General features: G+C 45.8%; 4 protein-coding genes across 6 annotated transcripts in view; 2 read left to right on the plus strand and 2 right to left on the minus strand.

Annotated features, from left to right (window-relative positions):
* The first annotated feature begins 37,652 nt into the window (after positions 1 to 37,652).
* LOC119301980 lies at positions 37,653 to 42,169 on the plus strand. The gene is made up of 3 exons (XM_037578994.1): positions 37,653 to 38,096; positions 38,174 to 38,694; positions 38,883 to 42,169. The coding sequence occupies exon 3, from the start codon at positions 38,951 to 38,953 to the stop codon at positions 41,927 to 41,929; it is 2,979 nt and encodes a 992-aa protein (XP_037434891.1). The 5' UTR covers positions 37,653 to 38,096; positions 38,174 to 38,694; positions 38,883 to 38,950; the 3' UTR covers positions 41,930 to 42,169.
* A 546-nt stretch (positions 42,170 to 42,715) lies between these two features.
* Positions 42,716 to 43,315, plus strand: LOC119296738. Its single transcript, XM_037574828.1, has one exon. It carries the CDS (start codon positions 42,716 to 42,718, stop codon positions 43,313 to 43,315), a length of 600 nt encoding a protein of 199 aa, XP_037430725.1.
* Positions 43,316 to 49,780: 6,465 nt separating this feature from the next.
* LOC119301981 (probable WRKY transcription factor 2) lies at positions 49,781 to 54,255 on the minus strand. Of its 2 annotated transcripts, XM_037578995.1 has the most exons (6): positions 53,737 to 54,255; positions 52,529 to 53,015; positions 51,742 to 51,882; positions 50,906 to 51,633; positions 50,629 to 50,826; positions 49,781 to 50,514 (listed from the first exon to the last, which is right to left on the minus strand). In XM_037578995.1, the coding sequence occupies exons 2-6, from the start codon at positions 52,991 to 52,993 to the stop codon at positions 50,013 to 50,015; spliced, it is 2,034 nt and encodes a 677-aa protein (XP_037434892.1). In that variant the 5' UTR covers positions 52,994 to 53,015; positions 53,737 to 54,255; the 3' UTR covers positions 49,781 to 50,012. The 2 variants fall into 2 exon arrangements, with proteins under 2 accessions (XP_037434892.1, XP_037434893.1); XM_037578996.1 differs by lacking the exon at positions 53,737 to 54,255 and having other exon boundaries at positions 52,529 to 53,728.
* A 14,381-nt stretch (positions 54,256 to 68,636) lies between these two features.
* LOC119301982 overlaps positions 68,637 to 72,089 on the minus strand; it is a 5,291-nt gene continuing 1,838 nt past the window's right edge. Inside the window, exon 5 of one of the 2 annotated variants that reach the window (XM_037578999.1) lies at positions 68,637 to 68,734. The gene's annotated coding sequence lies outside the window, so the exon portion shown is untranslated. Of the gene's footprint in view, positions 68,735 to 71,663; positions 71,895 to 72,089 lie in introns of those variants that run through there. The other variant, XM_037578998.1, reaches the window with a different exon arrangement.

A 72,089-nucleotide genomic window follows, 5' to 3' on the forward strand; every position in this document is an offset into this window, starting at 1 on the left:
TTAAAACTTCTAAAAATCATATAAAATCAACCATAGTTCAGAATGAAATAAATTATATATGAAAATTATCAAGAAAATTCAAGGAATCTGTTTATGGCATTTGCATGCATGTTTGAACTGTTGGGGAACGTAGCAGAAATTCAAAATTTTCCTACGTGTCACCAAGATCTATCTATGGAGAGACCAGCAACGAGTAGAAAGAGAGTGCATCTACATACCCTTGTAGATCGCTAAGCGGAAGCGTTCAAGTGAACGGGGTTGATGAAGTCGTACTCGTCGTGATTCAAATCACCGATGATCAAGTGCCGAACGCACGGCACCTCCGCGTTCAACACACGTACAGCCCGGTGACGTATCCCACGCCTTGATCCAGCAAGGAGAGAGGGAGAGGTTGAGGAAGACTCCATCCAGCAGCAGCACAACGGCGTGGTGGTGGTGGAGGAGCGTGGCATTCCTGCAGGGCTTCGCCAAGCACCACGGGAGAAGAGGAGTACTTGGGAGAGGGGGAGGGCTGCGCCAGAACTTCGTCTATAGCTCCCATGTGCCTCCCCACTATATATAGGGGTGGAGGGGCTGGTTTCTTGCCCTCCAAGTCCATTGGGGCATTGGCCAAGGTGGGAGGAAAGAAATCTCATTATTTCCTTCCCCACCGATTGTTATCCCCCCTTTTTAGGGATCTTGATCTTATCCCTTCGGGATATGATCTTATTCCTTCTAAGGGGGGATCTTGGTGCGCCTTGACCAGGGGTGTGGGGCCTTGCCCCCACTACCCACGTCCATGTGGGTCCCCCCATGCAGGTGGGCCCCACTCCAGAACCTTCTAGAACCTTCCCGGTACAATACCGAAAAATCCCGAACATTTTCCGGTGGCCAAAATAGGACTTCCCATATATAAATCTTTACCTCCAGACCATTCCGGAACTCCTCGTGACGTCCGGGATCTCATCCGGGACTCCGAACAACATTCGGTAACCACATACAAACTTCCTTTATAACCCTAGCGTCATCGAACCTTAAGTGTGTAGACCCTACGGGTTCGGGAGACATGTAGACATGACCGAGACGTTCTCCGGTCAATAACCAATAGCGGGATCTGGATACCCATGATGGCTCCCACATGTTCCACGATGATCTCATCGGATGAACCACGATGTCAAGGACTTAATCAATCCCGTATTCAATTCCCTTTGTCTATCGGTATGTTACTTGCCCGAGATTCGATCGTCGGTATCCAATACCTTGTTCAATCTTGTCACCGGCAAGTCACTTTACTCGTTCCGTAACACATCATCCCGTGATCAACTCCTTGGTCACATTGCGCATATGATGATGTCCTACCGAGTGGGCCCAGAGATACCTCTCCGTTTACACGGTGTGACAAATCCCAGTCTCGATCCGCATAAAACAATAGATACTTTCGGAGATACCTGTAGTGCACCTTTATAGTCACCCAGTTACGTTGTGACGTTTGATACACCCAAAGCACTCCTACGGTATCCAGGAGTTACACGCTCTCATGGTCTAAGGAAGAGATACTTGACATTGGCAAAGCTCTAGCAAATGAACTACACGATCTTTTGTGCTAGTCTTAGGATTGGGTCTTGTCCATCACATCATTCTCCTAATGATGTGATCCCGTTATCAACGACATCCAATGTCCATAGCCAGGAAACCATGACTATCTGTTGATCACAATGAGCTAGTCAACTAGAGGCTCACTAGGGACATATTGTGGTCTATGTATTCACACGTGTATTACGATTTCCGGATAATACAGTTATAGCATGAATAAAAGACAATTATCATGAACAAGGAAATATAATAATAATACTTTTATTATTGCCTCTAGGGAATATTTCCAACAGTCTCCCACTTGCACTAGAGTCAATAATCTAGTTCACATCGCCATGTGATTAACACTCACAGGTCACATCGCCATGTGACTAATACCCAAGAGTTTACTAGAGTCAGTAGTCTAGTTCACATCACTATGTGATTAATACTCAATGAGTTTTAGGTTTGATCATGTTGCTTGTGAGAGAGGTTTTAGTCAACGGGTCCGAACCTTTCAGATCTGTGTGTGTTTTACAAATCTCTATGTCATCTCCTAGATGTAGCTACCACGCTCTATTTGGAGCTATTCCAAACAACTGTTCTACTTGGAGCTATTCTAAATTATTGCTCCATTATATGTATCCGGTCTCTCTACTCAGAGCTATCCGAATAGGTGTCAAGCTTGCATCGTCGTAACCTTTATGACGAACTCTTTTACCACCTCCATAATCGAGAAAATTCCTTAGTCCACTAGTTACTAAGGATAACTTTGACCGCTGTCCTGTGAGTCATTCTTGGATCACTCTTGTACCCCTTGACCGACTCATGGCAAGGCACACTTCAGGTGCGGTACACAGCATAGCATACTGAAGAGCCTACGTCTTAAGCATAGGGGACGACCTTCGTCCTTTCTCTCTATTCTGCCATGGTCGAGCTTTAAGTCTTAACTTCATACCTTACAACTCAGGCAAGAACTCCTTCTTTGACTGGTCCATCTTGAACACCTTCAAGATCATGTCAAGGTATGTGCTCATTTGAAAGTATTATTAAGCATTTTGATCTATCCTTATAGATCTTGATGCTCAATGTTCAAGTAGCTTAATCCAGGCTTTCCATTGAAAAACACTTTCAAAATAACCCTATATGCTTTCCAGAAATTCTACGTCATTTCTGATCAACAATATGTCAACAACATATACTCATCAGAAATTCTATAGTGCTCCCACTCACTTCTTTGGAAATACAAGTTTCTCATAAACTTTGTACAAACACAAATTTTTTTGATCATCATCAAAGCATACATTCCAACTCCGAGATGCTCACTCCAGTCCTTAGAAGGATTGCTGGAGCTTTGCATACTTATTAGCATCTTTCGGGATTGACAAAACCTTCCGGTTGTATCACATACAACCTTTCCTCATTAAAATCGTCGAGGAAACAATGTTTTGACATCCTATCTACAAGATTTCATAAATAATGCAGTAATCGCTAATATAATTCCAACAGACTCTTAGCATCGCTACGAGTGAGAAAATCTCATCGTAGTCAACTCCTTGAACTTGTCGGAAAACATCTTAACGACAAGTCGAGCTTTCTTAATGGTGACATTTACCATCATTGTCCGTCTTCCTTTTGAAATCCATCTGTACTCATTAGCCTTACGACCATCGAGCCGTTCTGCCAAAGTCTACACTTTGTTTTCATACATGGATCCTCTCTCGGATTTTATGGCCTCAAGCCATTTATCGGAATCCGGGCCCACCATCGCTTCTCCATAGCTCGTAGGTTCATTGTTGTCTAGCAACATGACCTTCAAGACAGGATTACGTACCACTCTGAAGTAGTACGCATCCTTGTCATCCTACGAGGTTTGGGAGTGACTTGATCCGAAGTTTCATGATCAATATCATAAGCTTCCACTTCAATTGGTGTAGGTGCCACAGGAACAACTCCCTGTGCCCTGTCACACACTAGTTGAAGAGACGGTTCAATAACCTCATCAAGTCTCCACCATCCTCCCACTCAATTCTTTCGAGAGAAACTTTTCCTCGAGAAAGGACCCGATTCTAGAAACAATCCATATTGCTTTCGGATCTGAATTAGGAGGTACACCCAACTGTTTTGGGTTTCCTATGAAGATGCATTTTATCCGCTTTGGGTTCGAGCTTATCAACCTGAAACTTTTTCATATAAGCGTCGCAACCCCAAACTTTTAAGAAACGACAACTTAGGTTTCTCTAAACCATAATTCATACGGTGTCATCACATCAGAATTACGTGGTGCCCTGTTTAAAGTGAATGTGGTTGTCTCTAATGCCTAACCCATGAACGATAGTGGTAATTCGATAAGAGACATCATGGCACGCACCATATCCAATAGGGTGCAACTATGATGTTCGGACCCGTTGTTCATTCTGATACAATCCCACTCTCTCGCTACTGCTCTCTTCTACTGCATTAGGACAACAATGATTCAACTGTTACATGCTGCAGTAGTTGAACCCCTTACCTCTGCATGACCTGTCATTGCCACAGTAAATAGATGAAACCCACTAGCATGAGTAGGAGTTGTTTTCAGCCCTGATGTGCCTACTCATTCATGCTTGTTTGTCATGCATGCTGTTGCTTAGAGTTGTGTCAGGTCTGATTCATCGGGGATGAATTGGAAAGTTGTGACCATGTCCTACTGTGTGTGAGCTAAGTGTGTTGAACACGATTTGGTAAAGGTATCGATGAGAGGCCATGTAGGAGTACATGGTGGGTTGTTTCATTGGAACCGTCCTTAAGCACCGAGATCTGTATGTGTGATTCAAGAACCAGCTACTACCATGCATTGGGCCTGAAACCAATGGACCCTCTCGGCTTCTTAACCACCCTAGTCCTCTGTCCAAGAGTTGCAATTAGTTTCTAGTGTTTATAGGATATGTGTTGGCAGCCGTGCGTAGCGCCGACCCCAGGGGTGGGCTATGATGCGGTAGATACACCAAGGCCGGGTATGCCGGGCACCCGTTTGGTGTCTCGGAACCCTGTACACATCGTTCGGGGCCCTATGTGGAAACCTCGGCCGGATTCCCTGTGGATGGAACCTGGATAGGCGATAAACCTGGACTAGAGACTTGAGTGTTTAGGTAGGCCATGGCCGACACCCTCGTTGGGCTTCCGCTTGAAGGTTGTCGAGTACATGTCGTGTAAACGACGATAAGTGGTGAGAGCGTGTATGAAGAAGTACACCCCTGCAGGGTTAACATCATCTATTCGAATAGCCGCGTCCGTGGTAAAGGACTACTTGGTTGCCTATACAGTTCATAGACACGTGAAAGTGGATACTCTAAAATGCGCAAGATAAGCGTGAGTGCTATGGATGGCGTTCTCGTAGGGAGACGGGAGCGGATCCATAGTGGTGTATTGATATGGTGAATATGTGGACTCGTGTGCGCCACCTCAAAAGAGTTACTTGCAGACGTAGTTTAAGATAGCCACCGAGTCAAAGCTGGCTTGCTGCAGTTAAACTCCACCACCCCCTTTGTTGATACCGATGCATATGTAGTTAGTTCTGATGTAAGTCTTGCTGGGTACATTTGTACTCACATTTGCCTATTTTATGTTTTGCAGAGAGACGTCAGCCTCGCTAATAGTTTCGTGTGGACTTCGACGTTTAGCTTGATACCTCAGCTACGATCTTGTGCCCTCGGCAGGGTCTTGTAGATAGTCAGACTTCTCAGCCTTTTTCATTTGTAGATGTCTGTACTCAAACATGTTAAGATTCCGCATGTGCTTTGATTTGTATGTTATGATTGTTGGGTCATGAGAACCATGTTTGTAATATCTCGCTCCTTGGAGCCTAATGAATAAATACTCTGAGTCGTAGAGTTTTGTTGTGATGCCATGTTGTATTTGCACATATCGAGCATATTGTGTGTATGTTATTGAAATGCTTGGTATGTGTGGGATCCGACAACCTAGTTGTTTATCCTTGGTAGCCTCTCTTATGGGGAAATGTAGTCTTGTGCTTCCATGAGCCATAGTAGTCCGCTACAGCCTGCTAGCCCAGCACTACTGCTCCGGAACACTTGACTGGCCAGCATGTGATTCACCTCGTTCCTATGTCTGTCCCTTCGAGGAAATGTCACGCGGTGACATCCGGAGTCCTGCCTAGCCTGCTACAGCCTGGTTCACCGGAGTCCTGTTAGCCCAGTGCTACAGCCCGAATTCGCACGCTACTCACCGACATGCTCGATGTTGATTCATGTATGCATATCCCCATAAGTTAGTGCCACTTTGGGTTCACAACTAGTCATGTCGGCCCGGGTTCTCTGTCATATGGATGCTAGCGACACTATCATATACATGAGCCAAAAGGCGCAAACGGTCCCGGGCCATGGTAAGGCGACACCCGTGGGAATACCGTGCGTGAGGCCGCAAAGCGATATGAGGTGTTACCGGCTAGATTGATGTGAGTTGGAATCAGGGTCCTGACAGCATTGGTATCAGAGCCTGACTGCCTGTAGGATTACCAAGCCAAACTAGCCGAAGCCATGTCTAGAAATGCTTTACTTATGTAAGGGAATTGATTGTGGTAGGGAATGTAAGGCTCTTTTTACTCCTTATACCTTATGCCTTCTGATCTGAGTCACCCTCCTCTCTTCTACGGGGATTAAGAACTAGGCTTCTCATCTTTCTATCAGGATCATGTGTTACTAATCCGTAGATTCGTAGGATTGATGGATTCATGTCTCAGTTCAGTTTCCAGTAATTCTGTGTGTTCATAGTTGGTCTCGGAACCTTGATATTGTGATGTTGAGTGGTTATGCCACCATTTTTTGCAGGATGTCTCAAATGTTTTTGAGCATTTACAGCCGTTATGCTGTCCGAGTCATCCCAGGTTTCTAAATAGTCTGATGCATTTGCAAATCCCTTCTTTCCATTCCCGATGTCCCTTTGGGCCAGTTCAACCACACTAGTCGATGAGTTGAGGTACTCTATTGCCTCGACATATATGTTGGAGCTATTATTATGACCCTAGGTGTCTTAGGGAGTCACCTAGTAATCTAGCAATGCTTTGTATTCCAAGTGTGATGATTCTGGCCATTAATCCTGAAGCATCCCGTGATGCCATTAGTTAGTAGGCATTATATTCCTGGGTTTTTGAACCCGAGATTCACCCTACTTACTTCATGTTGATAGTGTTTGCTCGTTCCTTTAGGTTATTAGTAACCTTTGCATTAGTCCTCGAGGTCCATGGTATTTCCTTCTTCCAAATACTATGAACCACTTATGGCAGAAGTTTGTTGGATCAAAAGATCACAATCAGAGTACTCTTGAGGAGTTCTCCATTCATAATTGTGATTCTGCCAGTTCTACCTTTCTGCATGGGTTATCTGGAAGAAACCTGTTGAACTTGGTTCGACATATTAATCTATGCATCTATAACTCAGAAAGATAGATGTCCCCTTGAGTTGTCCCTCTTCATTTGTATTCCAACCATCGTCTATCAATTGATAGTCAGGAGTAATTGTGCATCCGTGTTACCGGTGCTTATTATTCTTGTGGTTCGTCAAGCCATTCTATTCCAGAATGACTAGGAGAAACAAACTCCAGTACCTCATCCATATCCAGGATTGGGTCAAAGCAGTTGTAATCCGCAAATCAAATGCCAATCCAGCTTTTGATTCTGTTCTACCTTGGAGTATTACCATCTTTATATCAAGAATGTCATGGAAATTGCACACCATCCTATGAACTCTTGATATAGTGATACTTCTTGCCATCATTATTCATTCCTTGGTCCCCATGTTATTGTAACCGGAACACCGACAAGTGAACCGTGATGCGTGAAATGTATACTCCTAGCAACTCCGTTGCTTGGTAGTTAATGGACAATAATCTCATTCTTAGCGTGTTGGTTACTGAATCATCATCCTAAGATTGGTCGTGCTACCTAGCCTTATTTCCAGTGCACTTTTCGATCAATGAGTTAGGATTGTGTCAATCCCTCGCTCTTTTGATCATATCATCTTGCCTCGAAAGCAAGATTGTTCTCGAGCTTAGTAACATATCGGTGGTTCGTGATGTTCCGAATATCTTCTCGGAAGTATTACCAGGTTGCCACCTGACCGCTATGTTGAGTTCGTGATCATGTTGGTTTTCCTCCAAACCACCCATTCTCCAAGAATCTGTGTGGGATACCCCTGAGCTAGTTGGTTAAGCTAAACAACAACTTGGAGAGTTGGAAGATAAAAGCTTGTCTGACTTAGTTCGTGTTAAGGGATAACTTTTATGTGTGTGTGTGTGTGTGTTGAAGAAAGATAAAATCTTCATTGATTGGTCCTCGTGATAAGTTATTGGATCTATTATCTTATCCAAACTTTGATTTGAGTGTGGGCTATCCTCAAATCAAATCAGAACCAATGATGTTCGTAATGTTGTCTTACTCGTGGTTGATCCCTCGGGCATACACCATTACATCCTTTGGTCTGACCAATGCTATCACCGTGTTCACTTAATTATGGAATTCCATCTATATGGAAGCCTCGATGGTTTGTTGTTGAGCACCATTGACAACAATTTCATCTTGTCCATGATTCATGTTGAACATGTAAATTAGTGCTGGAAACTTTATAAGCAATGCTTTGTGTTCCATTCATGAAGCTTATGCTTGGATGGAAGAAGTGACTTCCTCGAATTCATGCGCATTCTATGCAAGTTGCCGCCGTGAATACGAGAAAGATTGTTTTTGCTTCCTCTGGAATCATCCCAAGTTAGTCACGCATGTGCGAAGTACTCTATGGTTTGATAGGTTGGCCGCCTCCATTCTATATGTGTTTCCTAGCACACCAAGCCACTGAATGACTTGTTCAAGGAGAAGAAGTTCCTTCTTAAGAGCATGCCTTATGCAAGGACTTCGATATCCTCGACGATGGTTCCCCACCTGAACTCGGTGGTGTTTTATTATAAGACTACTACGTGGTCATGCTTGTCTGGGATAGCGTGTTCACACGTGTGTAGCAGAACCAGCTCATGTTTTGGAGCTTACTACCATAGTCTGTTTCCCGAGAATCTCGCAACATCATTGAATTGTGTTGCGAACTTTCCTTCCAGACATGATGAGTCTGGAATATTCTGACACCAACCAGATCTGAATCTCAGGCAGATATGATGGCTGGAACATTCCCGACATTTGCATTTTGTTCCCAGCTCGCACCACCTTGTGCCAATTTCCCATGGGCTGCCCTTATCAGCAATTGTTGTTCAGGATCATCTTCAAAAGTGGTCCTACCATGGGTCCCATCCATTTCCGATGATAAGCAAAAATCATCCATTGCGTTATCTTCAACAAGGTAGTCCACATCATCCATTCTAGTCAGGGTATGTCATTCTTTCGAACTCCTTCAAACGATTGCTCGAGATTTTCCCTAGGCTGGTATAGAGAATTTTATTGATCTCTAGATCAAAAGTAATTCTTTTTGCCACTTAAGGGATAATTATACGAGTCATCCTTCTCTAGGGTGTCTCGTTATGGTATCATGGAAACTCAAATCCTTGCTACGTTGACAACCGTTCACCACCCTCTTAGGTTTGGAATTTTTGTCTACCTAGTGAACCCTCATCATCTGTTCCACTCCACCCCTCTAGATGTGTACTTCGTGTCTCAGCTCGAGAGATGTTTCAATGTCTCACTCTGTGAGTTGATCCTGAGTTGTTCGATCTTCGATAAGATCGATCCTTCTAGAGTTTTCTCTTTCCTCTCATTGTCATGTTAGTTGGAGTTCTCGGGGCAAGGCATCGAGACAATGATGGTGATCGAATCAACGTTCTTATGAAGTGCCACCTGGATCATGAAGATCGTGTTAGTTTGCGTTCCCCCTTCTTTTTTCCCCACGCTTGAATCTCGGGACGAGATTCTTGTTTAGTGGGGGTGAGTTGTCACAGCCCTAGAATTGTTTGCAGATAGTTGCATCAGTGAGCATCATGCATCCTGTTATTTTCAACTTCATAAATGTTTGATAATTTTGGTAAGGCTTTGAGACCAAAACAAAAATAGTGAACATTTTTGAAGGAATTATTTTGGGACTTTGAAATTAAATCAATAAGTATTTGAGTTTTGGATTATATTCTTTTTATAGAATATAATTCAAAAGGCCCTGGAATTATTTATGTGCCTCTGGAAAAGTCCATAATGGCAACATAAAAATATTCAGAAGGTTTTGCCCTATTTTGAATTTATTTTGAATTTTGAATCAGTGGCAAAATGAATAAATAAAAACAAAACAAAACAGAAATAAAACAGAGCAACGGCCTACCTAGAGCCCACTCACCTATGGCCTGGCACTGTTCCTGGCGGCCCAGCCCACTAGGCGACATGCCAGTCATCCCCTTCCTCCCGCCAGTGTGCATTGTGCGTGGCGCACGCACAAGAGGCAAAGGCCACCTCCTGCTTGCCACCTCCCAAGAGTCCTCGTGCCCATCCGGGTCGCCTGGGAGATTCCCCGCAGCCCCCTCTACCTTTCCCCTCACCCTGGAACTCTTTCCCTCTCCTCTAGCCCCCTCCCCAAGCTCGCCCGCAAGCGCTCCGTCGCCGCCGTTCACTGCCACCGCGTCCACCGAGCTCCCCTCGTCCTCTACTTTGTCCAACGGGCTTGCCTCAACGTTGTGGATCACCGAGACGAAGCACGCGCTTGCGGGATGCTTGAAACGTCGCCATCGAGCTCATCATCGTCCTCTGCCCCGATGATCACCGCCCTTCGATTCGCCGCCTCCGACGCTTCCCCGACCCCGCTAGGCTTCTCTGCGAGTCCTCTGTGAGCTGCTCTTCCGTTCGCCCCTTTCCCCGTCGCCTTGCACGTCCCCTAGCGCTAGCGCCGCTGTGCCCGAAGCTCAGCACCACCCAGCCATGTCGCCGCCGTGGCCACCGTCACCTAGAGCCGCAATCGAGCGCACCACCGTGCTCAGCATGTCTTCGTGCAACCGTAGCCACCCCCAGCTCCTCCTCCCGAGCACCCTAGCGAGGAACTCGAGCACGACTGAACCCCAGCCGTCGCAAACCTCATCGTCGGCGTTGATTCCGATGACCATCTGGTCCAGCTCCACCACCCACAGACGCGGCTCAGCCCCGGCTCTCCATAGAACCCAACCACGCCCCAAACCGTGGCCTATAGCGCAATTCTGACACGGACGCCGCCGTGATCTGAGGTCGCCAGCGGTTAAATGCCGGCAGCTGACGTGGCGCCATTAGCTTAGGCGCTAAACTCGTTTAGTTAGTGCCTGTGCCGATGACATGTGGGGTCCCCGAGCCCAATTAGTTTAGTCTAACTTCCTGTTTAGATTAGTGCTAATGTGCATGGACCCCACGTGTCAGCTTTGACTTTGGTCAAGTCAACGTTGACCGGTCCCACTTGTCATCCACCCAAACCAGCCCGAGACACTGACGTATGGGTCCCACAGGTCAGGTTTGACCTGCCCGGCCCAGTTGACCTGCTGACATCACACCTATGTCATGCTGATGCAGTAAGTGATTTTCTGGATTTTTAAATAATTCAGAAAATCCCAGAAAATAGTTAAAACTTCTAAAAATCATATAAAATCGACCGTAGCTCAGAATGAAATAAATTATATATGAAAAATTATCAGGAAAATTCAAGGAATCTGTTTATGGCATTTGAATGCATGTTTCAATAACCTAAGGTTGCTGTATATGGCAATTTGCATAATTGGCATTTAAATAAGCACATATGGAGTTTGAATTTGAACCTTGGTTCAAACCAACTTCATTTAATCTGGTTTCTAGTTGCATTAGCTGAAACCATAGCATATTGCCATGTCACGATCATGCATCATATTGTGGCATTGCATTGATTGTGTTTCCTCTGTGTTGCCGGTATTTGTCCCTCCTTAGTAGACGTGTTTCGACGACGAGTTCGATGACACCGATGAAGAGTTATACTATCTTCAGAAGTGCCAGGAAAGCAAAACCCCCTTGTTCATTCCAATACAATCCCACTCTCTCGCTACTGCTCTCTTTTACTACATTAGGACTACAACGACTCAACTGTTACATGCTGCGGTAGTTGAACCCCTTACCTCTGCATGACCTGTCATTGCCACAGTAAATAGATGAAACCCACTAGCATGAGTAGGAGTTGTATTGAGCCCTGATGTGCCTACTCATTCATGCCTGTTTGACATGCATGCTATTGCTTAGAGTTGTGTCAGGTCTGATTCATCGGGGATGAATTGGAAAGTTGTGAACATGTCCTACTGTGTGTGAGCTAAGTGTGTTGAACACGATTTGGTAAAGGTATCGATGAGAGGCCATGTAGGAGTACATGGTGGGTTGTTTCATTGGAACCGTCCTTAAGCACCGAGATCTGTATGTGTGATTCAAGAACCAGCTACTACCATGCATTGGGCCCGAAACCAATGGACCCTCTCGGCTTCTTAACCACCCTAGTCCTCTATCCAGGAGTTGCAATTAGTTTCTGGTGTTTATAGGATATGTGTTGGCGGTCGTGCGTAGCGCTGACCCCAGGGGTGGGCTATGATGCGGTAGATACACCATGGCCGGGTATGTCGGGCGCCCGTTTGGTGTCTCGGAACCCTGTACACATCGTTCGGGGCCGTATGTGGAAACCTCAACCGGACTCCCTGCGGATGGAACCTGGATAGGCGATAAACCTGGACTAGAGACTTGAGTGTTTAGGTAGGCCGTGGCCGAAACCCTCGTTGGGCTTCCGCTTGAAGGTTGCCGAGTACATGTCGTGTAAACGACGATAAGTGGTGAGAGCGTGTATGAAGAAGTACACCCCTGCATGGTTAACATCATCTATTCGAATAGCCGCGTCCGCAGTAAAGGACTACTTGGTTGCCTATACAGTTCATAGACAAGTGAAAGTGGATACTCTAAAATGCGCAAGATAAGCGTGAGTGCTATGGATGGCGTTCTCGTAGGGAGACGGGAGCGGATCCATAGTGGTGTATTGATATGGTGAATATGTGGACTCGTGTGCACCACCTCAAAAGAGTTACTTGCAGATGTAGTTTAAGATAGCCACCGAATCAAAGCTGGCTTGCTGCAGTTAAACTCCACCACCCCCTTTGTTGATACCGATGCATATGTAGTTAGTTTTGATGTAAGTCTTGTTGGGTACATTTGTACTCACGTTTGCCTATTTTATGTTTTGCAGAGAGACGTCAGCCTCGCTAGTAGTTCCATGTGGACTTCGATGTTTAGCTTGATACCTCAGCTACGATCTTGTGCCCTCGGCAGGGTCTTGTAGATAGTCAGACTTCTCAGCCTTTTTCATTTGTAGATGTCTGTACTCAGACATGTTAAGCTTCCGCATGTGCTTTGATTTGTATGTTATGATTGTTGGGTCATGAGACCCATGTTTGTAATATCTCACTCCTCGGAGCCTAATGAATAAATACTCTGAGTCGTAGAGTTTTGTTGTGATGCCATGTTGTATTTGCACATATCGAGCATATTGTGTGTATGTTATTGAAATGCTTGGTATGTGTGGGATCCGACAACCTAGTTGTTTATCCTTGGTAGCCTCTCTTAAGGGGAAATGTAGTCTTGTGCTTCCATGAGCCATAGTAGTCTGCTACAGCCCGGTTCACCGGAGTCTTGCTAGCCCAGCACTACTGCTCCGGAACACTTGACTGGCCGGCATGTGATTCACCTCGTTCCTATGTCTGTTCCTTCAGGGAAATGTCACGCGGTGACATCCAGAGTCCTGCCTAGCCTGCTACAGCCCGGTTCACCGGAGTCCTGTTAGCCCAGTGCTATAGCCCGGATTCACACGCTGCTGACCAACATGCTCGATGTTGATTCATGTATGCATGTCCCCGTGAGTTAGTGCCACTTTGAGTTCACAACTAGTCATGTCGGCCCGGGTTCTCTGTCATATGGATGCTAGCGACACTATCATATATGTGAGCCAAAAGGCGCAAACGGTCCTGGGCCATGGTAAGGCGACACCCGTGGGAATATCGTGCGTGGGGCCGCAAAGCGATATGAGGTGTTACCGGCTAGATCGATGTGACTTGGAATCAGGGTCCTGACACATATGCAGATATGGCCTCGGAACACTGAGACCGAAATGTCGAGCGTGAATCATATAGTAGATATGATCAACATAGTGATGTTCACCATTGAAAACTACTCCATTTCACGTGATGATCGGTTATGGTTTAGTTGATATGGATCACGTCATCACTTAGATGATTAGAGGAATGTCTATCTAAGTGGGAGTTCTTAAGTAATATGATTAATTGAACTTAAATTTATCATGAACTTAGTACCTAATAGTATTTTGTTGGTCTATGTTATTGTAGATAGATGGCCTGTGCTGTTGTTCCGTTGAATTTTAATGAGTTCCTTGAGAAAGCAAAGTTTAAATATGATGGTAGCAATTACACGGACTGGGTCCATAACTTGAGGATTATCCTCATTGCTGCATAGAAGAATTACGTCCTAGAAGCACCGCTGGGTGCCAAACCTGCTGCAGGAGCAACGCCAGATGTTATAAATGTCTGGCAGAGCAAAGCTGATGACTACTCAATAGTTCAGTGTGCCATGCTTTACGACTTAGAACTGGGACTTCAACAACGTTTTAAACGTCATGGAGCATATGAGATGTTCCAGGAGTTGAACTTAATATTTCAAGCAAATGCCCGGATTGAGAGATATGAAGTCTCCAATAAGTTCTACAGCTACAAGATGGAGGAGAATAGTTATGTCAGTGAACATATACTCAGAATGTCTGGGTACCATAATCACTTGACTCAGCTAGGAGTTAATCTTCCGGTTGATAGTGTCATTGACAGAGTTCTTCAATCACTGCCACCAAGCTACAAGAGCTTCGTGATAAACTATAATATGCAAGGGATGGGTAAGACGATTCCCGAGCTCTTTGCAATGCTAAAGGCTGTGGAGGTAGAAATCAAGAAGGAGCATCAAGTGTTGATGGTCAACAAGACCACCAGTTTCAAGAAAAAGGGTAAAGGGAAGAAGAAAGGGAACTTCAAGAAGAATGGCAAACAAGTTGTTGCTCAAGGGAAGAAACCCAACTCTGGACCTAAGCCTGAGACTGAGTGCTTCTACTATAAAGGGACTGGTCACTGGAAGCGGAACTGCCCCAAGTATTTGGCGGATAAGAAGGATGGCAAGGTGAACAAAGATATATGTGATATACATGTTATTGATGTGTACCTTACTAGAGCTCGCAGTAGCACCTGGGTATTCGATACTGGTTCTGTTGCTAATATTTGCAACTCGAAACAGGGACTACGGATTAAGCAAAGACTGGCTAAGGACGAGGTGACGATGCACGTGGGAAATGGTTCCAAAGTCGATGTGATCGCCGTCGGCATGCTACCTCTACATCTACCTTCCGGATTAGTTTTAGACCTAAATAATTGTTATTTGGTGCCATCGTTAAGTATGAACATTATATCTGGATCTTGTTTGATGCGAGACGGTTATTCATTTAATCTGAGAATGATGGTTGTTCTATTTATATGAGTAATATCTTTTATGGTCATGCACCCTTGAAGAGTGATCTGTTTGTGTTGAATCTCGATAGTAGTGATACACATATTCACAATGTTGAAGCCAAAAGATGCAGAGTCGATAATGATAGTGCAACTTATTTGTGGCACTGCCGTTTGGGTCATATTGGTGTAAAGCACATGAAGAAACTCCATACTGATGGACTTCTGGAATCACTTGATTATGAATCACTTGGTACTTGCGAACCATGCCTCATGGGCAAGATGACTAAAACGCCGTTCTCCGGAACAATGGAGCGAGCAATAGATTTATTGGAAATCATACATACTGACGTATGTGGTCCAATGAATATTGAAGCTCGCGGCGGGTATCATTATTTTCTCACCTTCACAAATGATTTGAGCAAATATGGGTATATCTACTTAATGAAACATAAGTCTGAAACATTTGAAAAGTTCAAAGAATTTCAGAGTGAAGTGGAAAATCATCGTAACAATCAAATAAAGTTTCTACGATCTGATCGTGGAGGAGAATATTTGAGTTACGAGTTTGCTCTACATTTGAAACAATGCGGAATAGTTTCGCAACTCACGCCACCCGTAACACCATAGCGTAATGGTGTGTCCGAACGTCGTAATCGTACTTTACTAGATATGGTGCGATCTATGATGTCTCTTACTGATTTACCGCTATCGTTTTGGGGTTATGCTTTAGAGACAGTTGTATTCACGTTAAATAGGGCACCATCGAAATCTGTTGAGATGACGCCTTATGAACTGTGGTTTGGCAAGAAACCAAAGTTGTCGTTTCTTAAAGTTTGGGGCTGCGATGCTTAAGTGAAAAAGCTTCAACCTGATAAGCTCGAACCCAGATCGGAGAAATATGTCTTCATAGGATACCCAAAGGAGACTGTTGTGTACACCTTCTATCACAGATCCGAAGGCAAGACATTTGTTGCTAAGAATGGATCCTTTCTAGAGAAGGAGTTTCTCTCGAAGGAAGTGAGTGGGAGGAAAGTAACAGTTGATGAGGTAACTGTACCTGCTCCCTTATTGGAGAGTAGTTCATCACAGAAACCGGTTCCTGTGACACCTACACCAATTAGTGAGGAAGATAATGATGATGAACATGAAACTTCAGATCAAGTTACTATTGAACCTCGTAGGTCAACCAGAGTAAGATCCGCACCAGAGTGGTACGGTAATCCTGTTCTGGAGGTCATGTTACTTGACCATGACGAACCTACGAACTATGAGGAAGCGATGGTGAGCCTAGATTACGGCAAATGGCTTGAAGCCATGAAATCTGAGATGGGATCCATGTATGAGAACAAAGTGTGGACTTTGGTTGACTTGCCCGATGATCGGCAAGCCATCGAGAATAAATGGATCTTCAAGAAGAAGACTGACGCTGACGGTAATGTTACTGTCTACAAAGCTCGACTTGTCGCAAAAGGTTTTCGACAAGTTCAAGGAGTTGACTATGATGAGACCTTCTCACTCGTAGCGATGCTTAAGCCCGTGCGAATCATGTTAGCAATTGCCACATTTCATGATTATGAAATTTGGCAAATGGATGTAAAGATTGCATTCCTGAATGGATTTCTGGAAGAAGAGTTGTATATGATGCAACCAGAAGGTTTTATCGATCCAAAGGGTACTAACAAACTGTGCAAGCTCCAGCGATCCATTTATGGACGGGTGCAAGCCTCTCGGAGTTGGAATAAACGTTTTGATAGTGTGATCAAAGCATATGGTTTTATACAGACTTTTGGAGAAGCCTGTATTTACAAGAAAGTGAGTGGGGGCTCTGTAGCATTTCTAATATTATATGTGGTTGACATATTATTGATTGGAAATGATATAGAATTTTTGGATAGCATAAAAGGATACTTGAATAAGAGTTTTTCAATGAAAGACCTCGGTGAAGCTGCTTATATATGAGCCATCAAGATTTATAGAGATAGATCAAGACACTTAATTGGACTTTCACAAAGCACATACCTTGATAAAGTTTTGAAGAAGTTCAAAATGGATCAAGCTAAGAAAGGGTTCTTGCCTGTGTTACAAGGTGTGAAGTTGAGTAAGACTCAATGCCCGACCACTGCAGAAGATAGAGAGAATATGAAAAGTGTTCCCTATGCTTCGGCCATAGGCTCTATCATGCATTCAATGCTGTGTACTAGACCTGATGTGTGCCTTGCTATTAGTTTAGCAGGGAGGTACCAAAGTAATCCAGGAGTGGATCACTGGACAGCGGTTAAGAACATCCTGAAATATCTGAAAAGGACTAAGGATATGTTTCTCGTTTATGGAGGTGACAAAGAGCTCATCGTAAATGGTTATATCGATGCAAGCTTTGACACTCATCCGGACGATTCTAAATCGCAAACTAGATACGTGTTTATATTGAACGATGGAGTTGTAAGTTGGAGTAGTTCTAAACAAAGCATCATGGCGGGATCTACGTGTGAAGCGGAGTACATAGTTGATTCGGAAGCAGCAAATGAAGGAGTCTGTATGAAGGAGTTCATATCCGATCTAAGTGTCATACCTAGTGCATCGGGTCCAATGAAAATCATTTGTGACAATACTGGTGCAATTGCCTTGTCAAAGGAATCCAGATTTCACAAGAGAACCAAGTACATCAAGAGACGCTTCAATTCCATCCGGGATCAAGTCCATGTGGGAGACATAGAGATATACAAGATACATACGAATCTGAATGTTGCAGACCCGCTGACTAAGCCTCTTCCACGAGCAAAACATGATCAGCACCAAGACTCCATGGGTGTTAGAATCATTACTGTGTAATCTAGATTATTGACTCTAGTGCAAGTGAGAGACTGAAGGAAATATGCCCTAGAGGCAATAATAAAGTTATTATTTATTTCCTTATTTCATGATAAATGTTTATTATTCATGCTAGAATTGTATTAACTGGAAACATAATACATGTGTGAATACATAGACAAACATAGTGTCACTAGTATGCTCTACTTGACTAGCTCATTGATCAAAGATGGTTAAGTTTCCTAGCCATAGACATGAGTTGCTATTTGATCAACGGGATCACACATTAGTAGAATGATGTGATTGACTTGACCCATTTTGTTAGCTTAGCACTTGATCGTTTAAGTTTACTGCTATTGCTTTCTTCATGACTTATACATGTTCCTATGACTATGAGATTATGCAACTCCCAAATACCGGAGGAACACTTTGTGTGCTACCAAACGTCACAACATAACTGGGTATTTATAAAGGTGCTCTACAGGTGTCTCCAATGGTGTTCGTGGAATTGGCATAGATCAAGAATAGGATTTGTCACTCCGATTGTCGGAGAGGTATCTCTGGGCCCTCTCGGTAATGCACATCACTATAAGCCTTGCAAGCAATGTGACTAATGAGTTAGTTGCGGGATGTTGCATTACGGAATGATTAAAGAGACTTGCCGGTAACGAGATTGAGCTAGGTATTAGGATTACGACGATCGAATCTCGGGCAAGTAACATACCGATGACAAAGGGAACAACGTATATTGTTATGCGATTTGACCGATAAAGATCTTCATAGAATATATAGGAACCAATATGAGCATCCAGTTTCTGCTATTGTTTATGGACCAGAGACATGTCTCGGTCATGTCTACATAGTTCTCGAACCCGTAGGGTCCGCACTCTTAAAGTTCTGTGACGATCGGTATTATGAGTTTATATGTTTTGATGTACTGAAGGTAGTTCGGAGTCCCGGATATGATCACGGACATGACGAGGAGTCTCGAAATGGTTGAGACATAAAGATTGATATATTGGAAGCCTACATTTGGACATCGAGACAGTTTCGGGTGAAATCGGGATTTTACCGGAGTGCCGGAGGGGTTACCGGAACCCCTCGGGGGTTAATGGGACTTATTGGGCCCTAGTGGAGAGAGAGGGGCCAGCCAGGGCAAGCCGCACCCCCCTCCCCCTCTGGTCCGAATTGGACTAGGAGAGGGGGAGCGCCCCCCTTTCCTTCTCCTTCTCCCCCTTCCTTTCCCCCTCCTAGTAGGAGTAGGAAAGAGGGGAATCCTACTCCTACTAGGAGGAGGATTCCTCCTCCTGGAGCGCCCTCTAGGGCCGGCCGGCCTCCCCCCTTGCTCCTTTATATATGGGGGTAGGGGGCACCTCTAGACACACAAGTTGATCATTGATCTCTTCCAGCCGTGTGCGGTGCCCCCCTCCACCATAATCCACCTCGGTCATACTGTAGCGGTGCTTAGGCGAAGCCTTGCAACAGTAGCTTCATCAACATCGTCACCACGCCGTCGTGCTGACGAAACTCTTCCCCGAGCTCTACTGGATCGTGAGTTCGCGGGACGTCACCGAGCTGAACGTGTGCTGAACGCGGAGGTGCCGTACGTTCGGTACTGAGGATCGGTCGATCGTGAAGACGTACGACTACATCAATCACGTTGTCATAAAGCTTCTGCTTAACGATCTACGAGGGTACGTGGATGACACTCTCCCCCTCGTTGCTATGCATCACCATGATGTTGAGTGTGCGTAGGAAATTTTCTGAAATTACTACGTTCCCCAACAACAACCACCCCATGCAAGACACGTCTACACAATAGGTTTCGCGCGACTATTCCTCTTTTTCTTTCATCTCCGGCCGTCGCGGCTCTGCTCCTCCACAGTCTCCCCATGCTGCTCGCAACCGCCAGAAGCTCTCTCACTAGTGGCGAAGTGCTCGCGTGCGACAACACTCAACGCCGCCTCTCCTTCGTGGCCGGCAAGCCCCTCTCCTATTCCTCCTCCTTCAATTTGCATCCCCGCTAGCTCCCCGCGGCCATGGCCGCCTGCAACCCTCGGGATCTCAGTGATGGCCTCGGCCCAACTACGGCTTCAAATCCCCGTCTATGAAGCTACAGGAGTCGTCTGTCAGGGCACTGCAACCGGAGCTGCAAGCCTGCACCCACGGGCACGCACTGGACGGCGAGGGTGGGCAGCGCTGCTCCTAGCAAAAAACTAACGCCACAGTTTTTGCTAAATGCTTCAGCCGACATAACATTGTGCTACAACCGGCATCGCATTGTGCTACAACACACAACCGACGTCGCGGTTTTGCTACAACTAGCATCGCTTTTTGCTACAACCAGCATCATGTTCTGCTACACCCATCACGGCTAAGCTGCGACCCGTGACGGCGGCGATGACTTTTTTGCTGCAACCATCATAGGTTTTTGCTACATCTGGCAACAACTTTTGCTACATCCATTCATTTTTAGACGAAAATGTTGCTTGCTGCTACGGCGAGCTACAACCAACGACAACAATGACGACTTTTTTGCTACAACCATTGTCTCCGTTTGCTATGACCGAGCAATAGAAAGCTACAACGAGCGACCATGGGAGCAGCCCGATGGATGGGAGCTACATGCTAGCGGCGACGGCTGGCGTTGAGCTGCAACCGGCTGCAACAAGAGCTGCAACCAGCGGCTGGCGTTGCCGGAGCCGCGACCATCACCAGCGAGGGAGCTGCAACCCACGGGTGAAAGTTTGCTGCATGAGTGGATTCGGCGAGAAACATGAGAGAACACGGCGCCGACCGGTGTTTAGTGCGGCATCATGTAGCATAGGGCGGTAGAGGGAGGAAGTCCAGGTGAGGGGTGGTGGCCGGCGGCCAGGAGGACACCCAGGCGATGGGAGGTAGTGCCCGCGCTGCGAACGGAGGGGAAGAAGGAGCTGGGGGAAGTCAACACGTGTAGATCGGCCGACTGGGGCGCGACCGACCAAACTGTCGGGTCGGCGCGCCGGCGCCTAACACTCGCCTTCATGATTTGGAGCTAGTCCCGTATAGTAAGGGTCGCATGTTCAGTGAACGTCAGATTTTTAGGCATGCCAAATCTAACGTTTTTTGCAAAATAAATTATATTTGCCGAGGGTGCAAGTTTAGAGGCAAGCATGACTAATTCATCTCAGTTCATTATTTTTTCCAAAAATTGCCTTCCTTGCCAACTAAATTCACGTACCAACATAAATTGTCATGAAAAATGTACAATTGTCATGCCTAAGAAAAATCTAATGTCAGATTTTTAGGATTTTGGTTTAAGAAAAAAAAGAGAAAGGCATATCATATCTGATATCCATAGGTCTTGTTTGGTAGAAGGGGATTTCCATCCCCAGAAATATTAGTGATTGAAGGGGATTTGGTCTCCTTTTCATCCAATCCCCTTGAATCCTTAACTCATACATAAACACTTACTAGAAGTGTTGGGCGAGCTTTGCTGCACAGTTGTTATTGTTGGGTTTCTTAAAAAAATACTCACCCCCTTTAAAATATAAGGTGTATTACCTTTTTGAAAAGTCAAACCTTTTAAGTTTGTTTAAATTTGTAGAGAAATATATCAAAATCTATAATATCAAATCGGTATGATTGGATTCATCACAAAATGAATTTCCATATTTTTTTGGTTAATATTGTGGATGCCGATATTTTTTGTTCTTAACTTGATCAAAATTAGAGAAATTTGACTTTCAAAAAAAACTAATTCCTCTTATATTTTGGAACTGATGGAATATTTTAGTTTGACGGGTGGAGAAGATGATGGAGTGTGTTTATTTTTATTTATAATATAGTGATTTTGATGGACCTTTCATGATGTGATTTTGTGTTATATGCTAACCAACATATATTTATGTGGGGAAATTCCTGCGTTGGTGGTTGCATGTACTATATTGGTGCTAGAATATCACATGGTGGTGCTTATTTCTTCTACGTGGTGGGAGGGCGCGCGGGGTTGATATCTTTTAATAGGCTGGTTGCTGCTGATTGATTCAAAAAAATCGTTGGCCTGGTCAAAATCGTAAACCAGATTCAAAATTGAATATCTCAATTGAATGAAAGAGTATCAAAATTAGGGAACATAGGGGGTTGAAAAAAAATGGAAAAGCTACTTGAGAAATTATTGAGCCAGTCAAAATCAGGTAACCCAACTCTAAATTGAAGACCTTAATTAATTGTAAGGCCTTACAAATTAGGAAGCAAAGTGTATAGTATAAAAGAATTGAATGAGAGAGTTTTGTGAAATTGTTGACCCAATCAAAATCATGTGACCCAATTCCAATTGGAGACCACCATTGAACATGGGCTCTTAAAAATTAGGAGGCATAATCTTATAGAGGATTTGGTAGGTAGTGTTTGCCATAATATTGAGATAAGATGGTGCAAAATAGGAGCTAAAATCCAATCATCACAACTTCAACGACTCATAGAATAACTACACTTTATTAACAGAGAAAGGCACCATACATATATCAGCTTGTAGACGGAATACACAGTGAGAGTATATAACCCTGATGGGGAGAAAGAATAAGAGCTTGAATTGTAGGGCATGACCTATCCCTATAAGCTGGGCAAAGATACCTGAAAGAAGGTTCAACTAGAAGGATTGCGACCTGAAGAGTACAACACAACTCGAGGAGTATGACACAAATGAACACCGCTTTACGACTTGAATGTATCCTGCAAGGTAATGGATGAGCGTAATTTTTACGCTCATCACACGATTGTTTAAACCAGTTTATCTTAACAAATCTAAGAAAACCACTCTGATATTGTCATTAATGATTAATGAATGCGAGAGATCAAAAAATCCTCTTTTTATTTGGTTTCCACATGAAAAGAGGTCATACATGTATAAAAATCATCATTTGCAATAAAATAAACAAAATGGAGAAAGAAGGAACTAAATTAGAGGCGCAACAAGTCAATCAAAAGAGAAGATGACGTCCAGTACGAGCGCACGCGCTCGTACTAGTCTAAATTGTGATCAAACAATGTAGACATGTTGTGATGAACTTCAACGTGATTATGCAGTACCTACTGAAGAGCACATTTGTGACATGGAAGTAACTATATCATATATATATGGTCATCGTTTTTCTCCTTGAGAAGATCCAAATCAAGCAAAGATATTTGAAACCACTTGTGTATTTGTAGGCATATTTGTAATCAACATATTTATTGTATCTTGATTCTTCACTATCGGTTCTCTTGAATCCATCAGAATGGTCTTCTTGGTGCGGACTTTGTCCTTTACCAACTAAAAACCTAACCAAAAAGACGGACCAGCTCATACACAGAACGTTACATCACTGACAAATTTCTAAGATCAACATATACAAATTCAAAAGAGTTAGAGCATATCCAGCTAATCCTAACTGAGAAGAGTTAGAACATATCCAAACTTTCTAGAGAGACGTATGTATTTCTAGGAAGCTTAGGCCGGGTTACAATTTTGTATGTAATGTCTCGGAAAAATCAAATGAAACAGCAGCAAGGAGTTAGCAACCTCACCCTTTGGTTCAAGTGTTGTACATTGTTGATGCCTGGGGAGAAACATGCTGCCCAGAAATGAAACATATGTAAGTATTGCCGCCTCGCCTCAAGCGATTGTTCAGATGGGCCAGCCTAACAACGCATGTGCCAACGGTTTTAAGAACATTTTATACCACACTTGGCGTTGGTTTAGGCATCTTGCTGTCCGGTTTTGGAAGGGTTTCGTGCGTTTTCTCTTTCTGTGGTTTTCTTTGTCCGTTCATTTTTTTTTGTTCTACATTTTTTTGCTTTTCAATTTTCAAATTCATGGAAATTTTTAATACATGCTGGACATTTTTTGTATATAGATTCTATATTTTTATACACAGATTGATCAATTCTTTTAATACATATTGATATTTTTATACACACGTTGGGCATTTTCTGATAGAACGGACATTTTGATATTTTTATGTTTTTTAAAGATTGTATAAACATATTTAAAATGACATGAACATATTTTTAAACATGCAAAAAAATAAATGTCATGTTTATTTTCAATGGTATGAACATTTATTATGAATTACATGAATAAATTTTCTAAAGATTTTGTGAACATATTTAAAATGTCGTGAGCATATTTTTAAACATGCAAGATTTTTCAAATGTCATATATTTTTAAATGGTATGAAATTATTTTACAACTGATGCAAACAAAATTTTAAATGTGAATGAACATTTTCAAGAAAATGTCATGAAACATAATTTCGAATGTGTGATATTTTCAAATGATATGATTTTTTTATGATATGAACATTTTTCAAGATTTGTGCCAAAAAGAAATAAATTTCATGAACATTTTTTAGTGTGCAGTGGAAGTTCTTTTAAAATCATGTAAAGTAATTTTTGTGATGTATATATAAAATATTTTAAAATATATCCAAGAGTAATCTTGCATATATTTTTCGCATAAACTACAAATCCTGATATACTCTTAATTTTCAAATTCAATTATAATCCAAACCCTAAAACTAATTCACAAATTTCCCTTTATTTCTCCCAATATATACTCTAGAACCCTAGCCCTATAATCAAAATTGAGGGTCAGAAGAAGGGAAGAACTTACTATGTGCAGCCAAAGGACGAGGCCCACTTGTGGCTCCTCGTCAGAGAGGCCTTGACCACCCGGATGAAAGAAGACACCACTGCATATTCTAGTGACTGCGGCCACCTCTAGGTCTTCGTCGGCTGGCTAGGGTTAGAGTGCCCGCACACCTCTTCTCACTCAGGGTCTGTCACACGAACATTGCCCGCCTGTGATATCGTTGGGAGTAAGAGATATGAGAGAAAGAAGGGGAACAAGAGAGGTGAGCAAGAGTGGGATGGGAAAAGTGATAGCGAGATGTGAATGGTCTGTCCGCGTGCGCCATCCAACACAGTCTCCACTGACTATTACGCTATGTCTGCAAAACACGGGGCCAACCTAAATGAACCGAGCGGTTGAAGTTGTTTGGGCGATGGGCGAACGGGCGACTGGGCAGGTGACCGGGGCCACGGCCACGAATGCGCTGTCCCTAGCCACCGGTGATGGCCGGCGAGTCGGAGGCCGGTTCTGGGCTCTTGCGGATCCGTATGAGGAGGATGCGGACGAGGAGGAGGATGGGATCCCGGCGAGTTCTCCACCGTCTCTGACTCTGTCAGATCTCATATGTGAGTTTTTCAATTCAGGGTGCGACAAAGATGAAGTGGCAACAACGATCGATAGTGTTCTGCCACCTGATGATCCGGCAAGAATTGGATTACACGCGGGAGAGAAGAAAGAAATGATCCGTCGCGTAGTTCACCGGAGAACGGCGGCGACGGCAATCAGACCATGGAAAGGTCCCCTCCCGAAGGTAAGTCTTCCAAATCTTACTCTTTTCGATTTGATTAGGCCGGAATCGTGGATCACAGTTAAGAGAAGGAAGAATGCACGCCGACATATCAAGTCTAGGGCGCCGGCGGCGGCTGTGGCGTCATCGCCGGCGGCTCAGGCGATCGGGATCTCCGCTAAGCGGACGCTGTGTTTGAATTGCCTTTTGGGCCGCGAGCTGGGAGCGTGTGCAGTTGGGCCGGCTCTGGGTGAGTTGGGCCAGAGCATAGACGGGTCGGGGTTAGCTAGGTATGTGGCCCAGGCTAACCCGACCGCTATTCCTCCACGCTGCACCGCCCCATGCACTCGTTCGATCACTTTTCCTCTGTGTTCGTCGTCGTCTGCTCGGTCTAGGGTTCCGAGGCACGGCAAGCCAGGGTTTCGAGCGTGTGGTCCTGGCAGAGCTCGGCGCATCCCCGCCTTCCCGGCTATGGCTGGCCGCGGGTCAGCTGCGCTGCCAGGCAAAAACGCTGTCATGGGTGGGGTTGGCCGCGGTGGGGCGGCTACGCTACCGGGAACCGGCCGCGCCACTCTAACGCTGCCAGCGGCTGGGGCTGGACGTGGGGGCGTGGTGCAGGCTGCGCCGCGGCCACCGGCGCTGGCCGGTGCAAACCCCACTGCCGTGGGTTGGGGTGGTGGAGCGAACGGCTTGAGACCGCCGAATCCGGTTGCTGCTGCCGCCTCGGGTCGGGGCGGGTCAGGCCTTGGTTCTCGGTCGCTGCTTCAGGGCCCAGGGATTGCTGGACGGGGAGCTCCGCTCGGCCCGCGACCTACGCTGACGGCGGGGGTGTCGCCGGCGGTCGGGCGTGGTGGACCTTGGCCTCCCGCTCCGGCTAATGCTACGGTGGGGAGCGGCGTTGCTCCGCCGAGGCCACCGATACTTGCGGCTGAGGGGGGGCGTGGTGCTGCTCCGCCGCAGCCTTGTGTCGCGCCACCGCCGCACTATGTCGCGAGGCCGATGCAAAAACGATCGGGCCCAACGCAGACGAGGCAGAACACGGTTGCTGAAGAGTCCAATGAACCGCCCCATGGACAGTGGGGGGACGATGGATTTGATGCTTATGAGGATGGCCAGAACCATGGATCGTCGTCTACGGGAGGTGGACGTGGTTATGCCTGGCAGAGTGATGGTTCTACTGAGAGACCATTTCTCGGACCTCCGGGTGGTTTTGTCGAGGGAGCTTCTGGCCCGGACTACCGGCAGAGAGGTGGCTACCGTGGTCATCGTGGTGGTGGTCGTGGTCGGTACCACAGACAGCCTCCGCCACCGGTCGTTGTTGACCAACAGACTACTGATGTGGCGGCCGATCCCGTTCAGTCGACCGAACTGCCTAGCCAGGCGATGGAGGTAGTGACGGCTTTGGCCAACGTGGAGGTTCCTGCTACTGATGTTTCTGCTGAGGCAGGTGACAGGTCAGAGTCTGAGAGAGCGTCCAAGTGGGCGTGTAAGAAGGAGAAGATGCTTTCGTATCGATGTGGCGAGAAGGGTCACTTCATTGCTGAGTGCGTGGCGGGGCTGTGCGATTCGTGTGGTAAACCAGCACATGCCACGGGGGATTGCTCGCTTCTGCGTGATCAGGTTCCAGCTCTTATGATGTATGGAATATATTGTGCTGAGTTGGTGTTCTTTGAGTCCCCGGCTGTGAGAGAGATTCCGGTAGAGACGCAGAGGTTGACGACTGGAATTGTGAAAGCTACCCAGGGAGTGGTTTCTGAGGCTTAGATTGTGCAGAGACTTTAGGAACTGGCTCCAGGTGATTTTCAGTGGGAGCTTGTCCATATTGAGGACAGTGTGTTTAGGGTTGATTTCCCAACGGTGGACGATTTGCAGAGGTTGCTGAGCTTTGGGTTGTGCAAGTTCCCTGGTACTAAATGCATTCTGGAATTTCACGAGTGGAAGAAGGTGGAACCTAAGGGAAAGCCGCTTACTCAGGTGTGGCTGCGGTTTTCCGGGGCTCCCTCTGAGCCTTTGACAGATGCTCGAGTTGTGGCTAGTCTGGGTATTATGGTTGGAAAAACTGAGAAAGTGGATATGGCATTCACCCGCTCCCATGGGGTGGCCCGACTCCTAGTGAGTGTTCTGGACATTGAGTTCGTCCCGGATGTGGTCAACTGGACTTATAGGGGAGAGGTGTTTCCTCTTGAGATTGAGTTTGAGCATGCAGAGTTGTTTGCCGAGGCGGTTAATGAGACTGATGTGGATATGCACGAGGGTGATGACAACACGGGTGCTAGTGAGGACCCGACTGATGAGGCTGGATGAGAGATGTCCAACGGATCGGGACATGTTGCTCAGTTGCCCAGGGATGGGCCCGGGGTGGAGCCGGCCCCAGCTCCGTCGATGTCGATGAGTACTTTGCGGTTTGGGTCCTTTGAGCCAGCGTTTGCCCCTCCTAGACTTTGGAGCGACCGGGTGGAATCTGATGATGTTTTTGAGTGCACGCTTCCGGTGTTGGAGTTTGATACTGTTGATAGTCCTGTGGTGGGAGGCTTGATGGAGACGCACTCGGCGGTGACCTTGGTGGGGGGTGGGGAGATGGAGCCTCAGGTGGTTTCGCTTTCCCCCGCTCCCCCAATGGTCTCGAGCCGGGAGACGTCGTCTGCTTCGGAGGTTGTGCCTGGGGGGGAGTCCGGGGCAGGTGGCCTCAACCTCTTCTCCTCCTATCCTGGTGCCGGAGACACCGGTGACGCCGACGATGGCCGGCCGTGGGGGAGGTCGTCTGGGTCAGGTGGACCCGGTTCCTTCTCCTACGGTGGTGGCTAGAGCGGTCGCTTCTCCAGTGGTGCTAGGTGGGGGTCTGGGGCAGGTGGCCTTGACCACTCCTCCTCCTTCGGCATTCAGGACAACGACGCCCTCAGGCCAGATGGTTGGGGCGGGGGGAGTGTTCGGGCAGGCGGCGCCCGCGCCTCCCTCCCCCGGCTTCCCGTCCGTGGGGCTTGGGAGCTCTCCGCCGCCTCCTCCGGTAACTCGGGAGGAGGTCATTGCCTTTGGTGGGATCCCCGACCCGGTCTCTGCGGGGCGGCGGATGAGTTCTCGTCTCCAGGACCACCCGGAGGTTGATGACATGCAGCAGAGGTGCGCTATGAGGGCGGCCAAGCTTCGTGACATTAAGGTCACCACTAGTATGTCAGTCAACATGTCTAATTCTATATTGCATTTTTCTAAAGATGAAATTATTAATAATGCCAACCAGTTAGGAGTTTCGCTAGGGAGTACTAATAGTGAAATTTCTAACTCGGTTAATGATCTTCTAGATTTGGAAGCGGAACGCACTTTAGAAATAATTCGAAACCTAGCAGCAGTAAAACCTATGAATGATGCAGAGATTGATGCGTTAGGGGTAAGAGTGCTCGATAATTTTTGTGCGGATCTTGCACCATCCACTCTTGAATCTGAGGAAGAGGATGTAGTTCTAGAGGATGCAGTAGCAAGACCAACTGACCCCGGTTATGAGGACCGAATGGACGACCATAGTAAACCCAAGCGTAAGTGGAAGCTGAAGGTTTATCCTGCTTCCACGGTTCGTAGGAGTGCTAGGATTCGAACGGCCAAAAAATTTCATGATGACATATGAAAGGAATCTTTTGGAATAGCAGAGGTCTGAAGGACTTGGCTAAAAGAAGGTTTCTTGCTGAGGCGTCTCTTGAGCATCGATTAGATTTCATTGCTCTCTCTGGAACTGGTAGGGATAATTTTGCACCCCAGTTTCTCAACGCTTTATCGGGTGGTGTCGATTTTGATTGGCATTGCCTTCCTCCACGAGGAAGATCGGGTGGGATCTTGCTTGGAGTGAGATGCGATTCGCTGGAAGTCCGAAGTGTAGTGATGGGTGACTTCGCAATTAAATTTCGGGTCAGGTCCAAAGCTGATGGGTTTAACTGGGCTCTGGTGACGGTGTATGGTTCCGCACAACCCGAGCTTAAACTGGAGTTTTTGGCGGACCTGGTTCGAATTTGCGGATCCGAGCAGCTCCCAATTTTGGTTGGGGGTGACTTCAACATCGTAAGGAGGACAGAGGAAAAGAATAATGATAATTTTGACGGCAGATGGTCGTTTATGTTCAATACCATTATTGAAAGCTTGGATCTGAGAGAGATAGAGCTTTCTGGTAGAAAGTTTACCTGGGCTAACGCTTTGCCAAACCTGACGTATGAGAAGCTGGATCGAGTTCTCACGAGTGTCGAGTGGGAACAAAAGTTTCCTCTCGTAACGGTCCAGGCTCTCTCGCGCGGAATCTCAGATCACACACCTTTATTCGTGGACTCAGGTGAGCCAAACCACGTGGGAAACAAAAACACCTTTTCTTTCGAACTTGCATGGTTTGAACGAGAAGTTTTCTTGGATCTGGTTGCCAGGGAATGGGCTAAAGATGCAGGAGGTACGACCTCTGTCCAGCGTTCGCAGAACAAGATTAGGCATTTGAGAAGTTTCCTACAGGGATGGGCTAAACACCTTAGTAGGGTTTATAAAGTTGAAAAGGAAAGGCTCCTAGCCAAATTCACGATTTTGCAATCTGCAGAGCTCCAGATTAAGCTAGATGCGGAGATGAGGTTGAAAGAACTTCTCCGCGAAGAAGAATTGAAGTGGGCGTTGCAGGCTAAGGTTCGCAGAGTGGTCCAGGGGGACGCTAACACTCAATTCTTTCACTTGATTGCTAATGGCAAGCACAGAAAGAAGAGAATCTTTCAGCTTGAGCAAGATGAAGGAATGATTGTAGGGTAGGACAACCTGAAAATTTACATCACCGAGTATTACAAGCAGTTATTTGGACCTCCGGAGGATAGTTGTGTATCCCTCGATGGGTCCAGGATTGAGGATGTGCCTCAACTAACTGCTCATAATAATGATATTCTGGTTGCCCCTTTCTCGGAGAAGGAGGTGTTTGATGCTATAGCGCAAATGAAAAACAATAAGGCTCCCGGGCCGGATGAATTCCCGGTGGAGTTTTACAAAAGATGTTGGCACATTATTAAGGGGGATTTACTTCCAATGTTTCACGATCTTTTCTCTAGGCAGCTCCAGTTATTTCACTTAAATTTTGGAACAATAATACTGCTTCCTAAGAAAACGGATGCTGTGAGAATCGAGCAGTTTAGGCCGATCTGCCTTCTCAATGTTAGTTTCAAAATTTTCACCAAGGTTGGGACTAATCGGCTCACGTAGATTGCGCATTCTGTGGTGCAGCATTCTGATACATCTCCAACGTATCTATAATTTTTGATTGCTCCATGCTATATTATCTACTGTTTTGGACTATATTGAGCTTTATTTTCCACTTTTATATTATTTTTGGGACTAACCTATTAACCGGAGGTCCAGCCCAGAATTGCTGTTTTTTGCCTATTTCAGTGTTTCGGAGAAACAAAATATCAAACGGAGTCCAAACGGAATAAAATCTTCGGAAACGTGGATTTCTCACTGAACGTGATCCAGGAGACTTGGACCCTGCTCTAAGGAACAAAAGAGGCGGTCATGAGGGTGGGGGCGCCCCCTGCCTCGTGGGCCCCTCATTGCTCCTCCGGCGTACTTCTTCCTCCTATATATACACACGTACCCCCAAACGATCAGAACAGGAGCCAAAAACCTAATTCCACCGTCGCAACTTTCTGTATCCACGAGATCCCATCTTGGGGCCTGTTCCAGAGCTCCGCCGGAAGAGGGCCGTCATCACGGAGGGCTTCTACATCATCATAGCCTCTTCGATGAAGTGTGAGTAGTTTACCTCAGACCTTCGGGTCCATAGTTAGTAGCTAGATGGCTTCTTCTCTCTCTTTGAATCTCAATACAAAGTTCTCCCCCTCTCTTGTGGAGATCTATTCGATGTAATCTTCTTTTTGCGGTGTGTTTGTTGAGACCGATGAATTGTGGGTTTATGATCAAGTCTATCTATGAATAATATTTGAATCTTCTCTGAATTCTTTTATGTATGATTGGTTATCTTTGCAAGTCTCTTTGAATTATCCGTTTGATTTGGCCAACTAGATTGGTAGTTCTTGCCATGGGAGAAGTGCTTAGCTTTGGGTTCGATCTTGTGGTGTCCTTACCCAGTGACAGAAGGGGCGGCAAGGCACGTATTGTATCGTTGCCATCGAGGATAACAAGATGGGGTTTATTTCATATTGCATGAATTTATCTCTCTACATCATGTCATCTTGCTTAAGGTGTTACTCTGTTTTTAACTTAATACTCTAGATGCATGCTGGATAGCGGTCGATGAGTGGAGTAATAGTAGTAGATGCAGAATCGTTTCGATCTACTTGTCACGGACGTGATGCCTATATACATGATCATGCCTAGATATTCTCATAACTATGCTCAATTCTGTCAATTGCTCAACAGTAATTTGTTCACCCACCGTAGAATACTTATGCTCTTGAGAGAAGCCACTAGTGAAACCTATGACCCCCGGGTCTAATCTCATCATATCAATCTCCATCACTTTAATCTTGCTTTGCTTTTTTACTTTGCTTTTACTTTTTACTTTGCATCTTTATACCAAAAATACCAAAAATATTATATCTATCAGATCTCACTCTCGTAAGTGACCGTGAAGGGATTGACAACCCCTAATCGCGTTGGTTGCGAGTAGCTATCACTTTGTGCAGGTACGAGGGACTTGAGCTTGGCCTCCTACTGGATTGATACCTTGGTTCTCAAAAACTAGGGGAAATACTTACACTACTCTCCTGCATCATCCCTTCCTCTTCGGGGAAAACCAACGCAAGCTCAAGACGTAGCACATTCCCAAACTGCTTTCATGCCAGACAGAAACATCCTAGAAGGGGTGGTGGTCCTCCATGAAACGCTCCATGAAATTCACTCGAAAAAATTGGATGGAGTCATCTTTAAGGTGGATTTCGAGAAAGCGTACGATAAAGTAAAATGGTCATTCCTACAGCAGGCGTTGCGTATGAAAGGCTTTGATGAAATCTGGTGACGCCAGGTGGAATCATATACGCAAAAGGGGAGTGTTGGAATCAAAGTGAATGACGAGATCAGTCATTATTTCCAGACACAAAAGGGCCTGCGACAAGGGGATCCGATGTCCCCTATTTTGTTCAACATTGTAGTGGATATGTTGGCAATTCTGATAGGAAGGGCGAAGGAGGTTGGTCAAGTGGGTGGCCTGGTACCTCATCTCGTTGATGGCGGTGTGTCCATCCTCCAGTACGCTGATGATACAATCATATTTATGGAGCATGACTTGGCAAAAGCGAGAAATATGAAGCTGATGTTATGCTTATTTGAACAATTGACCGGGTTAAAAATTAACTTTCACAAAAGCGAGTTGTTCTGCTTTGGTAGAGATAATGATGAACAAGAGGCTTATAGGCAATTGTTTGGGTGTGATTTGGGGGCTTTGCCTTTCACCTACTTAGGAATACCAATCCATCATCGTAAGCTGACAAACAGAGAGTGGAAGTGCATCGAGGATCGATTTGAAAAGAAGATGAGTTGCTGGAAGGGCAAGCTCATGTCATACGGAGGCCGATTAATTCTGATAAATTCGGTTCTCACCAGTATGCCTATGTTTCTGTTGTCTTTCTTCGAAGTCCCAGTTGGAGTTAGGAAAATACTGGAGTTCTATAGATCGCGTTTCTTTTGGCAAGGTGATGAGCTAAAAAGAAAATACCGGTTAGCCAAATGGGATATCATCTATAGACCGAAAGACCAAGGGGGTCTTGGTATTGAGAATCTTGAAGTTAAGAACAGATGTCTTCTCAGCAAGTGGTTGTGGAAGTTATCAAGTGGGACTGACGCCACTTGGGCGCAAATCCTCCGTAGCAAGTATCTTCAAACCAAAACTTTGTCTCAGGTAACAGTAAGACCGACTGATTCACCCTTTTGGAAAGGGATTATGAAAGTAAAGCTTTCCTTGTTTAAGAGGACAAAGTTTATTGTTGGTGACGGTGCCAGTACGCGATTCTGGGAGGATACTTGGCTCGGAGAGGCACCCTTAGCCATCCAATACCCGTCTTTGTATCGTATAGTTCAAAGACGTGAGATTTTTGTTGCAACGGTATTACAATCGATCCCCCTTAATATTCAGTTCAGAAGGGCATTAGTGGGTAATCGTTGGGAAGAATGGCTACATCTAGTAAGGAGACTAATGGACATTCAGCTTTCCCAACAACCCGATAAATTACGCTGGCAGCTTACTAGGTCTGGAGTTTTTACTGTTAAATCAATGTATGTTGATGTTATCAATTCAAGCTCGATCCCTAGTTCCAAACATGTTTGGGCTGTCAAAGTCCCTTTGAAAATCAAAGTGTTTATGTGGTTTCTCCATAAACAAGTTATTTTAACCAAGGACAACTTGACAAAGCGTAATTGGACAGGACCTACTAGGTGTAGTTTCTGTGATCGGGATGAGACGATCAAACACCTTTTTCTTGATTGCCCGCCAGCTAAAGTTTTATGGAGGACGATCCATATTGCTTTTAATATTACTCCACCGAGTTCAGTCAACACGTTATTTGGAACGTGGCTTAAATGGGTAGAGCCCGAGTTAGCGAGACATATTCGTGTAGGAGTCTGTGCCTTGGTGTGGGCGCTCTGAAATTGCAGAAATGATTTGGTTTTTAATAGGACAACACACATTCATTTTTTGCATGTTATTTTCAAAGCCACGGCGTTGATCCGTTCGTGGTCGCTACTCACTCCGACGGAGGCCAGGGAGCGTTTGGTTACTGGATCTATCCGTTGGGAGATGGTAGCTTGGGATATCTTCAACCGGTTTGGATGGCGATCATGTAATAGGATAGGCAATTAGTTTACCTATCTCTTTTTTACCAGCCGGGTGTGGCGTCCTTTATTAGGTTAGTTTGTGTTTCTAGCCCATTTTGCCTCTGTATGAGCTTTGTTCACTTTTCAGTTGGAGACTTTGAAACCTTGTTGAAACTTTTTTTTTTGTTTAATAAGATGGTCGTATGCATCATTCTGATGCAGAGGCCGGTGAGTCCCCCTTTTTCAAAAAAAAACCTATCAGAAAAGTCATCAAAACACTCTAATCGGTTGACCGGTGGTTTATGCAAAAAGTTTATCATAGTTGTAGTGTTTTCTGCCAAAAATTTGCAAAGGAGGGTTTCTTGCAAACTTATCCCTTTTTTATTAATATAGTACAATCGTAGATGCCCACATATGCATATGTACACTTAACCCTATGAAAGAACACACGCGCATTCTACCATATAAGCAACTCCGAGATACTGAGTCAGCATCACATCTTAAAATTGACGAAGTCATAACAGACGCTTCATAGTCGACGAGAACGTGTGCTCTCACTGAACAAACATATCCGAAAAGGTTGAAATAATTTCAGAAAAATGCGAGCACTAGTGCCAAATTTAAGACTCGGTGGTTTCATGCAATTAACCCAACAAAGGCCATAGACTTTCACTAGGTTTCATGATTGAGTCAACTGAGTATAGGTGAATTTAATGGTCAGTGCAAATTGAGATTTGGCGCGACAACTTCTTACCGTCTCGACAGCATGATAACTGGTAAGAATCTAGGGCTAGTGTGATATACATGACGAAGACACAATAACACAGCAGTATGAAGTCTGAACACATGGTGTGTCCTGGAAAACTGACTCTACCGAGGGAAATCATGTACTCCGGCATACGAGTGGAAATACACTTTGGTTCCTAGTTGTATCTACACCATATATTGAGAAAAAAGGTACAAAAAAAACAAAATATTTTAGAAGTTTTCTAGAATAAACTTGACTTTCTTTGGCACTACTATATATTTTTTTACGAATAAAAAAACAGTGTTGACTTCAGTGCAACATAACAAAATTTATTTGCTATTACATGTCACTATACATACAATTTTGGCCGATTTATTTTAAAAAGGGGTCAATCTTTTTTCCTTTTTTGTGTAATTTTTTTCACAAGTACAATGAAAGGTCAAGTTCATTTCAAAACACATTCATAATTTGTTGATTTTTTTATTTAATTACTAAATTATTCTCATATAGGGTGTAGATACACCTAGAAACCAGACGGTCAGTGTCCGGCATACGAGGTACCATACTCGCGTCAATGCCATGTGTGAAAACCTCATCGTTGGTGGGCGCGTGGAGGTGTGTCTCCGGCAGATCTATCTTTGATGGATTTGCTTGGATCTCGTCATTGTTCGTCTACGTTCATGTGTCTTCGGTTTGGATTCTTCCGATCTACATTATTTTTCATCGGCGGCGGTTGCTGTTCTGGGGTGCTAGTCCTATGGGGCCTTAGCACGACGACTTTCCGACTGTCTACTGCAACAAGCACTAGTAGAAAAAGGGTCATTTGTCCCGGTTCTGGAACCGGGACTAAAAGGTTGTCATCGTTGGTGGGCGTGTGGAGATGTGTCTCCGGCAGATCTATCTTTGATGGATTTGCTTGGATCTTGTCGTTGTTCGTCTACGTTCGTGTGTCTTCGGTTTGGATCCTTCCGATCTACGTTATTTTTCATCAGCGGCGGTTGCTGTTCTGGGGTGCTGGTCCTATGGGCCTTAGCACGACGACTTCCCGACTGTCTACTGCAACAAGCACTAGTAGAAAAAGGGCCATTTGTCCCGGTTCTGGAACCGGGACTAAAGGGTTGTTACTAAAGCCCCCCCCCTTTAGTCCCCACGTGGAGGGCCTTTAGTCCCGGTACTAAATAAAATTTTATAATTTTTTTTGAATTTTTTTCCTGAATTTTCAAATTTCTAAATTATTTTAACCTCTAATCTATAATCTCCCATCATCACTGCTCAATTTAACCTCTAATCTCTAATCACCCCTCATCATTCCAAATCATCTAACTTCCCGGACGGTCACCCATCTTATCACTACCCCAGCCTAAGCACGCTTAACTTCCGGGTTCTATTCTCCCTCGTTTCCAAGTCTGCACTTGTTGTTTTCTTGACAATAGTAAGATGTCAATCCTATTAACTCTCGGGAGTTTAGCTTGAGCATGAAGTCACACATTTCACTGTTTGAGTTTGAAACTATCGTTCTAAAAAACAATTATTATTTAGTAACACTAATATTTCTTGAATAAGTAGTTTGACCATTGTTTGACCACAGTTTGACCAAATTTGACCAAAATTCAAAAAAACTGAAATAATTATTTAGTAACACTAATATTCTTGAATAATTATTTAGTAACACTAATACTTCTTGAATAAGTAGTTTGACCAAATTTAACAAAAAATAAAAAAAACTGAAATTTGAGCATAACTTTTTTTCCTTTTAGAATTTGAGGATTCTAAAAATTTGCAAACAGGCCGTAGGCTGTCAAAATCGAATGCGGATTTTCGTGCTGATCATTTTGATATATTATACGTTTTTTCTGACATCGTATGCAAAAGTTATAGCCGTTTTACATTTTCCCTACACTTTTTTGCAAAACATGTCCAAATTTGAGTTTTTAAATTTTCCTAACTAGTAGATGTAGTAACATAACTACATCTCGAAGGATTTTAACTTTTGAAGATACACCGGGGGGGGTAGAATTTGGAAATTGCACCATTAGTACCGGTTCTTGGCACCAACCGGTAATAAAGGGTTGGTGCCACGAACCGGTACTAATGCATCAATCCCATTTGTCCCGGTTGGTGGCTCGAACCGGGACTAAAGGTCTAGCCTTTAGTATCGGTTTGTGGCGCATCGCACCCTTTAGTCCCGGTTCGTGGCACCAACCGGGACTAAAGGTCTCATTTGAACCGGGACTAATGCATGTACGGTGTCCTAGCCGCTCGAACCGGGACTAATGCTCACATTAGTCCCGGTTCGTAATGCAATCAGGATTAATGCTATTTTTTGGCTGAACCAAAGCCCTGTTTTCTACTAGTGAAGTTGTGCCCGGCTCTGACGATGGAGGGACGATGACGACGGCGCGCCTTTGGCTCCCTTCGGTGCTTGTAGTCGTCGCTAGGTGGTTTACAGATCTGGATGTAATTTTTATTTCTGGTGTTTGTTACACTGCCATGATTGAAGATGAATAGATTAGAAGTTTTCCGAAAAAAAAACTTATCGTAAAATCATGGGAAAGGGCCAAGAAAAGGAAACCTACTGTACGACATAAAATAGGAACAACAATTCAGATCCTAATCCTCAAACGTAGATTTTAGAAACAAATGTGGTCGGGCTCGTTGCTGCATTCCAACCTGGCTGCGTGTGGAAGGACAAGTCCCCAAAAAAACTACCGGCCCAAGGGATAGGGATAGGAATAGGATACCCTAGCATCGATCCCAGGGTCAGAGATTAGAATCCCATCCATCCACGAGCCGATCGCACAACGCAGGTGCGATCCCTGCAGCCCGCGACACATGTGCCATAGCAGAGCATGTGAGAGGCGGCAGGCAATGGCAGGGGCCGAGCCGGGTTCTTTGTCCCGTCGTCCGTCTCCGTCGCCGTCCTGCTCGCTCCGGCCTTGCCTTGCCTTGAATGGAGACGGCAGTACAACGCTGAATTTCCCGCCCCGCCTCGCCTCGCCTGGCCCCTCCCGCCCCGCCCAAAATCCGCTGACCCCCAACACAACACTCACGAGCATCTCATGCATGCACGCACCCGTCCGTTGCAGGATCACGAAAGCCCTGGTGCTCGCCGTGATTGCCACATCTTCATCTCTGTCTGCAACCCTTTGGTACAGTTACAGACTTACAGTTACACAGCAGGGTGTAGGCCTGGCAGGGCGCCATGGCAGGCGTACCACCGGTGAAAACATGAATTCGCCGTGCCGGCCGGCCGGCTCAGCATGCAGAGGCCAGGCCATTGATTAATGCATGCCGTGTCGTATGGTCCATCCATCCCACTCCCAGCAGTGAAATCCGAGTACCAGGTACTCCTCCATTAACAACCCCCTCTTGCATTTCATTTCATCTCGTTTCATTCAATACATTTCCTGATTGTGCACAGGGTACAATCCATGCCCCCGACTCCCCTCCCGAGCATAGCATCATCATTGGCGTTGCTGCAACCTGCAACCGGTCTCGGTCTTCTTTCCTTGGCGGCAGCTCTCATCTTCTGGGTGCTTCCCTGCCTTTTGATGTCATCTCCCCCTCCCGATCTGTTTTTCTCCCCTGCTTTTGCCGTCTCCGCCACCGGGTCTCCTCCATTTTCAAGGCAGATGGCGGTAGGGGTGGAGTACTTGTGACAGTTCAAACGGCCACCGACTCCCAAAGTTTCTTTACTTGTAGTACCAGTGGTACCTCCTCCTTGACTGGCTGCTTGGGAGCCGGGACAAGATCATAGGGGAAGGAAGTATAGGAGGGGGGGCTACCATCCCTTCCATGGTTTGGAACAAGTTATCAAAAGTTGACCATTTTTTTAAGGCCCTACGAGCTCTCCTGTCGGCCGGGGCAGGTGTTCTCCGAGCCTCAGCAGCTCTGCCGCCACAACGCTAGCGGCACCGTCGGATTCTTGAAAGACCTTCGCTGGTAATTAACTTGCTCAATCTCTGCCTATTTGGTTTGAACTTTCTTGCAAGTTCATGTTTTGTTTCTTTGGTTTTTTAGACTGCATGTTCTTGCCCTGAATCCATGGTGAACATCATTCCTGATGAACACATGGTATCAGTCCGGAAATTTTATTCCTACTCTGTATTTTCTGTGTGGATATCTGACAGGAAAAGGAGGGCCGAATTCCTATGAAGTTCTTGCGCTGAGATCTCCAACAGATTAAATTTGTTGACCAATGGAAGGGGGAGAGCAAAAAGTTGCATCATTTCCTGATGCGCCCGAACCCAAGGACAGCATCCCCGCCGCCGCCAAGTCCCTCACCATCAGGACCACCGCCAATGCCGGCGGCTCCGACTGGCCGAGCCCCGTCTCGCCCTACCTCGGCTCGCCCTCGCCGCCGTCCTCCGCCTTCGTCTCCGCGCTGCAGTCGCCCTACATCTCCCCTCGGATCGCCGAGCCGCCGCCGCATCGAGAAGCCAGGGCCTCCCGGACCCCCGCGCTGCCCTCGCCGGTGTCCCGCGGCGGCGCCGGAGGGTTCCGGTCGGAGGACACGGACGCGCCGACGAGCGCCTCCCGCACGCCGCCGTCGGAGCGCGGCTACGACTCCCGGTCCCAGGGCGCCGACCCGCGCCGGCGGTCCTCCGATGGCGGGGGGTCCGCGCCGCGGGTGTCCTTCTCCTTCCCCGTGCCGCGCGTCTCGCTCACGCGGGGCGCCGTCGCGTCGCCCATGTCCAACGGCAAGCTCCGGAGCTGCGACGTCTACGTCGGCTTCCACGGCCAGGGGGGCCCCCTCGCCAGGTTTTGCAGGTGGCTCAAGGCGGAGCTCGAGCTGCAGGGGATCGCCTCCTTCACGGCCGACCGGGCCAGGTACTCCGGCGCGCACAGCCACGAGGTCGCAGACCGCATCATCTGTTCGGCGGCCTTCGGCATCGTGGTGGTCACCACGTCTGGCTTCCTCAACCCGTTCGTCCTCGAGGAGATCCGGTTCTTTGCTCAGAAGAGGAACCTGCTGCCCATCCTGTTCGACACCCGGGCGTCGGACATCGCCGGGCTGTTTGACGGCAAGCCTGAAGACAAGGAGGGGATGGAAGCGTTCGAGGGGCTGATGCGGTGCCATGAGCTGAAGCTCGAGACAGATGAGAGCAGCTGGAGGAGGTGTGTGTCGACGGCGGTCACCGTGCTGCAGTCGAAGCTTGGCCGGGGTACGATTGCCGAAAAGGAGAGCGAGGGAACTGAGGGTTTGCCATTTCCGCGCAACAGGCATTTCATTGGAAGGGAGAAAGAGCTTGCTGAGATCGAGGGAACGCTCTTCGGTTGCACCGGGGAAGTCGAAGATGCCGAGTGCCCAGGGGCCAGCACCATGCCTAATTGTGTATCCAGTGGTGTCTCAGATGGAGGATTTGCTGATGAGGACAGTGACAGGGTGAGGACAAGCAGTGGCAGGTTTGGCAGCTTGGAGTTGCACAAGTGCAAGCGGCCTATGTCGGAGGCATGGGTTGATCCGGCGATCGATCTCTCGGCTGCGAAAGGGATCGGTCTTCTGAAGCAGAGATCAAAGCTCAGGAAGTCAAGATTCAGGTGCAACAGCAAAGATCATGTTAATGGCAATGTGGTATGCATCAATGGCATTTCAGGCATTGGCAAGACGGAGATGGCATTGGAGTTTGCATACCGGTACTCACAGCGGTACAAGATGGTGCTGTGGATTGGAGGCGAGGCGAGGTACCTGAGGCAGAACATACTGAATTTATCAGGGTATTTGGGGCTGGATATCAGCGCCGAGGCTGAGAGGGAGCACGGCAGGATCAGGAGCTTTGAGGAGCAAGAGCTGGATGCTTTTCAAAGGGTGAAGAGAGAGCTTTTCAGGGACGTGCCCTACTTGCTCATAATCGATAACCTCGAGAGCGAGAGGGATTGGTGGGAAGGGAAGGACCTGCAAGATTTCATACCTAGAAACACTGGAGCAAGCCATGTCATCGTGACAACACGGCTGCCGCATTGCATGAACCTTGAGCCAATTCATCTTCCGCAGCTCTCGTTTCATGATGCTATGGTCCTGATAAAGGGGAAAAAGAAGAAGGATTACCCTCCCGAGGAACTGGAAGTTCTGAAGAAATTCGACGAGCAGCTGGGGCGAGTGAGCTTCGGGCTGTGGCTTGTTGGTTCGCTGCTGTCCGAGCTGATGATCGACCCTGGTATTCTGTTTGAGGCTGTCGAGCGGGTGTCGCTAAATGAGAACATGATTGTGCTCTGTACTGGTGATGACAACTTATGGCAGAACAATTTGTTTCTGATCAAGGTGTTGGTCTTCTGCTTTGCATTGATGGACCAGGTGAAAGGAGGCAGCCTTGCCTTGAGGATGATCACAGTAGGTTCTTGGCTAGCTCCATCGCCCATGTCGTCAACCCTACTGGCTGCCATGGCCAGCAAGCTGCCAACAAAAGCCAATAGCATTCAGTTGTTGAGTGAATCACTCAAAGCAGCACTCTTGTGCGGCACAAACTGCTTTCTACAGCCGCAGGCAAGGAAAGCTGAGGTGGAGTCGGCACACTTGCTAGTAAAACTTGGCTTGGCGCGAAAAACAACTCAGCGTCCAGGTTGCTGGATTCAGTTTCACCCGATCGTGCAGCTGTTCGGCAAGATCAGCGGCAGTTTGGCACCGGCATCCGCAGCAGTATCTGGTGTCATAAGGACTGGCAACATGTCTATATACTCAGACCACATGTGGGCTAGTGCATTCCTTCTGTTTGGCTTCAAATCAGAGCCTCCTGTGGTGCAACTCAAGCCGGTCGACCTGGTGCTCTTCATCAAGAAGATAGCGCTGCCCCTGGCGATCCAAGCGTTCATGGCATTCTCGCGCTGCGGCTCGGCCTTGGAGCTGCTCAAGGTGTGCACCAACGTCCTCGAGGACGCGGAGAAGTCGGTCGCATCACGGATACAGGACCTGAAGCAGGGATCGCTGTGCTGGAAGAAGAAGCTGCGGGCGGACAACCATGTCGACGAGTTCGTCTGGCACGAGATGGCGCTGCTGAAGGCAACGCTGCTCGAGACGAGGGCGAAGCTGCTGGTGCGAGGCGGGTTGTTTGACAGCGCGGAGGAGCTGTGCAGGACCTGCGTCAGCATCAGGACGGTCATGCTTGGCCACGACCATGCCCAGACATTGGCGGCTCAGGAGACGCTGGCGAAGGTGGTTAGGTACCGGAGTAAAATCTGAGACGACGCGGAACCGTGCGAGCTGTTCGACATAGGCAGTATCTAGATTTTGTATCTTGTTCTTTGCTGTGTCTGTGATTCACTACTCGACATTCCTTATCGCGACACTTTTTTTGTTAGATCACTGAGATAGCTAGTCTGATTATGATCTGAGATCATGTGTAACTTGACAACTTATTTAACCAACTTGCTGCGTACAGTCCAGTCTCCTAAATCTAGCTATGAATTTTCTTTGATGAAATTCTGAGCAAATTGGATGAATTCTCTAATGACACATGTGACCTGGAGATGCTATGTGCTAGTAGAAACTAGTGTTTGTTTTTGCTGAACATTTTACTCCTAGAAGAGACTGTAACTCCAGTGAAGGATATTTAGCAAGGGATCTGTGATTTGTGACCCCTTGTGCAACTGATTGATGCAATGCAGTCTTCCCTTGCAATTCCGATGCTGAATTTAGTCTGTCATATCACCAGCAAAGTTGTCCTGCACAGAGTAGCAGACATGATGAACAATCAAGAGCAGAAACTGCTTCTTCCTTATCGCAAACGATCTAGCTGACACGCCGATTTTGTGAGGTGGATGGGGAAACGAAGGCCGTTCTGCGTGATTAGCAGCAAGTTGAGGAATCTTGATCATGCATCAAGTCTGAACTGCCCTCAGCTCTCTGCAGTCACTGGAAATTCATGCTGGTTGGCAACAGATCAAATGCTCACACGCAGTGCATTCTCATCCATGATATAAATGTCATGCCATGGCATGCTTGCCTGGTTGTGCTTGGTGGGCGGCCATGGACGTGACCTTCGTGTGCTCGTCGTCGGGGGAGGCGCCGTTCAAGATGGAGGTGGGCTTCTTCGACACCGTCATGGACATCAAGCAGAAGCTCCAGGGGCGCAACGGGTGGCCCGCCGCCGCGCTGTCCCTCTTCCACGACGGCGGCGCGCTCGTGGACGACGACGACGCCGGCGCCGCCGGCGTCACCGAGCGGTACGGCGTCGTGGAGGGCTCCGTCATCCACGTCGCCCTCGACGGCGACGACAGGCGGCCGCGTCAGGAGAAGAAGAGTGGGGTCAGGAGGCCAAAGGCCCGGCGAGACGGCGTCGCCGCGCCGGCGCCGGCGCCGCTGCGGGTGACGGTGGTGTCGCGGTGCGGCGCGGGGCGCGTGGAGGTGGCGGTGCGCGCGCGGGGGGCGGTGTCGGCGCTGCGCGGGGAGCTGGAGCGGGGCGCGGCGTCCGGGTCCGGGTTCCCGCTGCCGCCGGGCGGCGGCTACTTCTTCATACACGGGCAGAGCGTGATGGACGAGGCGCGGTCGTTCGAGTGGCATGGCGTGGCCGCCGGCGACGAAGTCGTCGTCTTCGAGGGCTCCGTCACCAGAGCGCCGGCGTGCTGAACGGGCGCCTGGACTGGACTGCAAATCTGTTAGCGCGGGAAGCTTTTTTTTCAAACTAGAAGCTCTCTTGCATCAAACAACTTACCCAAGACGAAAAATCGTAACTTCAAACTACTGAGTAGGAGTATGTCATTATTTTTAGGATAATTTTTTGAATTTTGAATCTACCTTCTTCTTGCATGTTTTGTCCACCAAATTACACAATGAATTCATTTGTAGCCGTCCACTTTATCAGATCGAACGGCCCACATTACCCAGATTCGCCACCCACCTATTCCCGCCAAAGGCTGAGAACTCAGACGCCTCTTCTGGAAAACTCTACAACCCACGCTCGCCTCCAGCAAATCAATTCCCTCCAAGGCTCCAGCAAATCAATTCCCCAAGGTTCGAATTTTCTTGCTGCCTGTTGAGTCCAGGTTCATGAGAGCTGGAGGTCCTACTACAACCAGCTGACTATAGTGCCACCGACGGATTGACCACAAGTGAGCTATTCCTTCTCTAGGTGGCCCATCCTAATCTGTTTCTTTGGAATTCTGTGATGATTCTTTTGCGTGCGAATGTTACGCAATTGATCCTTCTTGCTATCAATTATATGAAATACATATTCACTGGTCTGACTGTAGCTGTTGATTTTTCTGCTTTTCTTGCACGCAAGGTGTTTGTGCTTTTGTCCAAGCAGCTATCTGTTGGTAGACTATAAAAGGCAGTGCTATTCTGAACATAAAGCACATGTTCATTCTGTTCATGTCTCATATTCGTTGGCAAATTTGAGTATGCTTTAATTATTTTTCTCGGATTTGGCAAGCTAAAAATGGTCTAATGCTTATATACTGTAGGTTGTGGCTGAAAATACCTGGCTTATAACAATCAAGAATCAAAGTAATAACCGCTAGCCGTCCAGTAAAACCCAATAGATGGAAGGCCGAGTTCCTTTCAGAGATATTACAAATGTTCACTCGACGACTTCACCAAAAGGGAACCAACGTATGTTTTTTTATTACCGATATCTTCTTCTTATTATCCTTATTGATCGCTTGCCTTGATATACTGTGTGTTTTTGTTTGTTTTGTTTGGTGGGGAAATAGTATCTGTGGTTGCAGAGCAGAATGATCCTTTAGCAGAAACCAAAAACGCTATGCAAATGAATTCTTCCCAGCGTAAGCGTTACCGCGCCGGGATAGGTATTTGCAAATGACTACATATCAGAGGGAAGCCTATCTGCAAAGGAATCGTGAGTATAAAAGAATGCGGCGTGAGTGCAGTGCAAGTTGTAACAACACACAACCAGCACCACAACAGAAAATTTGAGAGCTACTAATAATAACCAATACATGACAGGTGACTGTTCTAATCAATAAAATATGCATTACAAATTTTATCAATGGCCGTTGAATGTTCGTTTATCTCATTATTTTTTATTATATGATGTATAATGATTGGGTAAACTGAACCTACATTACAGGAGAGGAAGTCATGGCCATTTCAAACTATGAGAGGCACGATTCAGTTTTTACTCAGCTAGGGTCTTCATCAAAAGGCAAGCAAGGTTGTATATATAATTAATTAAGAAATATCTACTGTAAAATTTTATTTATTATATTTCATTACACTGCCGTTGACTATTTTTCCTTGAAAACAGTGGCAGAAAATGGTGGTTCTGAGACAAGCCGTCCAAAAGCTGGAACTCGGTTCACTATCAGTCCATCTGGCATATATTTATCAATATCCTCAGAAGAACAAGCTGCAAAATATGAATTGAAAAATGTAGGTCAGCGTAAGCGGCAACATTGCACCAATGTGTACTCACAACTGTCACATGACCAGGAAGAAACACACACACAAGAGATTTGTGGCCCTAATAAAAGAAAGAGGTCAGAAAAAGAAAGTTGTAGTACCGCACGGGATCCTGGTAGAAATACCAACAACTTGCATGAAGACATCATTTATGTGCCCCAGGATTATTTTCCTGTCGTTCATGGTAATTTTAGTCATAAAAAACAATGATTTAATCTATATGCAGCACATAACAAGTATTTCATCTATTTACAACTAGATATAATTTGTCAACAGATTATCTGGCAAATACCAAAGACAACATTGAGTGCGATGAAGTGGACGATGAAAGTCTTATGTATAATGGACCAGGTAAGCATTGACTGGTACTTTGCTCAATCATTCATATTTATTTGTAATACTTCACTAAAATATTACTTTAAAAAAATACAGGTCTTGACTTTGAATCATATCAAGAACCAAAGCATGTTACAAAATGTATACAAGCAGACCCATATGATCATATATATCATAATGTGCCCAGTGGTCATCATTTTCTAGAGCGAGTGCCCAACTGTAGACATTGTAATGCGAAAAGGTTCCAATATGAGACACCAACTTTTTGTTGCATGAATGGAAAGGTGAAGATAGTAACCCCAGTGGTTCCTGACGATTTGCGTCAGCTCTACACGAGTCAGGATCCAAATGCAAAATACTTCCAAGATCATATACGGTACTTCAATTCTCATTTCTCTTTTACCTTTCTTGGTGTCATCTTGGACCAAAGGTTCTGCAATAGGAGGTCTGCAGTTTACACCTTTCGTGCACAGGGCCAAATTTATCACCGTATTGACCAGTTGGTTCCAAAAGAAGATGGCCCCAAGCATTTACAGTTATACTTCTATGACACGGATGCAGATTTGCAACAAAGATTTCTTCACTCGCCTAAGTTAAACCAAATTCTCATCCGGAAGTTAGTAAATATACTTCCGGTGGTGAGGCATGGCACTAGAGCACAAATTACAGATGCTACACTAAAAAAGTCTTATCTTTGGCCAGACATAAGACATATCAAACTATGGCGCAATATGAGGGCATTGTTTGATCCATGGTTCTCTGATTTTCTCCTTAGAATTGGTAATGGTACAGAGGAATCAATTGGTCAAGAATACGTGTGCCTGCCTGAAGAAATTGTTATAGGTTACACATATGAAAAGGCCTCTGCTGGTAAGTTAATTGATGATATCTTCCCTTTAATGGACAAAAATGGAAACTCGCCATTTTATATTAGTGCACGTGCCATTCTTTCCACAAAGAATGAATATGTGGATGAGTTAAATGAAATGCTTATTGAGCGATTTCCTGGAGAAGAAAAGGTCTATTACAGTTTTGACTCGGTGGTTGATGATCCACATAATCACTATCAACCTGAGTTCCTAAATTCACTCACACCTAATGGCCTACCTCCGCATATTATCAGATTGAAGATCAACTGCCATGTTATTTTGATTCGCAATCTTGATCCTTCTAATGGTTTATGCAACGGTACAAGGCTTATTATTAAGGCATTTCAAGATAATGCCATTGATGCAGAAATTATTGGCGGACAATATGCTGGGAAGCGAGTGTTCCTTCCACGAATTCCTCTCTATCCTTCAGAGGATGATGTTCTCCGCTTCAAGTTTAAGAGAAAACAATTTCCAATTCGGCTTAGTTTTGCCATGACAATCAACAAAGCCCAGGGTCAAACCATCCAAAATGTTGGCATATATCTTCCTGAGCCGGTGTTTTCTCATGGACAACTCTATGTTGCTTTGTCTAGAGGCACATCAAGACAAACAACTAGAATACTTGCAAGGCCAAATAAGGAAATTGATCCATCAGGGAAAAGCACAAAAAATATTGTCTACAGGGATGTTTTGGTATAATCCATGTACATGTTGTGTACTGCAGTGTGATGTTTCTAATATGGTTGTATTCATGTAAATAGTACCCAGGAAAAATAATGTTAGATAGGGTTTCAGTCATTAGCTTGCCTTATGAAAATTGTAGGCCAAAAGATATGTTTACAGAGGTAATATTCTAGCATGTACAGTACTTAAATCTATAGATTTACCATTCTTCCTCAGTTAGCATATAACAAAAATCCAACAACATAAGTGAGCACATATCATTTTTTATGATAGCCATTGGGCTTCACAAGTATATGCAAGAAACATACATTTTTCAGTTTTAACATACAACAGAAATATTAAGTCAACAGAAGTAGGCATAGGGCAGTTTCCTTTCTTTTCTGAATAATCATACAGAATCAGAGTTACAAAGTCATTACAAGCCAACTCAACAATGGAGGGATATGCCCCATCCATGGATTACTAAATAATAATAGCGGAGGAGCCGTGGAAGCGTGAAGTGTGCCGGCAGCCTGCCGGCGTGTGCTGTTTGAGGCCGTGGCTGCCGGATTCAGGCGCCACCATAGCTGCTGATGACGATTGGGCTGGGCGAGGTGAGCAGCCGAGCACGATTGCCGGATGTCCGGGTCGTGCGCTTCCCCGACGCCCTCGCGGTCCTCGGGTCGGCGTCCGGCGAGTCGCGGGGCCAGAGACGGGAGGAGGGGCGGCGGCGCGGTGCTGCTCCGGTCGACAGTTTATTTTGAGAAGATTCTTTTCTTTTTCTCTAAGCTCAACATAGGGGCAGGGAACTGACCTGTGTTGACCTAGTGGCAAGCTTCCAGGTCCATATAGCCGAGTGTTACGCTCTTGACCCAAAACCACATTTTTTAGCCTAAGGCAGGACGCAAAAAGGTCGAGGGCCCCCCCCAAAAAAAGGTCGAGCGGCCTGTTAAAAAAACAGAAGGTCAATGAGCTGAACGGCCATTCTCATGAATTTTACAGTGATACTTACCCATTTTTTTGAAGTCCTAAATATTGGAATTTTTGCAGCAGACCTGAAATATTGGATATGCATGGTAGAATGCATTATATTCCATCTACGTCCAAGTTATGTACAATGCATGCAGATGATTATTTTTTGAAGGTCGCCAAGAGGTTGCGAAGCTAAAACTCCATATAAAAAAGTGCTTTATTTCATTTAAAGTTTTCTTATCTGTATGAAAATTTTAGTTAACAACACACACGTGCAAAGTACGTGCCTTCGACTAGTACTTTTCGTCCTCGAACTTTTTCGAAAGTTTAGAAATCGTCCCTTAACTCTAATCCGGACAGTTTTCGCCCCTCAACTATCAAAACTGGATAGTTTTCGTCCCTCGTGCCGCTTCAGGCGGTTTTCATCCGACGTGAATAGTATACCGATGAACAGTAAATTCAAACAAATAGCAAAAAAAAAACAAAAAGAATCTAAAATTTTATGGGATCAAAGTTCCTCGGGGGCGTAAGGTGTGTGCATATATTCATACTGTTTGGACATCCAGGTTCTCATGACAAAGAAAAAACTTCAAATATATATGTCGATGAACAGTAAAATTGAAAAAAATAGAAAACAAATTCGAAAAAATATGAATTTTTTTGGCATCAAAGATGCGTAGGTGTGCAAGGTGCGTGCAAATTTTCGTGCTCAAATGACATAAGAGGAGCTCTAGCCAAAAAAACAAAATAGTGCACTTTTTCAAAGTTTCTTTTCGAGCCAATTTTTTTTTTTTGCCACGAGCTCCCACAATGTCCAAACACCATGAAAAAATTTAGGCACCTTGAGCACCCGAGCATCTTAGATGTCAACAATTTTCATATTTTTTTGAATTTTTTTCTATTTTACTGTTCACCAACGTACATATTTATGGTTCTTCCTTTGTCACGAGCTCCTGGAATGTCCAAACAGTATGAAAAATTGCATGCACCTTGCGCCCCCGAGGAACTTTGATCCCGCAATTTTTCAGTTTTTTATTGTTTTTGCTACTTTTTCGAATTTACTGTTCATCAATTTACTGTTCATGTCGGACGAAAACCGCCCGAATCGGCACGAGGGACGAAAACTATCCGGTTTTGATAGTTGAGGGACGATAACTCTCCGGATTAGAGTTGAGGGACGATTTCTAAACTCTCAGAAGAGTTCGAGGATGAAAAGTATACTTATCCCTTATTTTTTTATCCACTTCGGAAGATAAATGGTGATACTATTCAGCTGACGTCCACTGGAAAGGGATGGCAAATCAAACGTCTTTTATGTCAATTCATATTGTCACGAGAATGGCAAATTTAGCTAGCAAGCAGGGTAAACCCTTAAAAAAAACTAAACTAACGCGGATTTGCCATTCTCAACTAACAAAAACTGCCATGAAAAAGTTGCATTTACCATGCTCTCTAGCAAACGTTCGCGGGTTAAGCAGTCCAAGATAAAACGAACAAGGACACTCGTTGTCGCCGACTGATTTTTCATCTTCCAGTTTCAGTCGTTGTCGCCGACCCACCCGCCGCCGCCGGCAAAACCACCGTCACACAGCCGGCCTCTAACCCACAGAGCGTTAGAATGGCAACCAATGTTTCTTTCAGAAGAGACCTACTCCGTCTGTTTCGAAATAAGTGCCGTGGTTTTATTTCAAATTTAGGATGGTTTGAACTAAAACCACGACACTTATTTTGTAACGGAAGGAGTACGAAAAAGCACCAGGTGTAGTAGTAGCACTTGACAACCATATGAGCTGCTGCTAACCCTCATAGCATGAGTGATTTTGATTGATTTAACCAATGCCCAATTGTCTTAGAAGCTATCCCTTTTCTTTCTGATTCCAAACAACTGAAAGACATGAGAACCGTCTCTGCATTCTTTGCTTACAAAAAATGCCCACAAGATAAAAGAAATGGAGTGACCAAGAAAAACTAGAACGAAGCTATGCATTGCTGTTGCAATTCTACCATGTATACAGGCAAGCCGGAGCACATCTATCTTTCCTTTCTTTGCATCCTATTATTTACATCTGGGGACCAAAGGGGGGCCTGCCCATCATCTGTTGGTAAGCCGATGACGCCGCAAACCCGGACTGCTGGTCTGGCTCCGCCTTCATCTGCCCTTCCTGCATCATGAGTCCCTGGTAGCCCTGCATCATTGACGGGTGATGAGCGGCGGGCATCGGCGGCATCGACATGCCTGGAGGGGCCATCCCGAAGTGGAAGTTGCCTGCCGCCCCCAGATGGCCTCTCGGCGGGAGGCCGAAGGAACCAAAGGGAGTCGCGCCACCAAACTGAGGATAGCTGCCTTGCGCTTGTTCTTGCCTGCGATGCGAGAGATTAGCCTGCGGCGCGGATGCTGTGGCACTGCCGGAACCGGAGCCCGCGTTCCCGCTATTTCTGGCTGCTGGAACTTCATGGTTGTGCTTTCCCTCGTATGTCGTGATCACGGATTTCAGATCGTGCGAAGCTCTCTCCACATGCTTGCGCACTGAACAGCCCTGGTGCGTGCATTTGTAGTAGCTCCTGCAGGTAAATAGGATGATGTTACATCTCAGGATGGATGAATACCAAGAGTCTCAAACATTACACAAAATGATCAACTTTTGAGTGAAAAAACATAAACCCCATTGAGCTGACCTTGGATTTGGGTTTCCTTTAACAACCTTCTGACCATACTTGCGCCAGCGATAACCATCGTCAAGGATGTCAACCTCACTTGTTGTCTGAACGACAACACGAGGCTCCCGGACAGCTCTTGATGCTGCAGCCACCATGTCAATTGAACTTGTGGTGGTCGCAGTAGGAATGGTAACAGCAGCTAAAGCATCCAGTTTCCTGAAAATAACCAGGCTCATCAATGAATAGAAATATCATCATGGCTGTGTTAAGTGGTCAAGTGGAGGGGGACACCAACCTTCTTTTGGATTCAGTCTCATCTTCACCTACATCACAGTCTAAAGAAATGGTGCCTTGTGTTGCTCTATCAATCTCATTGGACAGCGTTGACGAGACATCAGCTGCATCTTGGGACTCCATGATAGATGTATCACCATATGCAGATACAGGAGGGCCAGCAGCTGGTCTTCCCTCGACACCTTGCATATCTTGAATGCACTCACTTTTACCATTTTCCCACAAAGATGCAGTGTTGAGCCCTGCATGCGAACCAGGTTTCTCTAGAACATGGACTTGTTGATCATTGATTTGCGACAAAGGGATACCTGAGCGGCGGTTTGGAGGCGGCAAAGGGTGATTGTGAGAACTCTTGTAGACTATCTCTGTTATCTGACCATCTTGAGAGCGTTCCACCTTTTTCTTGACAGGGCAATCTGGGTGTGTGCACTTGTAATAGCTCCTTGGATGCTCACTGCTCTTCACTTGCTTCTGTCCATATTTTCTCCAGTTATATCCATCTTCAGCTGGGTTGCTATTTGTGGCAGAAGAGTATTCTTCATTTTGGTCTCCCTCGTCATCTTCCTGTTCCTCAGAAGAGTGATTATCACTGAACACAGAGTCAGACGTCTTCGGTTTGACAATTGTTTCGTCGGCACTGTCCTTGGCTGCAGTAAAGCTTGACTGAAGACTGGATCCTTGCTGATGAATATTTGACAACGACTGGTTTTGGTGGCAAACATTGTAACCCTGTATAACATTAGAAGAACAGGCATATAAATGCACAGAAAAGTGGGGCAATAAAAAGAAGTGAACAGTAGAATGCAAACAAAGGGTGCTAACAGTTAAGGATATTACCTTTTCCATATTTGAGTAGCTTGCTGGCCCAGAGTGGGGTTGGAAGGAGAAAACATCGTTACTGAACGTGCTATCTGGTGGCATTGTTGAGTTAGCCTCTGGAGCAACAAACAGTTTGCCAGTGGTTGGAGAAGGCTGTGCCTGCAACAGATCATAATCATATCAGCTACATTCGCATAGTGGATATCGTGTGGTAAGCACATATGCATTTGACCATTTATGAGTGTTGAATTAATTCATCGGCTTTGAAGTCAAAACGCAGAACCAACTTTGCAACTCTGTAAATTTCTAAACAGAGATCATTTTTTGAACAGTAATATTCTGAATGATAGGAATTAAATACGTTGTATTCACAAGTCTCTATACTGAAAAAACCATGTGCTACAGTACACATCAAATGCTTTCTGCAAAAACAAGATAATGATAAATGTTCTTATATATACTTCAGGAAAACTAAATGTCTGACAAATGGAACTTTCATGTGTTTACTGGTAATTGCTAACTCAAAGTATAGTTTACCACAACCTCAATCAATAGGTACTTCCGTTTTTATTCACACGTGCACTGATCCATTTTTATCCGCACATACACGCTAACTAAAGATTCATGATTAATTGTATCAAAAGCTGAAACGACAAGGAGGGGAATAGAGTGAACGCTCATGTCCAGCGGCCTTGTAAAAAAACAGACGGGCTTCCCTTGCCCGCCGGCCTATTAATCCCCAATGAAGGAAGTAATTATTGGTGGCATAGCACAATAGAAAACCAGTTATGAGAAGATGGCATACCATAGCATTGTAGAGAAACACCGGTGACTCAAGAAGAGTAGTTGGACTAAGACCAGGTGGAATTGCTATGGGTGATCGAATAACTGTGGATGAACCCACACGAGATGTATCAATCTTGGGGATACTGAAACCAGCTCTCGAAGCCCTGCGCTCGGCTAGAGATCCCTGTGGGTTTGATTTCTGATTAGCATTGAACGAATTTGGTTGCAGGGAAAAATCCTTTTGGGGTGTAGCTGTATCTGTAGCTGACTGAGTAGGCAGTTGCTCCCTGAAGCCCACAAGCTCTCCTCTCTTCTCTGATTGATCATGGGGCTTGTTGCTCACATGTTCGCCGAAAAAATTGGAGAATTGACCAGAGCCGAAGTCTTCATTCAAGAAGCTTGACAGGAGCGTTCTCGGGCTGGGCGTCGGTGGCATGGCCATCCAGTCCTCCATGAGGGATCCACGATCGCTGGTGCCGGCCATGTGAGCAAGAAATCTTCCTCAGCTGAAACAACAAGGTTCACCACATTAGTACTGTCAAAACATTAGATGCTTGACTGTGAAATTAAGCAAAAGCTCCCTTTTCAGGATACTAGTACAACTTACAATAAATGCTGATCAGAATCACTAAGCACAGCAAATTACTCCAGATTCTAGGACATAAAGGGCAACCAATCATACATGTGCAGTACACACTACACAGACCAACACAATTCTATTTTTACAGGGCTACATTATGGCAACAGGTAGAGATGAACAAACAAATTCAGGGGGAGTGAAACCTTCATTAAACCACTGAACTCATATGGAAATGCTGTAAATTTTACAGGCATGGGCTCTGAATCGATGTACAAGAAAACAGAGGACAGATATTTGATATGCAATGGAGAATCCAACCCGCTGCTCGTCACGAACTGAATTCCCAGAGATGCAATTTCGATGTGAAATGGGAAGATTCCATAACTGAAATAAGAACCCTTTTTTCTGTTGAGAAAAACAGGGGGCAGGAAATTTATGACTGAAATGGGTAGAATTTTGAAACCAAGATGCAAACTTTACAGGCAACCCGTCTCAGTAATTCATCAACAACTCCCGGGCAAGCAATTCCGGCGCCGAATCAGCCGCACGGACGCAAGCGATAATAAGCACACAAACAAACCCGGCGGAATAAAGGCAGACAGAAAAGGAAGAAATGCCCAATCGGCGCCTCCTCGAGCGGGCGGTACCTCCGATACCGGACGATTGATCCTCCTTCTCTCCCCCAAAACAGAAGGCGGGCGGGCGGGCGGGCGGACGGATTGGGGAGAGAGGGCGGCAAGGCGGTCAGAACCTGGCTCAGATCATGTGCTCCCGCCGGCGACGGAGAAGGAACAATTCGGGCGAAACCGAAGGACCTAAAATTCCCCTCCCACCAACCAAGAAAGAAGGGAGGGAGCCGCCGCAAACGGGTGGAAACAAAGATCTTGCCGAGCGCAGACGGACGAGGGTAGGTCTGGAGCGACCGACTCCACTGGCCAAGAACAACTCCCCGGCCCCCGGGAAACGAGGAACACGCCGAAAGAACCAGAGGGGAGAGGGAAGGGGAGAGAGATTGTGGAGGCGCCCCGCCTCGATTCCCAGCCCCGCACCTGGGTTGGTTCTCCGGGTGCCGCTACTTTTTTTAAGGGGGTGGAGAAGAGCGAAAGGCGGTTTGACCAAGGAGAAGGCGAAGAAGAAGGTGGGGTGGGAGGATGATTCCGTTGCTGCCACTGGTGGGCTGGCTCTCTCCGCTCTGCTCCAACTGAACTCTAAGGCTGGTCATAGTGGGAGTAACATAGTTAGTACATAGATGCCACATAAACAAAAATGATGATGTGGCAAGTAGTTAATGAGGAGAGAGGCAAATAGAGTAACATAATATGTTACCATCACATAGCGGTTTTCAATGCATAATGAGTCTATAAAGTAATAAATGAAGGCAACTATGTTACCACACCTATGACACTATCCACTGTGAAGGTAGTAACATAGACTAGTAACATATGTATGTTACTAGTCTAAGTTACTCCCCACTATGACCAGCCTAAGGCCTCTTTTGGTTCATAGGATAGGATTATCATAGAAATAGGAATCTTGTAGAAAATGAGATGACATGTATCTCAAATCCTATGAGTAGGAATAGGAAATAAGATGTCATTTGGTTGACATCAAAGGAATTTTTCCATTGAGTTTAGGCTCTTTTTTATTTTCCTATGAAATGTGGAGGATAGGAACCAATCCTATGTAGGAATAGGAATCCATTCTTATGAACCAAAGGCTCTAAAGGAAAAAAAATCCTTTAAGAATCCTATCCTCTAGAATTACTATGAAATTCCTCTAAACCAAAGGAGGCCTAATTGGCAAAAGCTGTCCTCTCGCTCGGATTTTTGTTTGTTTTCTCTTCTACTCTAAATGAGCAGAGTTACTCTGAATTTGTACTGTAGTACTACGCGAATGACTTATACACCCGGACGGAGGGAGTAGTGGTATATTGGCATGGATGGATGGATGGTCGTTGGTGAATGGCGTTTTATATAGTGGAGCCTTATTCTTTTGGTGCGGAGTTACTGGTTTTACCCTGCAATTAGTGGGAAACGGCCCCCTGCTTTCGCTGCAGCCTTGGCGACGGAACAAAGCGAGGGAGCGGCCGTTGCGTCAGCCATTTCTTGCGCAGCATCGGTGGAGAGGAGAGGACAGGGGTTTGACTGACCAGGTGTGAGGGTCTGATCTGGATGGATGGATGGATGGATGGGCATGCGGGAAAACAGGGGAGCGGGTTGCAAATGAGACGCACGAATGTGTTGTTTTTGTGTGATTTTGTGATGAGGGTTGTGCTAGGCGTCGGCCGTGCAACGGGGGCGCCGAGCGCCGGGATATCTCTACCGTCCAAGTGTAGTAGGCAGTACTTCCTTCCTCCGGTCCTTTTTGCTCTGCATATTAGGTTTTGTTTGAGGTCAAAGTCTTTAAAATTTGATCGGATTTATATAAAAAATTAATAACATTCACATAACAACACCGATGTCATTAGATCCAGCTTGGAATATATTTCCATATTATATTTATTAGGTATTATAGATGTTAATATCTTTTAATATAAATTTGGTCATACTTAGCAAAGTTTGACTTCATACAAATCTAATATGCAAAGTAAGAAGGACCGCAGGGAATAGCATGATTCCTCATGGTATGTGAAGAGATGCCAAAAAAGGGAAAAAAAAACTAGTGCAAATCGCTAAGAAAAAGTCATTGCACACACGGTGCATCAGACCGTGGATAATCAACTTGCAGCATGTATGCAATATTTTGTACCATGTCGTGTGTGTGTGTGTGTGTTTGTTTGTGTGTGTGTGTGTGTGTGTGTGTGGGCACGTGCATGTGTGTGTGTGTGTGGGGGGGGTGAGATTGTAACATGCCAACCGGAGGTATGTAAGTGACATGAAAAATCCTTCAATCACTCTGACCTTCATTTTGGAGCATTGATCTTGCTGTTCGGGCTAGTTGACAAAAAATCTAGCTCGCCGAAGCCCCACCGCCATTGGATTACGGGATCCCTAGTGCCACTCCTTGTGGTCTTTGTGCCTTTCCGAAGCTTGACGGCGTAGAGGGCTTTGGTTCCAAGCTCCAATTCAAGGTACATGGCGGTGAGCGCCAATGGGAGGAGGGAGGGGGTGTCAGGGGGAGCCCCGGAGGAGGATGAGAGAGGAGCAGCCACATAAGGCTTCTATGAGGAAGTTATCTTGCGCTTGTGTGAGTCCCGGGGAAGAAGCATCCCTAGCGAAAAGTGCGGGCAGAAGACCCGGTCAATCAAATCTATCAGGCGGGAGGTGTCATTTACCTTTATATATCCACATCGTAAATAACTTGCTAAAACTCTAATTTATTAGCAAGGTATAATGCAAAACCATATTTAGAAAATGTAATTTCATATCATGATTTTGGGTTGGAGAATCATTTTTATGTTTTCAAAGGAAATACTAATAAAATAGCAAACAAACGTATGTATTTACATGAAAAATCCCCAAATCACTGACCTTCATTTTGGAGCACCAAACTTGCCGTTTGGGCCCCTCGACCGCAAATCTAGCCCGCCAAAGCCCCACCACCATTAGATCAGGGGACCCCCTAGCGCCACTCCTCGTAGTCTCGGTGCCTTCCTAGGGCTTGGCGGCATAGATGGCTTTGGTTTTGAGCTCTAGTTGAAGGTCCATGGCGGTGAGCGCTGATGGGAGGAGCGAGGGGAGAAGCCCTAGAGGCGTCTGGGAGAGGAGCAACTACATGAGGCTCCTATGAGGACGTTACCTTGAGCTTGTCTGAGTCCAAGGGGAAAAGAAATCGCTACCGGAAAGTATAGGCGAAAGACCCAGTCAATCCAACCGTCTGGCAACATGCATCATTTACCCTATATGTCCATGTCATCAATAATTTACTGGAACTCTAATTTATTACCAAGGTATAATGCAAAACCATATGTAGCAAAATGTATTTCCGTACCACAACCTTTGTGGAGAATCATTTTCATGTTTGAAAAGGAAATACTAAAGTAGCAAACGATTGTATGTATGTAACATGAAAAATACCCAAATCACTAAACTTTCTGGAACACCGAACTCACTGTTTGGGCCCGTCGACGAAAAATCTAGCTCATTGAAGCCCCACCACCATTGGATCAGGGGACCCCTAGAGCCACTCCCCGTAGTGTCAGTGCCTTCCCGGGGCTTGGCGGCATAGATGGCTTTGGTTCCGAGCTCCATTTGAAGGTCCATGGAGGTGAGCACCGATGGGAGGAGGGAGGGGAGGAGCCCCACGAGAGTCATGGAGAGGAGCAATTACATGGGGCTCCTATGAGGACGTTACCTTAAGCTTGGCTGAGTCCAAGGGGAAGAGACATCGCTAGCGGAAAGTGCGGGCGAAAGACCCGGTCAATCCAACCGTCTTGGCGACATGTATCATTTACCTTTATATATACATGTCATCAATAATTTACTGAAACTCTAATTTATTAGCAACGTATAATGCAAAACCATATATAGAAAATGTATTTCCATATCACAGCCTTTGTTGGAGAATCATTTTTATGTTTGTAAAGGAAATACTAAAATAGCAAACGAACGTATGTATGTAACATGAAAAATGCCCAAATCACTGGCCTTCATTTTGGAGCACCGAAATCGCCGTTTGGGCCCGTCGATGGCAAATCTAGCTCACCGAAGCCCAACCCCATTGGATTGGGGGCCCCTAGAGCCCCTCCTTGTAGTCTTGGTGCCTTCCCGAGGCTTGGCGGCATAGATGGCTTTAGTTCTGAGCTCCAGTTGAAGGTCCATGACGGTGAGCGCTGATGGGAGGAGGGATAGGGAGGGAAAGTGTCGGGGGAGGAGCCCCAGAGGAGTCTGAGAGAGGAGCATCCACATGACGTTCCTATGAGGATGTTACCTTGCGCTTGTGTGAGTCCAAGGGGAAGAGGCACCCGCTAGCGGAAAGTGTGGCCGGAAGACCCGGTCAATCCAATCGATCGGGCGACATGTATCATTTACCTTTATATATCCATGTCATCAATAATTTACTGAAACACAAATTTATTACAAATGTACTCCCTCCGCCCCATAATATAAGAACGTTTTCGACATTAGTGTGGTGTAAAAACATTCTTATATTATGGGACGGAGGGAGTATAATGCAAAACCATACATAGGAAAATGTAATTCCGCATTAGGGCTTTTCATTGGAGAATCATTCTTATGTTTGCAACGGAAATACCATAATAGCAAATGCGACAAGACAAGTTTTGTGAAGTTTCGGTTGGTACCGGGTGAGTTACTTGAACACAGGTTTCTAGGTTCGAGCCCAGCCTGCTCAATACATCAAATACCTTAATTTTATTGAAATACACTCCATCCGTAGCACAAAAAACATAAGCTTTGGTCATTGACAAATCTTGAAATTTCAACTTTGCCATTAATTCAATTAAATATATGTGTAAAACCCAAGAAAAAATTAAAAATATGAAAATTTGAGATAAATATACATATGAAGTTTAAGATCTCAAATTTGATAATTAAATGCAATTTGTTTTTTCTAAGACACGGTACAAACGCAGACGCTCACATAAACACAAATACAGTCACACCTCCTATGAACACAGGCACACAAATCGTACCCCTATGAGCATCTTGAAGAGATTGGGCCGACAGATCTTGAGATTGATGAAGACATCACACACACCTCGTTACCAATGAAAACATCACCTTCCATTGAAACAAAATTTCGCCTATATGGGATGCGCATGTGTCAAACCAAAGGTTTGATCGCTGGTGGGTTGGAGGTAGAACCACACTCCTAACCATCCAACCACATATTGGTCCTAGAAAATAAAAGTTTGATTGAAGGAATGTCTAAAACTCCATTTATTTGTGATATATATGAGTAATACTTCAAGGGCCAAATTAACGAGCAATCGACAAGAGAATCAATAAATGAACTTTGCTGTTGTGGGGGTTATCCTTAAATGCTCTGTTGATTGCTCGTTCAATATGTATATCATTTGTGGCTTTGGCTCCAATCCACAAGGAGGAAGGGTATGAGAACCATCCTGTTGTTGGATGATTATGGTAGCTGATATGTCTCCGTCGTATCTATAATTTTTGATTGTTCCATGCCAATATTATTCAACTTTCATATACTTTTTGGCAACTTTTTATATTATTTTTGGGACTAACATATTGATCCAGTGCCCAGTGCTAGTTCCAGTCTGTTGCATGTTTTTGGTTTCGCAGAATATCCATATCAAACGGAGTCCAAACGGGATAAAAACGGATGGAGCTTATTTTTGGAAAATATGGAAGGAAAATCAACGCGAACCAGTGCCCGAGGTGGTCACAAGGCAGGGGGCGCGCCTGCCCCCCTGGGTGCGCCCCTACCCTCGTGAGCCCACCGTAAGGCGGTTGACACTCTTCTTTTGCCGCAAGAAAGCTAATATTCAGAAAAAAAATCACGGCGAAGGTTTCAGGCCAATCGGAGTTACGGATCTCCATATATATACGAAACGGTGAAACAGAGTCAGAAGGGAACGCAGAAACAGAGAGAGACAGAGAGATAGATCCAATCTCGGAGGGGCTCTCGCCCCTCCCACGCCATGGGAGCCAAGGACCAGAGAGGAAACCCTTCTCCCATCTAGGGAGGAGGTCAAGGAAGAAGAAGAAGAAGAAGAAGAAGGGGGCCCCTCTCCCCCTTGCTTCCGGTGGCGCCGGAGCGCCGCCGGGGGCCATCATCATCACCGTCATCTTCACTAACAACTTCACCGTCATCATCACCAACTCTCCCCCCTCTATGCAGCGGTGTAACCTCTCTCTTACCCGCTGTAATCTCTACTTAAACATGGTGCTCAACGCTATATATTATTTTCCAATGATGTATGGCTATCCTATGATGTTTGAGTAGATCTGTTTTGTCCTAATGACTATTTGATGATCAAGATTGATTTGAGTTGTATGTTTTATTATTGGTGCTGTCCTATGATGCTCTCCGTGTCGCGCAAGCGTGAGGGATTCCCGCTGTAGGGTTTGCAATATGCTTATGATTTGCTTATGGTGGGTGGTGTGAGTGACAGAAGCACAGACCCGAGTAAGTAGGTTGTTTGTGTATGGGATAAAGGGGACTTGATACTTTAATGCTATGGTTGGGTTTTACCTTAATGAATCTTTAGTAGTTGCGGATGCTTGCTAGAGCTCCAATCATAAGTGCATATGATCCAAGTAGAGAAAGTATGTTAGCTTATGCCTCTCCCTCAAATAAATTGTAATAATGATTACCGGTCTAGTTATCGATTGCCTAGGGACAAATAACCTTCTTGTTGACAAAAGCTCTTTACTAAAACTAATTTAGTTGTGTCTTTATCTAAACAGCCTCTAGCTTTTATTTACGTGCTCTTTACTTTCTTGCAAGCTTACCCAAAAACACCTAGAAAGTACTTCTAGCTTCATACTTGTTTCCGGTAAAGCGAACGTCAAGCGTGCGTAGAGTTGTATCGGTGGTCGATAGAACTTGAGGGAATATTTGTTCTACCTTTAGCTCCTCGTTGGGTTCAACACTCTTACTTATCGAAAGAGGCTACAATTGATCCCCTATACTTGTGGGTTATCAGTAGCCCATCCAACCAGGGATCAAACGACAGGTTTGGTGCTTTGATGTGTCATAAAGGCGGAATATTCTTTCAGTGTGAGGCAACGTTTCTGTCGATAGCAAGACATATGTGATGACTTCGTTAATCTTAAGGCCCATTGACTCAGTCTTTTGAAGGTGCTCATTGGGGTAGAGTGTGGGTGTGTGCATTCATAGGGATGAGTGTGTCTATGTGTTTGTGAGTGTCCGCATCTCTATTGTCTTTCTTAAAAAAAAAGAGAGAGAGAATATGGTTGTTGGCTCCGCGGGAGACGGCAGGGGTAGTCATGGATCTTGATGAAGTGCTCAGGCCACTTAGGGCTAGTTCTTTTGAGGCTTATAGCAGGTTAACGCAAATAAAAGCTAGACGCCCCGAAGAACTCGTTTGGGGAGGTAGCGTATAACTTATTTTCACCCTCACCTTCTTCACAACTAAAAAAACAGGAGAGTACAGCTTCCCGTGCAAGCCTACTTAAAAAAAATCAAAAGGGATATCGAAGTGCCCCTATTTTCTTTTGCACATTTTACAGCAAAAAATGCCATCGCCCCATCCCGTCGTCACTTCCCATCCCGAGGCCCAGGAAGGATACCATTCGTGTGGTGTTCCTATTCTCGTGTTCGTCTGCACGTTTCAAAATTGATTTAATGTTCATATGGGCATCAAAACTTCAAAAACAACTCAATATCATCTAATAGAACAAAATTATAGTCCAGGAGCATTATAGACTTTTCACTACATATTTCACAAATTTAGCTTAAGGGGCATGAACTGAAAAAAGCCGACTACTTATTTTTAGGAGCTTATTTTCAAAGGAGATTATCTGGGGCTTATTTCACATAAGCTTATGCATAAGACACAGCTCATAAGAACTGGCCCTTAGTCCTACTAAGCTTGCCACCATGGCGGTCAGGGATCATCATGTAGGGCTATGTGTTTTTGGCTATTTTTGTTCTGATAGCCTTTAGCAGATGTTTGTAAACTTCTGGCTGATTGAGAATAAAGCCATGCGAAATGCCTTAAATATAAAAGAATTAGTAAAGCAAAATCAGGGATTATAATATCTGATCACACGGCTACACTATAAAGCACCTTCAAAGATTTATCAGATAGAGAAACAAAAATATAAGTAGTGCTACTAACACTTTGGAAGGATCACTCTTGACAGCTTAGTAACAGAAAAGAAATGAACGGCGAACTTGAACACCAGTAAAAAAGCTGTCAAATAATGCATGCACAGTCCCTATTGCTTATGTGCATATATCAATTGAGCTAACTTCTTAAGATAAAGGTAACAAATCTTGACTGAAAACAATGTGCCCTGTCGACATTGCCCGAGTGAAATTTCATGATCTGCATCAAAAGTGTGTTTGCACTGATGCAGACAACTAATATGTCTCGTTTTCTAATAGAAAGCTTGCAGACATATTAATGGAATTATTCGGGTGTGGCCAGATGGGGTTATAGCACTGTTGATGAGCGTGGGGGTCGTTCTCAAGTGTGTTTTTGTCCAATTGCAGAAGGAATTCTTTCCTTATTCTGCGACAAGTTTCAGCAAGTTAGGTCGGGAAAGGCCATCTTTGGGCCCATGCCTTTCTCTTGGCACGGAAAATATGCCCCTTGGCATGAGTGCATGGTTGGTGAATGGGCAACCTTTTTTCCAGCAGGAGAGTTCCGGTGTCATATTTTGGGGAGGAAATAATGATAAAGTATGGCAACCATGATTTAGTACCTAGAATATTACAAAGTTTCTTTCTGGCCTTGAAAGATCAAGCTTGTTTGTAATTTACTAGTAAGTGTGCACGTGCAACGCACGTCTATTTGAACTAATAAGTGTGCACACACAATACGCATCTATTTGGATTAATATATTATACTAAACTTAATACAAGACAATTTATTCATAAATTTGAAATTTCCCTATAAAGTACACGATCTCTTATTTCCAACTCGTACAAATAATTTGAAATATCGTTTCTCCTTAATCAACATGTCTCATGTATTAAAAGACCACCCATTTTTCTCAATATATAAAATTCAAAATTATTTAGAAGATTCATCATGATTCTTCATATGCACACATTTATACAAGTATAGTCACACATGAAAATGTCACTTAGGACAAGCTAAGGAATCGTTTCAGTGCCAACAAATTCCAGTCAAGAATTACACAATATCATCATGAACATATACAGAGAGAAGTGACCTCTCTTTCTCCGAGATTGATCGAACAACAAGTTTTTGTATATATCTATCCGACACTACTACATATATACAACATAACATCTCTTATAATCCCTAACATCTAAAATCAATTTCAACTTCCACATGGCATTCTCCGTCTTCATGTATGAAATGGTCAAGAAAGAATCCCGCCAATTCCTCTTGAATTGCTCGTATGCGATCATGTGGTATGAGTTCATTCCGCATCTGTCATATCTAATTTAAAGAAGAGGGTCAATACATATATATGAAAGAAACTCAACACAATTGATGGTAATAAAATAAAATTGTGAATATTGTTTATGTACTAAATGATATGAAATTTACCATGATCACAAAATATCCTACATTCATCATCATCATAATCAACATGCAGTTTTTGCTTCTCTTGTATGTAGTCCAAGTTTTCTATCAGGAAAACATGTTAACTCGACTGTAGATAAGGACGGTATGAAAATGCTCATGTAAAATTACAATTGCCATGTATCAGCTAGACAAACAAACACACTTATGCAAACTTCAGGTTTTTTTAGTAAAACTTATGCGAACTTTAGTTCTTTTTCATTAAAACTTATGCAAACTTCTGGGTTTTTTCAGTGAAACGTAATTTCATGACTGCAAGTAAGGTCTTGGTTCAACGAATTTGTCTGTGAGTTCACTATGTAGTCGTGAGTTGGCCATGTAATAACCGGTAGTCAGTACTTAAAAAAACAGGGATGTCTGTTGCGGGTACGCGAAAATCAGTGAAAAAATAAAGAAAGAAAGAAGACGAACGTCTCTGTGTGTGCTCCAGCGCTCCTCTGTTTCTGACTGCCTCATCTCTAGTTCCTGTACTTCTAGATGTGTCACCACCGCGAGGTAGCGATGACAGTAAAAAAGTAACACTCGATACTTACTTGATTAATGCATGTGTGTGGTGCGTTCGCGTGAAGGCGAGCGTCTCCGTCGTTCAGGCCTGCGAGCGGCCGCGGCGACCGTGTCCTCTCATCAGCTAGGCGGCATTGTTGACGCAGGTGAGTCAGCCGTCCAGCTTTGAGGCGGCGGCCTCCACGCACCGGGATTAGCTTTGGACGGCGTCATCCACGCGCGAGTACCGGACAAGTGTGTCCAACGGAGCAGCACGCGTCAGAGCTGAGGGAGTCGGCGGTGGCTTCGGGCGAGTGAGTTGGGGCCGTGATTAGCTTCACCTGCTGCACAATGGCCGAGACCTGCACCGCCCTGGGGACGATGATGGTTGGCGACCAGGCGAATCTACATGCATAGCTGTGGGGGCAGATTTTTTTGGCCCGCTTATACTGGTCCAAGATACTCAGTGTTGCCCCCACTTGAAGGACCTCGGCGGTGGGTGGTTGTCAGCGTGGGTGTTGTGGATGGAGCTGAAGTCGACGTGGATGCCGGTGGTTCCCAGAGAGCATGCCCAGGATGTGGACAAAGTCGTTGCAGTCAGTATAAGTGTGTTCGGAGGAAGCCGCAACTCCTCCTCGCGTGTCTCCCATTGTGGCTCGCGTGGGTGGTGGGCTGGTGACGGCTGGCGACTCGCGATCACGATTCCCTGATAGGAGACGATAGGATGCGCTCGCGGTTAGTTTCCTAATAATTAGATGCGTTCGTGATTAGTTATCTAATAGGATGCAATCATGATTAGTTTCCCAATAATTAGATGCGTCCGTGATTAATTTCCTAATAGGATGGCTCGTAATTATTTTCCTAATAATAGGATGCACGCGTGATTTTTTTTCCTAATAATAGGATGAGTTTGTGATTAGTTTCTTAATAATTAGATGTGCCCGTGATTAGTTTTTTAATAGGATGTGTCCGTGATTATAGTTTTCTGATTGACCAGGCATGGACTTTCATATTTTCCTCCGCGGTGGAGTACGGTCAGTCAATGTAAATTGCTAAGTGCACACAGGGAACAAATTCGGTTAAGGCTGGCCGTTAGATTGAGTTTAGTGGGACTAATCATGCGGTGGTAATGTATCCGTGTACGTTTTGTGGGGTGCATTTAGAGAAGATAATATGTGCTTTTTTATAAGTAGTATAGATAGTCTTGTCCTTTTTTTCTGGCAGGGAATGCAAATCAGCAAGAAGAAAAATGTGTCAAGGACAAACATACAAAAATGGTAAAAGTACTCACTGGATTTGGAAAGGAAATACTAGGCAGAATTTCTTATAGGAATTGCACTATTTCCTGATCCCATATTGTTTAGCAACTAATGGCAGGAGAATTGCAGTTTAGACAAAAGTGTTCTTTTTATAGAAATGGACAATTCTATAACAGCATCAAGAACAGACTAAAAAATATACCCGAAATCTGGAATAACTTGATGACAAGTGCACACCGAGGTCGCACGCACACAACACAGAGGGTGGAAAAGAAAAAAAAAAACAAGCAAAGAAGATCAATGCCAGTCCATAGCCGTTGTCTCCTAATAAAACACTTCTTTAGCTTCATGATGAAACTACACATTACGCAACCAACACAAAGAAAGAACGTTGGCCGACACCGTCGAAATGTGTGACTGCCAATGACAAAGTCGCTAATCCAAGTTTTGGATGTGAAGATGAGGGCATAGCCTACCTACTTGCTCCTGAGGGGTTCGGCACCCAGTACTTATCCATAATTGGCAAGTGCTCCTACACTTGAGGATAATCAGCTCTCTACCTCGGCGGTCCCTCCTGGCATGTTGGTGGGCTCTCGTGGGGCGGGAACGCCCATGGCCAACCCTTCCATGTAGAGGCGTCTAAAAGAGATGCCCCTGCCACTCTCACGGCGCCCTCGTTATTCGAGTTATGCCTTATAGGTAATAATGGATCGTTTATTATTTTCAACATGTTCATGATTTATATCATGAACAATACCTTATGAATTAGTTCACGAGTATGTGATTCGCCAATGAAACATATTCCGGTCTGTGTCCCATGTCCTACTCTTCATTGTCGATGACCGCACCTTCACTTCACGAGTCTCATCTCCACCGGACATGGACACGACCAACGCCGGAGGGGGGGGGGGGGCAACAAAGACTTGAAAGACGGCCGCCGCCGTAGATTTAGACTATGTCGAAAATGTGATGAATGTTCTCCGGTTTACATGCAATTTGTCTTCTTTATTGAAATCCGGTTTGAAATGTATGCATGCATGGTTGGATGTCTGGCTCCCGCACCCTTGTCCACAGATTGGTCCGGACCAATCCGCGGTTTGGGGTTAGCGTTGGAGATGCCCTTAACTCCAATCAAACACGAAAACAAAGCACCTCATTCCACTATATTAAAACCCATAACAATTCATTTAACTTGTTCTTCAACCAAGCAGGGATTTAATACAAGTATCACATGAGAGATTTGTGAGACGCGGGTGCGGTGGCACTAAGCCCCTTGTGCGTGCTTATTTTTTTTGGCTTTCAATTTTTAATCTTTTATATCTCTTGAGTGAAAAGTTTAAATTAAGTTATGTTTTTCATATTTGTGTTTCCCGTGACGAGGCTTTGAATGAAGATCCATTTTAAATACAGTTTGATGAGTTTTTAAAAGTTCTGTTTAAGTTTCAACTTTTGAAAATTTAGTACGAGCGAAGGTTCAAAAACACAGTTTCAGTACCCCGCGACCAACAAAGAAAGTCGTTTGAAGTTTCAACTCTGAAAGTTGATACGAGCAGCCGAAAGAGCCATGCATTTCAGATGCAAAATCATAAGTTTCAAATATTACAACTTAAAAATCACTGCACCCTCATGCGGGGTCCAACTACTATGCGGAATCGCGAGGCAATCCGGATGGCCGCGCAGAGATCCTTCCAAGCATTCTGTGAGCCATGTCTTGTGCTCACGTACCAATCCGGTCACCGCCACGAAACCAAACTCGGGAGCCGGACGGGACGGGGAGCCCATCGATCGCCCACGGCCACGTGCCATCCACCACCGTCGTTCTAGCCTGTACAACGACGTGCGGCTCGGTCACCCGGGAGGAAAATGTTGGGTTCAGCATGCATGCATGTCATGATCGACAGCGTGGATCACCTTTCCCTGTGCACCACGCAACGAAGATCGCCCGCCGTCCAAATCATCGGATCCGACTTGACTGTTCCCTCTCCATGCTCCCATCCATGCTCTCATCTCATCCTACGGCTGTCTTTTCGCACGAGAATGGACATTAGCCAATTGTTAAGCCGAAAGTGTCGGCCTTGTAATCCACGTCTAGTCTAACCCTCCTCCTCGGAGCTGCCGATTGATGCGTCCTAGGAAAGGAAGACCATCCAAGATATGCATCACGTATGAGCCGTAGCAAAGGAAGCTTCTCCGTGATCCATCCGGTCCACGTACGTGTGCTTGCGACCAGCCACTTGGTCACATACATGGATAGTGACGATCGACGTCGCGGCGCTTTAGCAAGCGGGATGATACGAATTTGCCTTGTGCAGCTCCACACGATCGTCCTGTGTGTTCCCTGACGTGATGGCACGACGTCGGGTCGGCTTAGTGTACTTGGATGTAGGTGAGGTGGTTTTAGGCCGGTCCAATCAGAGGGCACACACGTGGTGCAAGGAGCGGCCGGGCTTAAGCTTGATTAGAGCATCTATGGGCGGACTTTGCAAATCCAGCCCGCCCGCAATCAGGCACTGGCTGGTCACGCCTCAAATTAGCCACTTGATCTCTCTCATATTTCATCCGCTTGATTCATACAAACCATGTAAAAGAAATCCTATTTACTAACCTAACTACTCTTCCTCGTCGGAGATGTCCATGACGAGGGTGCCGGGCACCGGCTAGACAGGTGGGTAGAAGGGCTCCGGCTCATCCCATTCCTGCTCGACCTCATTCATGTAGGCGAACATCTCCGCCTCCTCCACGGCCTCTTGCGCCTCCATCTCCTACCGCGACGACGTCTTGCCTCCGCAGCCGGCTCCGACCGAAGGGAATCAAGGATGGTCTGCTGCTCCGCCTATAGACCCCCCTCGTCAACATCCCCCACATCCTTCTCCTCCTCAAAGTCCTTCACCTGGCTGGACGTATGAGACGGGTTGGAGAGGTCCGGCTGTAGATGCTCTTAGGATGGATATGCAAATCATACAAAGCAAAAAGCACTGATTTTTCTTTTTTGGTTTTGTTTTCTTAAGGAAAGCAGAGCACCAGAGTTAGATTTCATATTCTGCCAGCATTATAGTACGAAACAGAGATTTCTGCGTGCAGAATGCGAAGATGATATACTAGTAGTACACAAAAAAAGATATGCACACATGCAAACGTGATCCAGTGTCTGATGCCGTGATGTTTTTCCAGTTAAAATACTGAGAGCGGACGAAGGGAAGGCAAGTCAACGATACGAAACAGGCGACGCGGATTTCATGCATGCACGTAGGTAGGGTTGCTCGAGGATCGCCTCACGTGGGATCACATGACGCGCCGAGACTTTCTTTGCAGCGCGGAAAAGGTAAATAAAAACCAGTAGACGCATACCCACACGCAGAGTCGCAGACAGGCCAACCCCACTCCCTCTTGCACTATTCTTAATAAACTACTCCCTTTGTTACTAAATATTTGTGACTACATACAAAGCAAAATGAATGAATATATACTTCCGTATGTTACAGTTCATAATGTCTAGAAAGACAAATATTTGGGAACGGAAGGAGTAGAAAAGTAAATAAATAAACAGGCACACGCGGCCTCTTGCATTCGTCGTAATGATCCGAGAGTCTGCGATTACTTGCGTACAGGCGCCACCTCTCCGTCCATGGAAAGCCGCGTCTTTCTCCGCCGTGGCCCTGACCCTGGCGCCGAGTATTCCTCTCCTCCTTTTGGCCTGACATGGAACGGAACCGGGTCCTCGCTAATCTGGCCGACAAACAGGGGATTAGCCCAAGCAACATTACTATATTGCCGCTCAGAAGAGAAGAACCGGAGGGAGAAGCAACCCAGCACGGGGACACGACGAGGAGAGGAGGAGCCCCCGGACCCTGCACACTGCAGTGCAGTGCACTCCTCCTTTTCCATTATGCTCATGCAAACAAATACGGGGTTTAGCTCGGCTAAATGATGCTGTCTGGCTTGCGAAAGAATGATAAGATTATCGTACAGATTAAAGAACCGTACGGCTCCCAGCGGTTCATCATCTCTTCAGCAGCGGAATATAAGTACGCAAAAGTTTCTTTCTTTCTTTGATTTGATTAGCGCTGCGCGGCGCATCCCCGGAGTTTAGGCCAATTTCACCGCGCGACTTTATCCTGTTCGCGCGCGTCCGTTTAAGATAAAACGGACGAACCAGACGGCCTAACGCGCGGGCATAAATAGACTTTTGTCCGTTTTCTGTCCGCTTTCGACCCATCCCTGGCCAAGTTTGCGTCGTATTTGGGATAAAACGGACAACACGCGGACGCGCGGGCCGTCTACACGTGTCCTTCCCTGGCCCGCCCGTCGGTGGCACGGGGGCGCCTTTTTCTGTCCGTCCCCTCTCTTCCTCCGGTCGCACGCCCTTCATTCTTCTCCACTCTTCCCCACTCTTCCCTCGCCGCCGCTGGCATTGTAGCTGTGCAGCTCGGACGAGCGCTCGCCCAGCCCCTTCCCCTCGGCGCACCCGAGCTACCCAACCACAGCCACCTGATTTGCGCACCCGCCGACCGGATTTGGGGCGGATCCGGTCGGTCTTGAGCTCGCCCGGCCTCCTCGGCCGCGCCGCGCCATGCACTGGCCGGGCACCAGGCCGGAAGGCCCTGGCAGGGCCGCAAGGCCACATGCAGGCAGTGGCTCCTCCTCTAGCCGCTCGGATCTACACCGTCGGTGGTCCCCGGCAGATACACGAATGGCGGTCGGCCGGGCTCGGTGCTAGCCCAAAAGCTCGTCAGCGCACCGTTGCCGCTCATTAAGTGCGACCACTGCCTAAAGAAGGTTGTGCGTCGCGTGTCTACAACGCCGGAACATCCCAGATGGGGGTTCATCAAGTGCTTAAACGATGGTGTATGTGCTTTTTTTAGCTTTCGGTTTGTGCTTTAGATTTGACTAGTTGTGCTAACTTCAAATTTTGTTGTGTAGAATTGATGCAAATTTTGGTATTAGGAAGAAGAGTACATCGATATATTGATAGAGCGCAATTTAGTAGATGTTCGTGCACTTTTAGCTAGCATAGAGGCTGTAGATGAGACAAGTGCACTTGTTGCTAGATTAGAGCCTTAGACACGGGACTAGATGCGAGGAAGCAACCTCTACTTCTTTAGACTCGAAGAAGAAAGAAACACGCAAGATGGAGGCGGCTCCTCGGCAGATCAACAATGAATGCATCGAGAAGACACTAATCCAACTTACAGGAGCAGCTATGAAAGTTGGATATCTTCTAAAATGTATTTTGTGGTTCTTGTTTTCTTTGGTCTTACTTTTCTAGTCAAAATTTGATGATGTATTCCCATGTACCAAGAATGAATGATGGAAAAAAGTTTAAGGGCTTGCAAAGAAAAAAGTACGCGGACAGGATGCGGCTGGGATGCGTCCGCGCATTGGGTGCACGGCCACCGCATCTCAGAAACGGTCCGGACTTGACCACATTGCCCTTTCCAAATGGACAGATTTCGGGCAAAGCGGACATCCGTTTAGGGTCAGGTGGCGCAGTTGGCCTTAGTGTAGTGTGGTGTCCTGGCTTGGGCCAGGGTGGAGCCGGTACCTGTGGCGGTTCAGGGTGCATGCCATTGGGACTGGCTCTGGCTGATCGACGGGACCGCGCAGCAAGGCGACCCTGGGCAAAAGCGATGTGTGCATGCACCCGCACCGTCGCACCGGTACTACGGGCACTGCGTACTGACAGCAGGAAAAAGGTCCGGTGCAGCGCAATGCACAACGGACGATCTGCTCTGGTCTGATCCGATACTCTGGCCTGAGTCTGACCGTCTGATCCCGTGCCAAGACAGGAGGTCAGGAGCGATCATCATGGTGGCACGGACCTTGCAGCGGAATCTGCAACCGAAGAAGGGGCCCCGCCTGAGCTGTTGAGCACTTCTGGTTCAGGCATCTGCATGTTTAGCATGTCAGAGAAATCAGAAATGGTGTGTGAAGTGAAGTGAGCCTGGATGGGACACTGACCAATCGCTCGAGTTCACAGGTTTGGCACATGTTGTCCGGGCACACAGCGGTCCTCGGGGCGGGCCTGGGGCCAGCCCACGTGACAACTGTGTTTCAGCATCCATTTTTCTCTCCCTCGCCCGGATCTTCTTGATGTTCAGCTTACTTGGCCTGAGACTGAGATCTTGGTTGGAACAGTTCTTCTGTCAGGTAAGCACATAGCCTACTTATTCCCCGTGCATGGATCTGCCTTTCCGTTTGTGCGTGGAACGCAAAACGCTGGAATGCGCACAACGCACATGCTGTTCTCTGAACTTTCGTCGCTCTGAATCCGATTGCAACGGCTGAAGGCTTCTCCGGCGGGAGCCCCCAACCGTCCAGGTTCAGTTCGGGGACGCTACTTTTCCACTGATAGGAACCGCTGGAATGGTGCCTTGTTACACTCGGATGGGAACTGGAGTGCTGTCCTCTTTCGTCGGAAAGCTTCTGCCGCTGCACGAATATTTGACGGTTCCACACGAGTAGCAGCCGATTCAAAGTTCCCCCGGTGCAGGGTACAGAAGAAGATGAAATGAACACATGACTACACGGGCATACTTGATGCAGTGGTGGTGTTCCAAATGCAGTATGATGGCCGCACCAACTTAAACATCATTGCCACGAGTTGGCTAACACGTAAACGAAATGTACAGTCAGCGCAGAGCACATCATTGCCATATGTTTAATTCCTGAGTTTATTATTAAGAGCCTCGCTCCCAGTTTCAATGTATCGATTAATGAAACTGATAAACATCATTGATGTATCCATCCTTGGCTGTGTGCATCACAATGATGCAGAGGTCGGGGTTATCCTTCTTTTCTCAAAAAAAGAACTTACAAAATGATGATCTACCAAACCCGGTACTGAAAACAATAGGCACCCTCAGCAATAGCTCGCACGTTCTTTACCCTGAAGAAATACATTGAAATATTAGATCTCTGCAACCATAATGCAACAGGTGCAGACCAATCCATCTATGCAAATGCGAGCTGCTGAATGCCTTGTGCGTGACATAGTTCGCTAATGCCAAAACAGTTGACAGTCGAACAGGAGTGTTTTCTCAGAAGTAGCTCATTTCAAGTTCCCCCGATGCAGGACATCAAG

This window comes from Triticum dicoccoides, chromosome 5A (assembly GCF_002162155.2).
Source record: "Triticum dicoccoides isolate Atlit2015 ecotype Zavitan chromosome 5A, WEW_v2.0, whole genome shotgun sequence".
Classification (NCBI taxonomy): Eukaryota; Viridiplantae; Streptophyta; class Magnoliopsida; order Poales; family Poaceae; genus Triticum; species Triticum dicoccoides.

Coding starts and splice junctions, on each gene's coding strand:
- LOC119301980 (XM_037578994.1), top strand. CDS start 38,951: ATGGAAGGGGGAGAGCAAAAAGTTGCATCATTTCCTGATGCGCCCGAA.
- LOC119296738 (XM_037574828.1), top strand. CDS start 42,716: ATGGACGTGACCTTCGTGTGCTCGTCGTCGGGGGAGGCGCCGTTCAAG.
- LOC119301981 (XM_037578995.1), bottom strand. CDS start 52,993: ATGGCCGGCACCAGCGATCGTGGATCCCTCATGGAGGACTGGATGGCC. Junction 51,634..51,741: donor GCTACTCAAATATGGAAAAG/GTAATATCCTTA, acceptor AATGTTATACAG/GGTTACAATGTTTGCCACCA. Junction 50,827..50,905: donor GAGACTGAATCCAAAAGAAG/GTTGGTGTCCCC, acceptor GGTTATTTTCAG/GAAACTGGATGCTTTAGCTG.